The sequence below is a fragment of the Castor canadensis genome, chromosome X, assembly GCF_047511655.1.
Source record: "Castor canadensis chromosome X, mCasCan1.hap1v2, whole genome shotgun sequence".
In the NCBI taxonomy this organism is placed as follows: domain Eukaryota; kingdom Metazoa; phylum Chordata; class Mammalia; order Rodentia; family Castoridae; genus Castor; species Castor canadensis.
In genome coordinates, this window is record NC_133405.1 from 124,486,608 (window position 1) to 124,558,696 (window position 72,089).

Here is a 72,089-nt window from a genome sequence, read left to right on the forward strand (position 1 = left end):
AGAAAGCAGACTATCAAAATTGTTTTTGAACGTTTTTTAAAGCTGAGAAATAGTATAAGGAATGCCTGCAGGATTTAAATTTGGTAGGTGAGCAGGACAGACAAGATATGGACAGGAATAGAGATGAGAGGTGACCTGTGCCCTTCCTCTCTTTTCTTCATCCATCCCCAATCTCCTTGACAATCTTCAACATTTTGAAAGGACATTTAGAATTCCTTGGAACATAATTTGAAAATTAATGGCAGAGTGTAAAACAGATGGACTGAAGCAATTGATGAAGTCTTATTCTAATCCTGGCTCTAAACTATTAGCTGTATGAGTCAGTGCAAATTACCAGGACTCTCTGAGCCCTTTTGGCATTTGTGGAATATGGATGGTGCTAGAGTTGAAGTAAATGAGATAATGCCTATAATGAGTCAAATAGTCAGGCTTCGCATAGAATAGTTGTTCAGTAAATGGCCACTATTCTTATTCTCTACAGGAAACTGGGTTTTCAGTGTTGCTCTTAAAGATTTCTGTGCTGGGGTTTCTAAAGAATCCCACTGTCATGAATATGGTGGAAATGTTATGTACTTGTGTATGAAAATGGAAAAATGAGACCTGCTGAAAGTATTCTAAGAATGGGGGCAGGGGAGATAAAGGAGAATGATGGAGGGAGTGAATTTAACTATGATATATTGCAAAAACTTTTGTAAATACCCCCTGTATAACAATAATATGATAATAAAATATTTTAAAAAATAAAGATTCCCACTGTTGAAATCTATGGCTTATTTTGGATGTGGCAATGACCCAGAGACAAACTCTGCATATTTTATGAATTTAGTCAGGTGCTTTCAGGATCTGAGGGTTTATTTGTTTCTTGTGCTGGGGATGGAAGTGAGGGCCTCACACATGCTAGGGGATTACTGTAACACTGAGCCACATTCCAAGAACTAGAATTTCAGTTTTAACAAACCAAAGCAAGCTTTTCCTCTTCTGACTTGGGAATCTACATACACATGGAGGAAGAGACAATAAACAAGATTGCAGTTTGAGGAAGAAGTGTGGATGAATGTAAGAAGACACTTTTACTACGGGGAGATACCTTTTGACCCCATCAAACTCCTAGGTCAGCTTTCCTTTGAGCTAAAAGCATTATCACAGGCCAAACAACTTTAGTGCTTAAAAGGAACTTACAAATCAACTAATTCAAACTCCTCATTTTACTGGACAGCAAAGAGTGGGGGTAGGGTGAAGAGGGAAAGAAGGGAGTGTTGGAGGTAAGTTTTGAAATATAAATACTGCTGAGATAGGTACATTAAGCCATCAATCATCTCCTGTGAACTCCTCTGGCATTTTCATTATAGGGTAGGAAAGGACTGTTGTCTGGAAAAGACTAGTGAAGGGTACTAGATAGCCACAGCCAGTCTCAGGCTTTCAGGACAAAGTAGCTGAAAACATAAAGGGCTTCTGGGAAAATAAGCCCTTATAAAGTGATCTTAACTATTTTTGTACCTTCAGTGGAGCTGACTAAGCTGAGTATAATGAAGACCTCAGCAAACTTTAAGGAGTCATTGAGGCTCCTGCTCTCACATGCTTCTTGTCTCTGAATCTGTCTAATCATCTCTATAGTCCTAAGGGGACAGAAGTAAGCTCAACTTCACCAAGGCCATATCTCTGACAACTTCTGAGGATTCCTGGATTGGGAAAAGGATAGACAAGGTAAAAGCAGAGGAAAGTCCTGAAAGTTTGGGATATGACTTCAAAATACTAAGTCTTGGACCTTCCCTTCTTCATGTTTTCCCTACCCTCTCACTCCCCATATAGAACAAGAATGAAGTGGATCAGAAACATAAGGCTGTGAGACTCTCCCTTTTCTAAGGAGGGGGTAGTGGTTTGTTACTCAAGAAAGGCTTTTTTCATTCCCTGAGAGATCCACCTGTTGTCAGGATAGGCACCTACTTCAAGAAACGAAGTCCTTCCTAGTTGAGAAGCTTCCAACAAATTTAGAAGTTCAGTGGAGTATCAACCCAGCCTTCTAGGACTAGATGTGTCTCTGTGGTACAGTGCTTGCCTAGACTACACCAGGCCTTAGATTTTACTCCCAGCACTACAAGAAAGAAAGAAAGTGAGAGAGAGAGAGAGAGAAAGAAGGAAAGAAGGAAGGAAAGAAGGAAGATTCTAAAACTTCCCAGGAAGATGGAAATATTTTATTTAAATATTCTGTGCTGCCTAATATTGGAGCTACTAATCATACATGTCGACTGAATACATAATATGTGATTAGTAGGACTGAGAAAATGACTTTTAATCTTATCTTTAATTAATTTAAAATTTAAAATATCCACACATGTTGGGCAGCACAGATTAGGAAGCCCCATCTCCTGCCCTCATTGGTCACCACCCAAGGCTTTATTGCCAATCAAGACAATGTGATTATTTCGCTAAAGTCATTCTATCTCCATGTTAATAATTATTTCCAGGCAATAAAAATTACTAAAGAAGACTTTATTCATCTTACAAATACATTGTATTCCACACACCACTTATAACATTTAAGGGTATAAAATTAAAAACTAGTAAGATCTTGATTGCTGAGTTCTATGGACAAGACATTTAATCTCACTGGACCTCTGATTCCTCCGTAAAATAAAGAGTTTATACTAAATGAACCTAAAGGCCTTTACCAGCTCTGAAAGGATATGATTTGAAATGGCCACTGTGATGGTATAAAGATGAAAAAGTATATGTTCAAAGAAATAAAATTATGGAGGAGGCTGACATTTCTGACAACGCTGTTACAAATATAGTAATAAATATGAATTCAATATAATTATAAGCAGTAATAGAAAGACATAATTGTAAAGTGCAAGGAAAATCTGAAGGATCTCATTTTGAGGCAAAAAGTCTAAGAAAGGCAATTCCTCTCAACTGTTCACTGTTCTCACTGTCTACTGTAGAAAAAAGATCATTTCCATTTATCAATTCTAATGAAGCTCATAAGCTTAACTTATAGGTTGCTATAAATACTAAAAAATATACTACCTTGATTTGTTTACATGTCCCTTCAAAAACTTAAAGAATTCCACCATAAAGTAAGAATTGACAATCAAAGAAGTCATTTTCCAACTGTCATGAGGAAGTTACTTTGAACTCAGCTTTGTGAACAGACACACTGGCAGCACTATCAAAAGCATGTTTTCATTTGAACTAACATCAGCTGACATTAACTGAGATATTAAAGCATAAGATGTCAGAACTGAACTTCTTTTGTAGGAAAAAATTGCTTTTAGCAATCTACATGTTCAAATCAATCCCCATCAAAATTCCAATGCCATTCATCATAAAGATTGAAAAATCAATCGTAAGGTTCATTTGGAAGCACAAAATGAGTAGCTTTTCTATATATTAGCAATGAGCAGATTGAGAAAAAATACAGGAAAACAAAATTACTATCACCTCACAAAAATCAAATACCTAGGAATAAACTTAACAAAGGATGTAAATGACCTCTACAAGGAGAACTACAAACCCCTGAAGAAAGAGCTCTAGGAAGACTACAGAAGGTGGAAAGATCTCCCGTGCTCATGGATTGGCAGAGTCTACATAGTAAAAATGGCTATATTACCAAAAGCAATCTACATGTTTAATGCAATTCCCATCAAAATTCCAATGACATTCATTAAAGAGATTGAAAAATCTACCATTAAATTTATATGGAAACACAAGAGGCCACAAACAGCCAAGACAATACTCAGTCAAAAGAACAATGCAGGAGGTATCACAATACCTGACTTCAAACTATATTACAAAGCAATAACAATAAATCAGCATGGTACTGGCACAAAAACAGACATGAAGACCAGTGGAACAGAATAGAGGACCTGGATATGAATAGACACAGCTATGCCTACCTTATTTTTGACAAAGATGTCAAATACATACAATGGAGAATAGACAGCGTCTTCAATAAATGTTGCTGGGAAAACTGGTTATCTGCCTGCAGAAAACTGAAACTAGATCCATTTCTTCCACCCTGTACAAGATCAACTCAAAGTGGGTTAAGGACCTCAATATCAGACCTGAAACCTTGAGAGAGCATGGAATACACTGGAATTAGTAGGCATAGGCAATGACTTCCTCAATAGAACTCAAATGACTCGGTAACTAAGAGAAAGGATTGACAAATGAGACTACATGAAATTAGAAAGCTTCTGCACAACAAAAGAAATGGTCACCAAGTTGAAGAGAACACCCACAGAATGGTAGAAAATCTTTGCCAGCTATACATCAGACAAGGGATTGATAACCAAAATATACAGGGAGCTCAAAAAACTAAACTCCAAAAACACCAATGATCCAACAAGAAATGGGCAAATGAACTGGACAGAGCATTTTCAAAGGAAGAAGTCTAAACGGTTTAAAAAAAAAACACATGAAGAAATGCTCAATATCCCTGGCCATAAAGGAAATGTAAATGAAAACCACATTAAGTTTCCACCTCACTCTTGTTAGAATGGCTACCATCAAGAACACAAACCACAAGTGTTTGTGAGAATGTGAGGAAAAGGAACCCTCATACACTGCTGGTAGGAATGTAAATTAGTACAACTATGGAAAACAGTATGGAGGCTCCTCAAAAGGCTAAAACTAGACCTGCCATATTATCCAGCAATTCTACTCCTGGGGATATACCTGAAGGAATTTAAATCAGGTTACAATAAAGGCCGCAGTTTTCTCTCATATGTGGAATATAGACCTAATACAATACAAGCAATATTACATAAAATGGGTCACATTAGGGGAGGTCACATACAGGAGAGCGGAGGATAAAAGAAGAAAATTAAGAAGGTAAGCATGATTGATGTACTTCCTTTACAATAATGTATACAGAATTTTTAAAATCACCATAAGAAGGGGACTAAGGTAGAAAGAAAAAAATAGAGGAGATGAACCAATTTCAGTTACAATACCTATAAACATGGAAATGGCACAAGGAAACTCCCTGTATAGCTATCTTAAACAAACAAAGATGTCTTTTTTTTTTCTTTTACAAAATCAGAGACAGGAGGGCAGAACAGGTCCTGTCTGGGGGGTTGGTACAGTGGGAGGGATGAGGATGTAAAGAAAGGGCATGGGAGGGTGAATATGGTGCAAATACTGTGTACATATGTACATAAATGGAAAAATGACATCTGTTGAAACTATTCCAGTAATGGGGGTAGGGGGAGTAAAGAATGATGGAGGGGGTGAATTCAAGTGTGATATATTTTTATATATTGTAAGAACTTTTGTAAATGCCCCAATGTATCTTTACCCAGCATAACAATAAAAAAAGAATTTAAAAATAAAAGAAAGAAATGACCAAATAAAACATCTCTAGTACCAAAACCTTAAGTGCACCAAGGGCTAACTATAAACATTGGTCACATCAATACTAGGATACATCACATTTTGGCAACCCATGGCTAACATTGCATATGAAGAGAATTCCAGGATGTGAGTAGCAGCATTTTGAGAAAACCCCACCCATGAACCTGGGAACCACCAAAGTCCACTAGTTCTCAGACTAACAGCTGATTTAGAGCACCTATGATGGGCTTACACTGATCTTGTGTCTGGTAAACATCAAAGTACAAATAAAGTATACTGGAAATTACCCAGGAATCAAAAAGTCATCACTATAAATGCAGAGTAGTTTTCCTTCTTTTATCCGGAAAAAAAACTTGGGAGAAAGTGTAGTGATATCTATCACAATCTACAGGGACCCCAGAGCAGACAAATCAAGGAGAGAAGACAGCAGTCCTTGAAATGTTCCAGACAGCTGAGCCCCTCCCAGCGGGACTTCATACCTCAATACCTGTTGGTGATGTCTAAGAATAGATTTGCTAGTTCTCTCTTCTGACTGCTCTCTTTTCCATTATTAGTTCCTTCCGACTAGCTGTAGAGAATATCACGAAATACAAGCCTGTCACCAATGACCTGTATCTTTTCTCTTGACAGACCCTCTACTAGAAGACATTCCTTTAAATTCACATCTTGCTTTCTCCTTTCACTTTTCCCCCTGCTTTATCTACTTTTTAGTGCTACTTTACCTATAATCAAAAATGCATTTTAGGGGTTTTATAAAATTATGCTCTTTAAATCCATTGCATAAACTTCCTTGGAATTAAGGAGTTAAGGTATATAATATGGTAAATCAGAATTTGAATTTGCTAATGCATAATGTTTGCAAGTTACTTAACCTTTTCCCTAGTACTTAACCTCTTCCCTATTTTCAGTGAAATTGCATAGTAAAACCAGCCTCATGTATAGTGGTACCGTTGGTTCATGAAAACTGTTAAATATTCAGGAATTTTGTAAGCTGGTTTTTAAACAGAGCCATTACTATAAATTAAATTATATAAATTATATGCAAATAAATATGATTTTTTAAATGAAAATAATAAATGCTCAAATTTCATCACTTCCTAATTATTTTGGTATATTTTATTTTCTGTGTTCTTAAATTTATTTATGTCTATTGATGATGAAAATACTATGTAATCATGTGCTTCTGTACATCACTTCCTAGCTTCTGCCATATTTGTTAAATAAGGTTGGTAGCCAGAATTCAGCCAATGTGAAAATATTTATACCATGGAAATCAGAAAACACTACAAATGAGGGCTTTTTGTTCTCTGGGAGAGTTGTTTGTGAAGAATCCACCAGCACATGCTGCTCACGGATGTGAAATAAAAATCAAATTAGGGCTGGGGGCCTGGCTCAACTGGTAGAGTGCTTGCCTAGAAAGCACAAGGCCCTAAGTTCAAACCGCAGTACTACCAAAAAAAGAATTAAGTAAGATACTGTGCAAAAGGTGCTCAAGTGTATAACTCATAATATGTACTCAATAAATGGTAATTGTTCTCAATAGTAGTATTAATTATTATCACCAGATCAATTAGTGAATTAGTTCTTTATTGACTAGTTTAGTGCACTTAAAGTTTTCTTAGAGCATATAAAATGCAGTATTATCTATTTACATAATGACATAGATCTCAACTTGCTTAACAAAATAGTCATGTTATCTACAGTTTTTCCTGATTTAAATTAGTGACATGGCTTTTACAGAGCTGGGTTTTTTTTAAGTTTTTGAATTTGAGTTCAGCACACTCATTTGTCAGAGAAAAAAAGGGAAGGGTCCAAAAGCTGTGTTTTGCCAGAGGTTTCACAGACATTGGTAGTAAAACTGATAGTAAAGCATGCTATTAAAATCTTGTGACACCTTTTATAATGACTGAACAATTTATTAAGGATGTGAACCAATAATGGCGTTCACTGTCAGTATTTATATGGTAGAATTTGAACCATGGAAAATTAACATGTTTGTGAGTACAACCAGGCAAATATTGGTGATATCATATGGGTTGACCTAATATCATATTAAACCTGGTAAAGCTGATGTTCAAACTCATATGATCTTTACTTTTCTTCCTCACTCCTGTTGTGCAAACATAATTTAATTAAGATAAGTTCAAATGCATCCTTATGAGTTACAGAAGTGTGTGGAATTACTTGGCTAGTATAACTTGGTGGTTTCTACACTAAAGAATGCTACCACTGTACTTAAAAAACATTGGGAAACAAAAGAAGTAGTTGATAAAAGTTGGTAAGTAGTTGATAAGTAATTGTGTGGAATTTGTGTCATTTTCTGGTTCGGGTTTAAGACCAAAGAATGGCTAAATTATATGTATTACCCAAGGCTTTAAAAACACTCACTACATAAGCATTAGCTTAGAAAACCCTAAATTGCTTTTAAAAAAATGGTCAAGCCAAAAGAGAAGAAAATCCATGGGTTTGTGCCCAATGTACAATTACACAATTATAGAATTTATATGCTTGCAGTTGGATTTACAAAAACTCCTTAATGTACTAAAGTGTAGTCTAATTGCTTTCTAATAAAAGGGGGAAGCACTCTCTAATTAGATAAATACCTTTTATTGCAATCTTAGTAAACACACTCTGTTTGCCAGGGGATAGCAAAGAATTGGGAATGTGTGATCAATGCCTGTTTTCACCCTGTTGTTCCTGATGGGGCAGGGTCAGCTTGGAATGCAGGATCCTTGCCCAGAGCTGCTCAGCATTCCAGACTGAGCTCTAATCAGCTCCTCCTTCAGTCAACAACATTCAGGAGATGAAAGGAGGCAATGGTTTCAATTTTTTCTCCAGTTAATTGAAGTCAAAATAGTAACTGATTCTTGTTTGTTTTTCCAGTGTGTCTTCTGGGAATAACCTCAGGGTCAAAGTAATTCTCAGAGTCCCTAAATCTTTCTCCAAAACAGAAACTATTTCCATTAGTTCCTGAAGATCCTACTTTGAGGGGAGTGTTAAGGGCTCTTATTCTAAAAAAACTTAAGAAAGCAGCACTTCTCCCTTTAGCAAACTGAGTTGTGGCACACTAGAAAGTGTCACCTGAGTTCTAGTCCCGAATCTCTTATCAACTCATTGTGAAATCTTGCCTACATCACTGAAATTCAGAGGACCCTGATGTTTCTATCTGTGAAATAGCATATTAGGTTGGTTAGTGTTCTTTTAAATTCTTGATAGCTCTGTATTAGCTGTAAATGTGATTCTAAGGAAAAAAAATCTTATCCCAAAGGCATCCTCCGTCCATTTATACACAGAAGCCTTTCTGATGCCCTGGGAGAGAATCAGTCTCTTTCTTCTTCCTATCTTAGACATACCATTTTTCACTTGGCTCTCTTACCAGGATTATGACACACTCCAAAGCAGGAACTGGAATTTCATCTCTGTTTGGGAGGTGGAGACAACATAAACCACAGGTATGTTTGTGGAAGAAGGTAATATAGCTGGTGCACTCCAAATTGCTATTAGGCAATAATGACAAAATCATGAGCCAAAAGGGGATATGGAATGAACACACTGACAAACTGGACTGGGTTTAAGAGATGAACTAGGTTGAGCTGTGTTTAAGAGAAAAATTATGGAAACATAGTAGAAAAAGATGACTCAGCATAAGTGAGAAAATTCAGAGCTCACAGACTGTCAGGCTAATGGTGAAAATAAAGGGTTATTATGGGAAATCTAAAAGGTTAAAATTGGAGTGAGTCTTTTATTACTGCTATCACCTCCAGGGTGAGATGCTGGAACCATGTTCAGACAATGAGATTTTCTAATAAGTTTGTTTCTAAGGTTTGAGTTCCTACCCTTCAGAGTATTTTCTATATCCGAATACCCTGGAAAAGGCCTTAATAGTTCCATTTATATCTGTAGCCTAGTCTCTATTTTTTGATTAAAAAAAAACTCAATTCATGTGTGTTGAATCTGATCTACTCTGCCTCAAGTTAATTGAGTTTTTATTTCTTATGAGAAAGGTAAGAGTTTCTTAAAACAACAGTAATAAAACCTAAAGCAAAACAAAACAAAGCCTATAGTTTTTCTTATTATAAGAATCATCCATACTTACTCCAGAAAATTTGGAAAATAAAATGAGAATAATGACCCTGATCAACAATCATTTCTTCGTAACATTTTTTCCTAGTTTTCAATAGTTAAGGTTATATTGAATAGACAATGTTATATCTTGACTTTTCACTTAAAATGACATAATTTAAATTTTATTTTATGAATACATCATAATTTACTAAATAATTCCCATGTTCTTAACTATTTCTAAATTTTCTATGTTATGAATATTCTCATGATGAATATTACTATGTGACAAGTTTTCTCATACAGTAGTAGACCCTTGGTGTGTGTCCACAGGGATTTGGTTCCAAGGAGAACACCATCAAGGAACAACCACAAATGCTAAAGATGTAGAGTTCAATACTCTACACCTATATCATACCTATACTGTGTGTACATTAGGTCTGAGCACCCATAACTTGAAACCACATGGAACAGACTACATTACTGTCACAAAATTACTATTCTACACATTAATACTGCTTACCAAAAGCTACATCTTATTTCATGTTCTTTATCTCAAATATTGAAGATGCTTGATTCATTTTTACCCTAACACTACCCAACTTGCACTAAAGAGTTGCTGCCTTTTAACAAAACAAAATTTTTACTTTATCACTTAAACACAGTATGTACCCTTTTGGCTTGGGTGGCTTACCATTACTACTACCTTGCTTTTGGGGCACCATTTGCTTTTTGGAGGCATGTTTTCATGAAATTAAGAGCAGGGAAACACTCAACATATCACATAACTGACAACAATGAAGGACTGACTGAGAGCTTCCCCACATCAACTGAACTGTGGAATGTACATGCAGGAATTTTAAAAAATTGAAATTTCTTTAGTTTTTATTTATTTATTTTTAATATTTTTTACTATTACTTGTGCTGAAGGTACATTGTGACATTTACCAAAGTTCTTACAATATATCATAGTTGAATTCACCCCTCCATCATTCTCCTTTATCCTCCTCCCCCCACTCCTGGAACAGTTTCAACAATGAAATTTCTTTAGATTTTATTTTTTATTTATTTTTGACTGCACCTTGCTAAAAACCACATGCTTATAGGCTAGTGGGGAGATGGGTATGTAAATAGGATCATAGAGGACTTTATACTCCATATTCCAAAGTTTGAACTTAATTCTATAGGCAATGGAGAGATATTTGAGGTTTTAAAGAAAGGAAGAGATATAGTCAGATGTCACAATAGATAACATTTCTCATTGTAGTGGAAGAATGGATGCATTTTTAATAAGACAAGACTAGAAAGAAGAGAATAATGGAGTGGGAAAACTAAACCAAGGTACAATATATGTATATATGGAAATGTCACAACAAAATCCCTATACAACTATCATATATTAATAAAAATGTTTTCTAAAAAGACCTGTTAAGAGAGTTTCATAATATACAAACAACTAAGAAATAGTAAAAGTTTAAATAAGGGCAGTGTTAATATGGATGTGGAGGTCACACATTGACGCTGAAGGTCAATTTGGCAGAAGCTGGCAATTGAATGTGGGAGTTAATAGAGAGAAAATAGTCAAAATAAAGATAAAAGTTGCAACAAATCAGTGCTCATCAGGTTAAATGCAGAAGAGAGGTCCTGAGGGACACAACAGAAGAATGTCTACTGGTTTGGGCAACCTGGGTATCACTAATGGCTTTTGCATAAGTCATTTCATAGGAGCTGTGAACGAGAAGTAAATTGAGGACTGAGTTGAAGATAAGGAAATATAAATAATGGGAGTAAGTGAATTACAGTACTCTTTCCAGAAACTTGCCTCCAAAGGACAGACATCAATTATATAGTTGTCATAGGGTCAACAAAATTTCTTTAAATATAGAGAAACTCAAGTTTCTTTATATGCAGGAGAAAAAGGACCTCAGAGAAGAAGAAATTGAAGATATATAATGGAAAAGAGAATTGCTGGAACAAAATACTAGAGTAAATAGAGGAAAGCACAATCAAGATTAGATGTGGAAGCCCAGATGCTGGTGGCTCACGCCTGTAATCCTAGTTACTCAAGAGGCAGAGATCAGGAGGATAATGGTTCAAAGCCAATCCCAGACAAATAGTTTGCAACATCCTATCTCAAAAATACCAAACACACACACACACATACACACACAAAGGGTTGGAAGCGTGGCTCAAGTGGTACAACACCTGCCTAAATAAGCATGAAACCCTGAGTTCAAGCCCCAGTACTGCTAAAAAACAAAACAAAAGAGTAGAGGTGGACATACTGTTGACTTGAATAGAAAGGGGGGCTCTCATCACTTAAAATTTGTGGGAAAAAAGAAACTTAGATGTGGAAGTGAATAATTTTGTTATTTGGGTAAGAAAGGTAAAGTTGTTCATTCCAAAATGATTGGAAAAGAGAGAGAACAGTATATGCAGAGACCTGAAGTGAAAGATAGAAAGAGTGTGATAAGTTTGAATAGCTGAAAATAAATTGAGCAGGACTAGAACATAAAATGAGAGAGGAAGGTAAGAAGAAGGGCTTAAAATGGCATCAAAGTGCTACCTGGGGCCAGACTGGGGTGGCTATTCTAAGCTACATTAATGGATTTGGCCTTATTTCAAGGGTAGAAGAAAGTTTGCAAAGGTTTGGGACATGGTCAGCAGTGCATTTGGAAGCATTGTTGACTGCAGTGTGAAGAATGGGTACAGGGGCAAGACCTGTGGCAGGGAGAACAATGTGGAAGCTGCTGAAATAGTCCTTGTGATGGATAATAGTGACTGGACTACTGCCTATGAAATGGAAAGAAGTGGATGGACTCGAGAGATTTGAGGGAAGTAAAAATTGACAGATCTTGGTGATGGATAGGATGTAGAAAAGATGGAAAGAAAGGTCAAAGATGACTCTCAAGTTTTCTATCTTGGAAAACTGAAAGGATGGCAGTACCATTTATTGACACAGGGAACTCCAGGGCAGAAGTACATTTAGAAGTTATTTGATGAGTTCAATTCCAGCACATTAAGTTTGAGGTACCTAGGAGACATAATATACTAATTCATTTATTCATTCACTCAACAAATATCACTGACTGTCTACTACACTCCAGACACTGTGCTATGTCTTGGGAATATAACAATGAATAAATTCTAAATCCCATGGAGCTTATAGCCTAGCTTAAATTTAATAGCCATGTTTGAATGAAGTTAAGGAAAAAGTTTAAGACTAAGATAGAAGATTAAGAATCACCAGACCATGAAATCACAGGAGAAGTGGTATCACAGAAGTCAAGCAATAAAAGTGGTTCAAGAATGGAATGGAAACTATTTCTGACAGAGCAGGTGAAACTCTTACTGCCCATTGGGTTTAGTGGCAAAGCAGGCATTGGTGAGTTACAGGGTGTGTTACTGAAGTGGTGTGGGCAGAAGCCCAGTTGCAGTGGGTTTAGGACTGAATTAGAAAAGAAATGGAGAGAAATTTTGTAGGTAAGTCTTTCAAAAAGTTTAACCCTAAAGAGGGAAATAAACATCAATAATAACTGGAAGAAGAATGTGGGTACCCTGAGTTAGACAAACTATGACATTAATTATACAGTCCTTCATACAGCCAAGCCTTTCAAGACTTATGATACCAACTGCAAGGACTTAGGGTCTGCTGTGGTCTGAATGTGCACCCTCCAAAATTCAGGTGTTACCAAGGTGATAGTATTCAGAGGTGGGACCTTCAAGAGATGTTTAGGAAAGGAGGCTCCTCCCTTTGAATGAGATTAAAGCTCACAGGTGAAAAGAGGTTTCACATAGCTTTGGGTTTGTTTGCCCTTTTGTCTTACACCATGTAAAGACACAGTGCTTGTTTCCTCTAGATGATGCAGCAACAGGGCACCTTCTTGAAGGTAAAGACAGTGCTTACCAAATAACTGAAACTGCTTAGTGTCTTAACCTCAGATTTCTCAACCTCTAGAACTATAAGAAATAAATTTCTACTCTTCATAAATTACCCAGTCTGTGGTATTGTGTTACAACAGCACAAACATATGAAGACAGGGTTCAATTGCTAATTTATAAGGAAGAGTATATACGCGATCACCCTCAGTTCTAACACCAACTGTTTGGAGTTTTCACCAAAGCAACATCAGTTTCAATAATTCACTGAAACCTATTACATTCATAGACTTCACTGAAACCTATTATATTCATGGTTATGGCTTATTACATGGAAAGGATACAAATTAGAATTGGCCAAAATAAGGTACTTATAGGGCAGAGTATGGGGGGGGCAGTTTTTTAAGTATATGGTTTCAGTGCCCTCCCAGTATTTACATGTAAAACTACCAGAGCTGTAATGTTCAGAGTTTTTATTAGAGCTTCATTATATTGGCATGATTACTGATTGAATCCCCATGTGGTTGAACTCATTTTCTAATTTCTCCATGCTTAGAGATTGGGCAAATGTTACGTGTTTCCAGGAAGCCTTCTTGAGCAGCAAAGACATCACCATCACTCTAGAATTTGCAAGGATTTAGAGGTTACCTCCCAGGAGTAAGGGACAAAGGCCAGACTTCTCATTAGAAGGCCAAATTCTTTACTAACCAGTTGGATTGAGTTGTAGTTTTTGTTTTGTACTTATTTAGTCCTGTTTGGATAATTTAGGTTTGGGCATACTTAAATGCTGATTGGTAATGGAAAGCTTCAAGTTTGGAGACAGAGGACAGAGTTAAGACAAGATTCTTGAGAAAGTAGGAAGGGATAGACACAGACAACAGGGAGACAAAGAGATAAGCCTCCTTCAGGAAAGAGTGAGGATTGAATTGATGACAGGACATATATGGAAGTCTTGATCAATGGCTTCTCTTTTCTTTGTGAAATAGGAAACTAAATTATTTGCTAAGAATGAGGATCTGGGAGAATGTCAGGTGTATGAGAAGAATGAACGTTTTTGGAAATAGCTGTTATGTATCAAGAAAAGCCAGCAATCCAGGAGAGCTTAGTTAAGGATCTATTTCAATTTTAACATTGGTTAACAGGAATTTATAGTGACACCAATCCGCATGGTTTTGTAAGTGCAGTTCAGGTTTACAGGGTTCTAATGAAGGGACTCGGAAATCACATATAGACAATGTTTCCAATTGCAGAACAAGGAAAATGAACTTTCTAGGAAAGCAAAGAGGATAAAGAAAGTATCTGGTGACAAATCAGAGGCTACAGGTCACCTCCAAAGGGCACAGGTAGATGGTTCAGAAGGAAGGGGTACAACTAGAGAAGGAAGAAGAAGCATGGGTAAGGGAGCACAGGTTTGCATTTGCGTGCTAATGTAGACAGTATGAGAGCCATGGTAAACTTGGTAGTGCTTCATATTGAAAATGGAACTTTTGGGTCACATCAATGCTATTCACTAGTACTCTACCTTGGAGTGCTCTCTGTGGAGTTGCAGGTGTCAGGTGGAAGTTCACCTCTGGCTCATGACCTTAGGACTCAGGCAGCAGGACAGAAGGCAAAGGGTCAATGATGGTTCTTCTCCATCCAAGTTCAATAACTTTATATTAGTCACAATTGTCTTTTACTTTGTGAGACAGGAACATCTCTCTAATCAGAAAGCACAAGAAAGAATATGCAGGAAAGGAGATCAAGCTTTGCACTTCCAATTTGCGTTAAGAACTGGGGGAAAGAAAAGAATGACTGTTTGGGGAATGCTTTTGCAGCAGACGTGTTCCATGCACTGCTCATGGTCCTCAGGCCTTCTGTAGTATGCTCTGGACAGCTTCCATCTGCCAGCATTTCTGTCTCTGTGGCAGAGGGCTTCTGTCTAGAGGACGACTCTACACTTCCACAGCAGGCCATAAGTACTAAGGAATTCTCAGCCCCAAGAGAAGCCCTCAATCAATAACTGACAGAATTAGGTATATAAATACCCTAACTGATATCATTCTGGACTGGGGTTATCTGAAGCATGTGTTTTATCCTATTTCGTGGAGTTTCCACGAAATAGGGATTAAGTGTCAGTCACTCTGGCAGCAGTCATTATACTCATGCACTTTATTGGCTACCTTTCTTCTCTCATTTCCCACTTTCCTGGCTGTGTTCCCTGCACATTCTCAATAAACATGGGCACTCAAATCATTGTCTCAAGGTCTGCTTTTGAGGACTCTAAATCAAGTAGCTTGTAATTTTGCCCACATTTTCTAATTTAATCCCAATGACGTGTGCGCAATAAGGATTCTCATTTTTTTAATGAAGGAATTAAGGCTCAATATGTTTAAGTAACTTTGCCCAGGGAATACTTTTAAATGCCAGATGTAGGATTTGAACCCCAATTTTATCAGCTTTAATCTACAGAACCACAGAGACAGGAGATAATGACTTAGCATAAGGAGATTTTGACATAGGAAAGCTATTGTTTTTATTTCTTGTATTTGGGAAGTGAATGTTTTTATACTATTTATCTAAGGACATTTATTTCTGTTTTGTTTCTCTAGTTTTTGGTAAACTTCTATTTGAAAATATTAGTCTGCCTTTTCCATGCTACAATAGAGGAAGAAAAGATGTTTTCATTTTTTCCAGTTCAGGGAGAATGTGTACTTGGTCACTAGTGTGGCTGTCCCACCCAGTCCAGCATCATTATTCTGAAACTCATTACTGCTCAGACCTTGTAAGGTTTGGTTTTACTAAGGAATCCCATTCATTATCGAGGGCATGTAGCAAAAATAGCTTCTAGCAAGTTAAATATAGAAAGTCCAAACCATCATCTAGATGTCAGAGTCATAAAGAAAATGACAATGATTCATAGAGTGTCAGAACAGAAAGAAATCTCAAATACCACCCTGTTCAGGGTGAAAGACCTGAGACTCACAGAAGTTAAGTAATGTGTTAGAAGTCACACAATGGCAATGCCAAGTAGAGGCAGAGCCAGCTCACTTGATTAAAGTTATTTTTTATCCATGACGTCACAGTGACCTAGATTTTATTTGTCAAATCTCCAAATCCAAAGCTCTTTTAATGTTTCAAATTGCCAAGTGAGCCCAAGAAATAATTGGTCTCTTCTTTTGCTTTTGGTCCTATATTAGAAACTAGGAAACTTTTAAGTAGATGGGTATGAGATTGGTGATATTCCTCACAAGCCTCTTCTGTGCTTTCTAAACTCTTGCCTTTTCACTTCTTACCCCGAGACATGTTTTCCATTGATGGTAAGAAAAATTTAACCTGGAAGGGTGTCAAATTCTTTGACATTCCTCAAGAAGGCAAAGGTGAGGCTAAGCCAGTTTCTAAGCAATTTCTATTTTATGTAGAAATGATGTCATTCTTTGAACACAGCCATCATGTGTGAGGAAACTAGCAAGTGAAGGAAAGGTACCTGTGGAAATCATCCAGTGAGCCCAGTTGGCAGCCAGCACCAACTTGGCAGTCACATGAGTGAACTGCCTTGGAATTGGATCCTCCACTCAAGCTCCACCATGCTAACAAGAGATGAGGCTTCCCTACTAAACTTATTCATATCACAGGTCTGTGGGCAAACAAGTGACTGTTGTTGCAAGTCACTAAGTGTTGTTTTGGTTTAGTTTTTAGGGATGGCAGTACTAGTTACATAGCAAAAGACAACCGAGAGAGGTATTTTCACAAAACTGCTTTGCAATAAACAATGTGAAAATTCATTGGCTTCAAACACCAGTCATTTATTCTTGCAGATTTCCAGGTCATTTGGAACAGCTCTGTTTCATGTCCATACACTCTGGGGCCATGAGCAAGGGTTGTGCGACCCAGGAGAAGCTCTTCTTATAGTATGGCAGAAAGGCAAGAGGGCAAGCAAAAAACACAAGCCCTCTTGAAACCTAGGCTCAGAACTGGCTTCTGTTGTTTCTGTCAACATCCACAAAGCCAAGTTGTGAGGAAATAAATTTTGTCCCTGTAGTCAGAGGAACTGCAAAATCACAAGTCACACAATAATGCCAGGGATACAAGTAATGAAAAAATGGGCCCAATTGTGCCCAATTGTTCTTTGAATAGAACTGAGCAACTTTGGAATAGACTGAAAATAACTTCTTTTTAAAGCATTAATATATTCTTTGAGATCTATTACCAGGATGTGTTAGTGCTTTTAGAATATTTAAGAACAAAATGAAAGAAAATTCAAGAAGAAGAAAAATAACTTATATGTACAAAATTTTTTTTTAACCTTTAATGGGCTGGAGAAAAGTACTTAAGTTAGAAGAAACAGCTCCTGGAAAAACATGACTTTTTTTCCCTGCTTGAACCTAACTCTATGATACAATCTGGAGGTAAATACTTTTTGCCTTTGTGAAATAGATGCTTTCAGGGGAAGTGTTTTTCATAATTCTAGTAAGATTGGGGGTTTCCTGTGAGGATAAAAATGCTATCTTCTGGAGACAGTGGAAAGATAAAGCATATCTCTTTTGCTTTTGATAGGTATTAAAGATTAAATTGAGAAACTAATTTACAGCCTGTGAATGCTTCCTTTTATAGAACCTGATTTTGAGTGATGTCTGAAGAAAGCTAACACTATTGATAATAGATTTGTTCTGTGTCAACTTAGCTAACCTGGCTCTGTTTCCTAGATTTCCCTTCTCTGTCTATCTCTCTCTGTCTCTCTCTGTCTCTGTCTCTCTGTCTCTCTCTGTCTCTCTCTCTCTCTTTCTCTCTTCCTCTCTCTCTAGTTTTGGTTGGGTGTTTTGTTTCTTTATTAATTTGGGTCACAAGAGACATTTAGAGGGGACATTTGGACAGTGGTCATGAAGCAGCATCCATATACTTCTTTACACTTGGAAGGACAGTGCAGGGATCAGGCACTGCTGTAATTCCTGCAAATTGTCACTGATTTGCTGGGTGAGCCCAGAGCTTCTCCAGGTCCTTCTGGATCCTTTACAGCTTCTACAACTCTTGGATCACTATATGTAGCTTGTAGGGCAACAGTTGGATCTACATATTCTCCTGTTCCAACCATGTCTCCCCTTCTAAGTTCAGCTTTGTGATAACGGGCCCCAAATTCTCATTCATGTTGCTTCATCATTGAAATTGGAAGCTTCAGAAAAGTTAAGTACTGACATACACTCTATCTGTCCTTGTAGGCACCATCTTGTCTTTTTCTCCTCTACTTTTTGTCCATTTTTCCTTCCCAACTATCTGTCCTGGTGACTTCAGACCCAAAACCAGGTACAGAAGGAACAGCCATACAAAAACTGTTTAATCGGCTTCCTTGATTGTGTAGAGTCAAATTCCTGTAATAAATCTCTTACTTTACATAATTACTTATGATTTTGCTTCTCTGATCAAACGCTGACAGATACAAAGATATTATGTGAAACTCAGCATGATTCATCTTTTGTAATATTTCTCTAAATACTCAAATCTTTTAGTATATAGTGAATGCTTACCTGATACCAGTCACTGTGTAAGCACTGAAGGAAACAAGATGAATAAGACAGATGGATTTGCCCAGATACCAAGTTTTTAAGCTCAGGGAAATGGGATTTGAAAAAGAAGTACTTTGCTGAAGTAGGTTACATAGGCATAGTAATAAAAGAAGCTAATTGCACCATGGCTAGAGGGTAATGCAATGACAGAACTGTATTACAGTAGGACATCATGTGACCACTCAAACAGTAGAGAAACAAGACCACCCAAAACTAGCTGGGACCAACATAACCTATAGGACGACCAACTGTCCTTTGCTTCATTTTAGTGATGTGTCCATATCATCGACTTTGCAAAATTGCCTGCTCCCATCTGACACTATAACACATATATCTGACACTATAACACAACCAAAAACTACATATAAGGACAGAAAAGGAATACTAAACCCTATTCTTCAAAAATCTTGAATTCTCCACCTTTAACTCATGAATAATTGTCCCCTCTGTTAAAGTTTGCACATAAGACACTATTCAGAATCCTGGGCAATACATCTTTCTCTTGAGAAGTCAGCGCAGACCCCTTGAGTATGTACTTTTGCCCTGTAATAAAACTTTCTCCCAATTCTTTACCTTGCCTCATCTCTGCCTTCTTTCTCTATGGTGACAAGAACCTAGAACCCCTGGGTAGAGGTCTGTCTGCTCTGTTTTTCTCTAAGACCACCCCTCATCACAAGGAACACTGCTAGCAATATGCTGCCAATCCAGTGTGGGGTGAAAAGGTCAAAGGTAATTATTTACAGCGAAGACCATTACAAATGATCACAGCTATTTATTTGTTAGAGCTAAAGGTTCCTCTTTTGACAAACTCCCCAGCATAATGAGGACACTGAAGCTTGGGAGGTCTTTTTCAAAGACCATCCTATCCATTTATCACACACACTATCAAAACCAAAACAAAACACAACACAGCCCCAAATCCAAACATCCTGGAAGGAAACTAAGAGGCCAGTAAATGCTGAGACAACTGAAAGTGCCTGCCTGCTATGAGCTAAGAACAGAGCTACTTGTTAACCACCTCAGCAGCACACTCAGTCAGCAGAATACAGCCTTGTTTGACAGAGCCTCAGGGCTTCAAAAAAAGTTGTTGGAAAGAATCCCATTAGAACCTTCTGGGGACTAGTTCAGACACTCCCACGTCATACTGCATTCCTCAGAGACTGCAATTCCTGTCTCTTTAAGGAGAAATCAGCTTCTCATTTGCTTTTTCAATCACAGGTATTTCCGCATTCACATCTGTCAAACCACCAACACAGAAATTCCAAAGGCGGCTGCCTTACCTTTTCATCTGGAAGAGAGAGAGGCAGCAGTATTCAATCTACCCCTCACACCCCACCCCACCCCACGCCCCAGAGTCTAGAAAGCGCCATTTTTGAGCAGAAAATGCTCAGCCCAGCCCTGTCAAACTGCAGTCCTGGTGTTTGTCATTATGCAGATTTTAAATGTTCAGAGGGAAAGAAGAGATGAAAGAGCTAAGGACCCCCAGGCAAACAGGAAGTCATCCCACCTCAATTAGCTTTTCCTCCAGCCTGTCACTGGGTTTAAAGGGGACTTGAAAGGAAACTGTAGCTGCAGGATGCCCATTGCCCATCCCCCTCCTTGTGCAACCTACTTTCATCTCTTGCCCTAAAAAATAAATAGGACAGTGTGAAGACAGAGGAAGAAAAGAGAGGCTGAGTCACAAATCTCACTTTCCACCTTGACTTTTTTTCTCTCCTGTTTTAAGACCATTTTTTACCAGGACTTTCCTCCCCTGCATTCATAATATTTCTTTTAAGAGATTCTGAGTTTATTTTACTAAGGCAGAATAAAGTTCTCAAGGCAGAAAATGCTCTTTTCTGTAATGAAAAACACACCAATCTTCTTTTCAGAGCACGCTTTATACAATTATCACGTGTTTGAGCTGGGAGAGAACTTAGACATCATCTTTTTCAAATCTTTCATTTGCAGGCAAGTGAAACTCTGAAAAGTTATTATCGATCTGTCCAAGGTAATTGCTGAACCAGTACCAGGAAGGAGGTGGCCTGAATCCTGTCTAGGATATTTATCAATACAGTTCAAGGTGAGAATTATATTTTTTATTCCTTTTTGCAATATAGGCCTTAAGCTGACTCTTAGGCATGTTATAACAGTATTTCATACTGAAAAGTCACTTATTTAATGCTAGCAACTACTAATAGCAGGATTAAAAATCAGAAAGTAATTGAAAAGAGTCAAATATTCCAAATAAATGTCTTTGAAAGTTTATGCCCTAAGTTCATTCACTGCACATATGAGAAAACTCCTCAAACCCTCAAACTTTGCATATCATTTTAACAAGTTTAATTATTTGATTTTCTTTATTGACATGTTCAATAAATGTACAATTACTCCTTGCTATGGACCAGGCACTGATTCTAGAGATTAAGGATTTAAAAATAAATAAGGCACAGCATTGGAGAGAGCATTCTAGAAGTGTAAACCTATAATTCCAAGGCAATCTGTTTATGTGAAGGTTGATGTAGATACTACAGGGACATGCAATGGAGCTAGGAAGAGTCCTAGGAGACAGAGCAGAAGTCTGCAGTAGGACTAGAAGTATGAGTTTATTTACCAAGACAAGAAAAGAAGAACACTCCAGGCAAAGGGAACTGCATGGAAAAGGCATGCAAGAGTGTGAGGTCATCAGGAAGTACAAGTTTTCTGTGACTGAAGGGTAAGGTAAGTTCAAAGAGAGGTAGGTGTATTACACTATACTAAGACAAAGTTTAGACTTTGTCTTAAAGTTGGTAAAGAATCAAACAAAAGTGATCATTAAATATATGTCTGAAAGAAAACCTTAACATACCTATGGAAAAATGGATTGATTATGTAGGGGACTGTAAGACTAAACAAAGAAAGGGGTTGAATTTCCCTGTATTTGAATGTGGCTGAGACATGAGGTCTGCAAATTCTGTGTCTGTAAATTCTGAAGTTCCCAGTGGATCCTTTAATGATTGTGGAGTCCATTGTGAACTGACTGTCCAGGTCCTGATTCAGTGGAAATAGAGATGTGTCATTGGTTGACTTACGTAAGCTCTGTTGCAATGCATACAGAGACATACCAAAAGGCCTTCTGATGTAGTACACATAAAACCAAAAGCACAACCCTAATGATTTAAAATCCTGGATGAAAATATAGGAAAAAAGGAACCCCAATCATACTGTTACGTGCCGGTGTTGAGGGTCCTTGCCTTCACAGGCCAGAGAACTGGCTCGTGAGGCAGCTGAATAATGAGCCAAAGCCGGTGTATAAAGTAGGATTTATTAGAGAGAAAGGAAAGGCTACAGCTAGGGAACTGCAGTGGAGCCCGGAAGCCAGTGGCTCGCTGCACAGGTGAAGGCTGGGGTTTTTATGGACGTTTTAACTCTGGGTTGGGGGTGGTTTCTCATTGGCCATGGATTCGTGGGCTTTCTTAGGTGAACTGGTTTGGTTTGCACCTTTCTTGGGGGAAGGGAACAATCTTGAGAGCATTTTGCTCATCAGCCCTGTGGCAGATCTGTATCTCTCCTTTAGGATGCAGGAATGCAGGCCTCCATCTCCTCAGGATGCAGGGATGATTTTGCTCTCCATGGGGGATGAGATACTCACTCATCTGCCTTAGGTCTCCAGACCCAACACTACTGACAACAAAGACAAAAATACATCATGGGTTCAATAGTACTTAAGCTTAAATTTAAGAGCAGCAACTATCTGATCAGTTGAGGTGTGAATAGTGAGAAATGACAATAGCTGCTTTTATTAAGCTATTAAGTCAGGCACTATGCTTTACTCTTCAAGTACATTGTCTGTAATCCATAACAATCCTACAAAAATAGATGATAACATTTCCACCACATGGTTTTAAAAACACAGTCAAAAGGATGCTAAGTAAACTCTGTAAGGTTGCCATGCTATTTTGAGGATAGAACTGAGGTAGAAATTCAAGTCTGTTTGAAGATACATCTCATATTTATATGTTATCTGAATTTATGTACAATAGGTTAGTTTAAAAATAACTTTGTTTACATTATCTCTTCTGGTCATATGCATGACAGGTTATTGTTATATACCCATTTTATAAATAAGGAAAAATGGAGTAAATCACTTGAGGCTTAAACCTCAGTTTACTCTGCTGTAAAACAGAATGATAACGTCTACAATTACATTGTTATTGGGGATTTGATGTGTTTTACCATATCCATACGCAAAGCATAATAAATGCTAGCTGTCATATTTTTATTATCATTGACATAGTTGTGGATTGCCCAAACATTGCACAGCTTAAAGGTGACATAACCAGGATTCATACTGAGGTTATCTGATCCTGTTCCAGTTTTTTACTTCTTATAATTGGGATTCATGAAGCTTTGGGAGAATGTCTCTACAGGCTAGCATTTAAGCTAGACAAGCATCCCAAAGTCCTTACTCCATAATACTCTGTAGTATTTCCTGACATTGGCAGCAATCAGAATCACCTGGAGTGTTTTAGAAATCCTGATGCCCAGGCCAGGTTCTAGACAAATGACATGAGAGTCACTCATGGCAGGGCCAAGGTACTAGTATTTTTAAAGCTTCCCATTATTCAACCAGGGTTGAGAATCATTGATTTAGAAAAATGATGTAGATTTGTTTATCATGATGTATCCTAATGGCTTTGTCACATAGTCAGCCTCACAATTTAAAATGTAGAGGAGCTAATATAGTAACCTTAAAATGACAGAGGTCACTATGGGAAGGTGACCAGGAAGTAGTGAAGAGTTCTGGTAGAGATGAATCAATTCAGGTTATAATACACTTGTGCATGGAAGCAATGCTAGGAATCTCTCAGTATAGCTATCTTTATCTCAAACTAGCAAAAACACTATGTCTTTCTTGTTATATCTTATGTTTTCTTTTCAACAAAATTGGAGAAGAGGGCAGAACAGGTTCTGCCTGGAAGAGAGTGAGGTGGGAGGGTGTGGGGGTCAGGGGGGAGAAATGACCCAAACAATGTATGCACATATGAATAAATGAATAAATTAAAAATTTTTTTAAAGTTTTAGCTTCAAATGATATTTCGCTGCAAGCAAAGTACTTCTTTAGACCATCAAAACTCAGAGAAGTAGGTCAGAGAATTATTTCCCCATTTTCTTGACTAAAAAAACTCATAGCTACAGATATAATTTGGATTATTCAAGGTTATGACTAGGTAGTGGCACAACTGAATCTGAAAACTTCTGAGCCTAGTATTCAATCTTGTGCCCATATCTCTTTTTAGTATATTTGTCCTCTTCAGGGTATCAAGAAGGAAGAGGAGTGCTGCCTTGTGGTACCTATATTAGCTCCTTGAATTTCTTTGAAGAATTTCCACTCTGTTAGCCGAGAATTTCTTTTAAAAAGTCTTAACAAACAATGATTTTCTGGCATAAAAAAAATTCAAAGCCAGCCCAGTCACTGCTAATTTTCATGATAAGTGTATCTGTATCTTGGAGAAATGTTTAGAATATTATTCTAGAGAAATGTGGTTATCAGACCAATTTTATTCATGATTTTAGTAAGGTATTGAAAATGAAAAGCAAAATTTCTGAATTCTACAAAATCAAAACAGAAATGGTTTTTAGGAGGGGTTTTAATTAAGTATTCTTTGTTACTTTACTAAAAACTGGCTCTTATATACAATGTAGGCAGGGAAGAGATCTATTCATTGTCTACTATTTCAACTGAGTGATATTCTCATGTACATCATATTTGTAGCTGAAAAGGTTATAACTGTTATAGCTATTGCTTCTAATTACTAAAATGTAGACAAGGTCAAGTTTTGCTCTTTTAGGCAAAACCCCACAAGCCAACCAAGCCTCCCTTATTTGAGACCTAAAGAAAATGAAGTCAGAAGTATGTGTTCCAATGGAGGATGAAAATAAAAAGGCCTGGAGGGACTGCTGGGGGGAAGTCAGTATGGATTTAGCATCACCTTGGAAAGGCTACTGCCTGGTTGATAATTCTAATTGTCCTTGACTTTTCATTAGCCCAGAATTAAGACCGAATTTTTTCTAAAGTTAAGAACCACCTATTTCTTACAGGATACTGTATTTGCAAAATGAAACAACACAAACAACCTCACCTCCCCAATGCTGTATCAAAAGAGGTAAGTATACTTTAGGCTAGGATAATAATACTTGACAAATGTCACAAAGACAGGACAAGCATCCCCAGTCACTGTGTAGAGTATTCCCAGTTCTCAATTATAAAAGAGCTTTAGAAAATGGCTGATGCTGTTGTTGCCTGGTTTTCTCCAATCCATAGTAATTTCATCGTGTCTTCCTCCATCTAATTCTTTGAATAGGTGCTGGCACATTTTCCTCTTAGACTGGAAGCTGTCAGACTCAAAATATAGGGTAATATAATGTGTCAATTGCTGTCAAATCATTTTGCAGTTATTCAGGAGTCGTGCTGCTCAGTTAATTATTAAATATCCTGAAATATCAGGTGTGCAATTTGCAGTGGAAATATAACAATAGACCATCTTCTCTAATGGGATTTCAACAGGGATAAAACTAGAGGGATAAATCCGGCTCTGCAAAGTTATTAAGAATATAGGACATTCCAGTTTCAAAGGGGTTCTTAACAAGGAGAATTATGTAGCAAAGAAGCAAAAATTATGCAGGTATTCAGTTACCATAACTATTTACTCCAGAAATCTATGTTATAGATTTTGATGAAGAATACATTTTGCATTCTTAATAAACAAATTGTGATCTTGTTCACTTCTGTTTAACATTTTTTCCTCTAAAAAAGGCAAAATCTGCTTGGTTTGTAGTTTATAAGGGAAGCCCATCCAGGCCATTTCTTGAAAATAAGCATAGAAAATTTACTAGAATCTAAACATTGCAAAATCCTGCTTTTCTCTTTCAAAACTTCTGATGACAGGGTTGGGTTTGTATGTATGGAAGGGGAATGTCACCATTATTAAAAGAAAGATGGACTTCTCGGACAGAGCAAGAAATAAACTGAACCCTTTACTATACACATAAATCACGTTTGGCCTAGGGCAGCTGACAATTTGTAAGGCTAATCTATAATTCTTTTCATTCTTGGAATCTCTTCAAACTATAAACTATTTTTATGTAACCATCCAAAGTCAGTGAACATTTTGCTTTGTTTTTATTTTTGTTATGTGTGTCTATCCCTATTCATTAAAAATGATCATAAACAAAATGAGCAAGAAATTTGAATGGGTAATCCTTGATGCGATCATTTTCATAGGGTACAGTTATTCTAAACCAATCCTTTAAGGATGGCAATTCATTTGTCTTAGGGGGGCGTAGATAGTCTCACCATTCCAGGTTTGTTTGCTCTTCAGTAAGACACTCTTAGCCCCATTATTTAAGAGCAAATTTCAAGGGAGAACAGCTTGTGGTAAAAATGTCTGACTCTACCATATACAATGAGAGCCTAATAAAGGGCTAGCCTTATGACTTATAGACCTATTTTATGTCATTGGGCTGAGAAATTCCACTACTTTAGGTTTACTCCTTCAATCTTTTAAGATACCTCATTAAGTGAAAAATGCATCTCAGGGCTCTAGTGGGGATCTCAGCTATCAAGATGAATGCATAAGAAAGTCTTGAAGCATCTCTTACCCATTAATGGGGAGCATGAACCCTACAGAGTGGAGATTCTTTTCTAAAGTTGTGACATCATCTATTCCTAGAAAAATAAGGAGCTCTTCATTACGAAATATGATCTGTGTTGGTCAGCTGCTGTAGTTAGGTTTTGAATGTCCCCCAAAGGCCTATGTGTTAATGACTTATCCACCACGTGGTGCTATGGGGAAGAGGTGAAACCTTTAAGAGGCACAGTATTGTGGAAGGTCCTTAGATCATTGAGGGCATAACCTCGAAAGGAATTATGGGATTCCAGCTCTTCTCTCTTTATCTTTTTGCTTCTTAGTCATGAGATGAGGTGTTTCACTTTTGTTGTCACATGCTCCTGATAAGATATGCTGCCTCACCACAGCACCAGAAGCAATGGGGTCAATCAACCATGGATTAGAACTTCCAAAACTGTAAGCCAAATAAATCTTTTCTCTTTTTAAATCAATTATCTCAACTATGTTATTATTGTGAAGGAAGACTGACTAATACATAAAAATTATAGATATGCTATGTGTCAACTTACTAAGCTGGAAGTACATCTGTTCAGAATTTTTTTTCCCTGTGTTGTTTCAGGCTACAAGACATGTTGCATAAGATGAGAACAATACAAATGAGGAACAGTCATCTTCTTCTTGCTCTTGAATTATCAGTCTAGGATATGAGTTGCTGTTGGAGCTTACACGGGTTCTCTCCCTTCTGCTGCCTCACCCTGTTGGTGTGGGGCCGTAGAGTTCCTCCATCTCTTGCAGCAGTCAGGTGTTTTGGCTCTGAAATAAAGTGTGCCAACTTGTGTAGGAAACCCACATTATCAATTCTGAAGGCATAAAGTTTGTATTGAGAGACCATCATGGTTCTAGTCTATCATTGTAGATTCCAGCTCAGCCTTGCAGGTTCCAGTTTATCTTTGTCTTCTTTACTTTGTATTGATTGCTCTTTCCTTAATGACTGCCATTCCTTAGAGTTTAGGTTCCAACACCAGACTCAGAAGAAGGAATAATTCATTTCCACAAACTGCATGAGGTCCAATTTATATAACAAATCCTTTAAAAGAGGAATCCACTGTTATAGAACACAAATATAGCTACAAATAGAATAATAGTGGAAAAGGTAGTGATAAAGACAGAGATAGGAATAAATATCTCTTAATGATTCTACTTTTCTGATGTAACACTGACGGAGATTAGAAGCTTAGAGCCTTTAAAAATTTGGAAGACTGGCTGGAGGTGACTCAAGTGGTAGCACCTGCCTCACAAGCATAAAGTGCTGAGTTCAAACTCCAGTACTACAAAAAAATTGGAAGGCTTCTTCAGGGGAAGATGCTGAACTGATGGTAACTAAAGGAAGCAGCTAAGACCCGAATCAATATCAGTTCTCTTGCTATTGTCTCAAGCCTGGCTTCATTACTGACTTCTTTCCTTTGTTCAAGCCACAGGCAGTCTTGTTTATTAATGCTGTCATGATCTCCACCCATGATGCCATCTCGGCCAGCTCAATTAACTGTCTCTGGGTAACCAAGGGATATCAGGAAAGCTGGCATGTCTTAAGAGAACTCTGGAGATCTTTGAATGATGCTCTAAAGAAAGAAGCCCAACACAGACCTTAGCTGCTTTCCAAATCTGTAGATCAGCTGATGTGCAATGTAATTGGTAGTGACATTCATATCAACTGTGAGTGTGCCAAGTCTATAGATGTAACAGGACATTGCCCTGCCTGAGCAACCCTCTGCAATGAGTAAGTTAGATATGGGATGTTTTATGTGTTTGTAATCATCTGTGACTTTCAGAGTTCCAGCCTGAAGTTCAAAGAAAAGGCTTTTTGTGAAAATTCCCATTAAAATAAGTCTGCATAAGAAAATAATTTCATTTACAATAAAATAAAAAAGAATGAAATTGCTAGGAATAAATTAATGAAGTATAAAATTTATATGCTGAAAACTATAGAATATTGTTAAAAAATTAAAGAAAACCTAAGTAAATGAAAAGATATTTCTTGACATAATTAGAAGACTTAATATTATTAAGATGGCAGTACTCCTAAAATTCATCTACAGATTCAACGCAGTTCCTATCAAACTCCCAGCTGGCTTTTTCTTCAGAATTTAATAAGCGTATCTTAAAATTTATTGCAAGGGACCCAGAATAGCCAAAACAATCTTGAAAAAGGACATTGTTAGATGACTCATATTTCCTGATTTCATATTTTATTACAAAGCAACAATAATGAACAAACTGTGGTACTGGACTAAGTATAAACATAGAGATCAATGGAATAGAATTGAGAGTCCAGAAATAAACTTTCACATGTATAGTCAACTGATTTTCCACAATGATGCCAATACATTTAAAAATAGGAAAGAAAAGACTTTTCAACAAATGGTGCTTGAGACAATGGATATCCATCTGCAAAAGAATAAAATTTGGCTTATACCTCCCACTATATATTTTAAAATTGATTAAACATAAAGAGTTAAAGCTATAAAATTATTTGAAGAAAACATGTACAAATGATCTTAGATTAGGCAACTATGGCATCAAAAGCACAAGCAACAAAAGAAATTATAGAGCAATTAGATATCATCAAAATTAAAATCATTCATACTTCAAAGGGCAGTATAAAGAAAGTACAAAGACAATCCACAGGAATAGGAGAAATATTTTGGAAATTATGTATTTGATAAGAAACTTGCATCTACAATATCTAAAGAACTCTTGGGACCAAATAATAAAAGACAAATAACCCAATTTAAAAATGGGCAAAGCCTTTTAGACATTTCTCCAATGAAAACATATAAAATGAAATAAACACATGAAAAGATCTCAGTATCACAATGTCAGAGAAATGCAAATTAAAACATCAATGATATATCACTTTACACTCCCAGATTAGCTACATTTTAAAATACATAATGACAAGTGTTGGCAAGGATATGGAGAAGTAGGCACTCTCATACTTTAATAGTAGGAATGAAAAATAATGCAATGACTTTAGATCACAGTCTTGTAGCTCCTCAACTGGTTAAACACAGTTGCCATATAACTCAGCAATTCTGCCCCTAGGTATATACCCAAAAGAAATAAAAACATATGCACACAAAAATTTATACATGGATGTTCATAGCACCATTTTTCATAAAAGTCAAAACTAGAAACAAGCCAAATTTCCATCAACTGATGAAGACATAAATGAAATGTGGTATACCCACATTATTTGGCATAAAATTAATGAAGTATTGAGCTATCTGATGGAGAGGCAAGAAATACCCTTTGCATGACCACAAGTGAGAAGAGTCAGGGAAACAAAGGAGAAACTATATTCCAAAGAAAGAAAGAGACTAAGAACTCTGGAAATTAATAAAGAAGTGACAGGAAACCTAAACCTTAACACTATGAAGTCGAGGTGAAATTAAACTCAACATTACAGGACAAAACCAAATCCCATGGCACATAATCAAGTTAAGGCTGCCCCTTACAAAGGCCATCAAATAAAAGTATAAGAGATTTTCCTTTCCAAAAATGGATGTACAAATCTCAACATAGAAACACACCAAAAAAATGAATAACAAGGCAAAACAGTGCTTTTAAAAGTTCAATGGAAAAAGACCTTCCAAGATAAGCATAAGAGGAAAGAATTCATGACTACTAAGACAACATTGCAGAACATATTTAAAATCCTACACCCAAAAAAGGAAGAAGGGTAAACACAATCACAAGAACAGAAGAACAAATAAATCTCACTAGAATGAGGATTAGAAAAGAATCAAACATGAATTAAGTAAACCATTAAAAGTCTAAGGTGAATAAGAGAGAAATATTAAACATAGATTTTTTAAAAAAAAAAACAAAATGACAAGGAATACTGCATCCCTTTCAATAATAACCCTAAATTTAAATGGTCTCAATTTGCAATTAAAACACAGACTGGCTGACTAGATTAAAAGACAAGGCCAAACTGTTTTCTCCAAGAAACACAGCTCACAGACAAAGACACACAGACTCAGTGTGAAAGGACAGGAAATGATATTGCAAGCAAAAGGATTCTGAAAGGAGAGGATAGCTATACTCATAACTGACAAAGTAGATATAAAGCTAAAATTAGTCAAAAGAGATAAAGAAGGTTGCTATATACTGATAAAGGGAACAATCCGTCAAGACGATATAATGATTCTAAGTATATGTGCAGCAAATGTTTGTGCAATTAATTTCATAAAACAAACACTACTACACATAAACAGGTAGGTCTAGATACAATAATAGTGGGAAATATCATATACTACCACTCTCATCAATAGAAAAATCATACAGACAAAAAACTAACAAAGATAAACTGTACCATGGGTCAAATGGACTTAACAGATACCTACAGAATATTACATCCAACAGCTGTAGAAAACACATTCTTCTCAGCAGCCAATGGAACTTTCTCCAAAATATATCATACATTAGGCTATAAAACAAGTCTTGACAAATACAAAAAAATTGAAATAATTTCTTATATCTTATTATATCATAATGGAATAAAACTAGAAATAAAAAAACAAGAGAAATGCACAAACACATGGAGAATGAACAATACAGTTTTGAACAATCATTTGGTCATTGAAGAAATCAGAGGAGAAATAAAAAAAATTCCTACAATCAAGTGAAAAAGGAATCATAACATGCCAGAGTCTGTGGGATACAGCTATACAGTTTATGGCTAGGTGTGTATACTTTAATAAAAGAGAGAAATTTCATATAAATAACCTAATGATGCATCTCAAAGTTTAGACAAACAAGAACAAGCCAAATCCCAAAACAGCAGAAAGAAAGAGAGAATAAAGATCATACAGAAAAAGTTTAATAGGGACTAAAAGAATAATACAAAGGATCAATGAAACAAAGAATTGGTTCTTTGAAAATGTAACCAAGCCAGGTGTGATGGAACATAACTGAAATCCCAGTACTCAGGAAGCTAAGGCCTCAGGATTATGAGGTTAAAGCTGTGCCTGGGCTACATAGTGAGACTGTCGGAAAAAAAAAGAAAGAAATTGACAAAAGCTTGGTGAAACTAACCAAAAGAGAAAGAGGACTCAAATAAAAAGTAAGAAACAAAAAATGAGACATTACAACAGATACCACTGAAACCCATAGGATCAGTAGGGAATCTTTTGAAAAATTCTATGCCAGATAATTGGAAAATCTAAGAGAAAAGGGAAAATTTCTGGATGTATATTACCTATCAAAATTGAACCAAAAGGATAATAAAAAATTAATATATGAATAACAAGCAATTAGATTAGAGCAACAGTAAAAACGTCTCCCAACAAAGAAAACGCCAGAGCCATAGATTCAGTGCCGAATACTACTAGATGTTTTTTTAGACTATGTCTTGCTATGCAGCCCAGACCAGCATGAACCCTAATATGTAAACCAGGCTCGCCTCAAACTAGAGATCCTCCTGTCTTCTGAGTGCTAGGATTGCAGTCATGTGCCACCACAACTGGCTTTGTTACCAAACTTCTAAAGAAAAACCAATACTACTCAAACTATTCTATAAAATAGAAAGGGAAGAGAAACTTCCAATTCATTCTAAGAAGACAGTATTACCCAGATGCCCAAACTGGAAAAAGACACACCAAAAAAGAAAAACTACAGGCCAATTTCCTTGATGAATGTAGATGAGTGTAGTATGTAGGGTGAATAAGATCAAGGCACAATACATACACAATACATGAGTGAAATTGTCAGTGAAATCCATTAATTTATACAAATAATATGGCAATAATTATAATACAATTCTATATAAAAATGGAATATTTTTACATTTAGCAATATGGATGAATCTTGAAAATATATGGTAAGTGAAAGAAGCCAGTAACAAAAAAATCAGTTATTTTATGATTCTATGTATAAAAAAATCCAGAATAAACAAATCCATAAAGACATAAAGAAAATTAGTAATTGCTGAGCACTAGTAGGGTAGGGATAGAGGAATAGGGGGACACCTAAGGGGTATGAAAGTTCTTTTTGGAGCAATGCTCTAAAATTGATCATGGTGATGGATACACAAATCCATGAACATAGTGAAATAAATTTATTGCATACTTTAAATGGTTGAAATATAAATTTAGAGTTACATCTCAATAAAGCTGTTTTTAAAATAGAGTAATAAAGAAAATTTGCTGAAGAGAAAAAATTCCTCTATCATCAGATACATATCAGTTGTTGAGAAAGATAAGTCCAACAAGTCAACAGAGTATTGGGGATGATAGTGGGGGTTGCTTCTTCAGAAGGATTTGTTCTTCAGGGTTTAAAGCAATAACTGGAATTAACCCATGTCCAAAAAGTTATTCCTAGCTAATTAAGAGAGTAAAATATCTGTCTTGTGTTGTAGCATGATGGAGATCTGTTTTCAGAGTAGACTTAACAATAATATTAGGGCAAAAAGAAAACTTTGAAAGTTACAAACAACAAAAGTTTTGTGTTCTCTTAATTGCAACATATAGGAAAAACAATCCTCCAAGACATATCTGACTAGTTTATAATCTCTGTCCTTAATGTGCAGTCTCAAAATTAATATTAACCATTTGTTTCTTTATGTATTGTTATTAAAAAATAAGAACACTATCTGAAGTCATTCTCCATACTATGAAGACTCAAAAAGTACTGCCTCTTGTGCTCAACCCTGGAAAGGGGAAGAAGGATCTGAATATAAAGTTAGCTAGTGGCTTTTTGTATCCGACTAGAAAGTAATTCTGATATAATCTACAACTCGTCAATGCTAGGACTACTAAAGATCTGATCATGCCCCCTATACATGGAGGTGAGACTGCTCTGATAATTGTTGTTTAAATTCAAATACATCCAGCAAGTATTTTCTAAGAGCCCTAACTGTGACTGTCCAGTGTTTGACTCTGCAGTGTCCAGACTTCATGGACTGAATACATGGTGAGATTCAGAGCTGGCATGGACTATTTTTGTGGTCTACATTGTGTCTCCAGATAAACTAGAAAAAGACTAATAGTATCATTAATTGAGCTGATTTTATGCTAATTTCTTCATGTATATAATTTCTTTTCCTTCACACAACAAGCTGCTAATGCAGTTAGATAGTTATATTTGCATTTTCCTAATGAGTAAACTGAAGTTTAGTAAGGTTAATTAGATTCCCCAAGGAGCCAGTGATAGTCAAATTAGTTTGGCTAGTTTGAGAACTGCTTCCATATTATATCCACTGATTACAAAGCTCATGGTAATAAGCATTGTGTTTCCCAAGTGTTCTTATGTCCTGCTTTGACTAGAACATTCTTGTTTACACCTGCAGACATAGTGAAATTACTAAGGATGTCCCCATTCTCTCTTGCAGTGGCTGTGAGAATATACCTCTGATCTTCAACTGTGGGAATTGTAATTGATTGATGGTCTCAAGTACTGTGTTCTGGAATCTGTTTCATGTTTACACTGAGGCCATTCTCTCTTCTCCATGGCCGGACACCCACACATATTTCTGTGCAATGTAGGATTTCCCCAATGCCTGACGTTGGCTTGAGGACTCCCCTACAGTCTTGCTGAACTTTCCTTAGAACTACACTGTGATTCTACAGTGTAGAATCGTTTTTTTCTGCACCTGGGAGTCACATCCATATCGAAGTCTGCAGCATTCCCAGCTTCTTCTGGCTTCCTCCCCATCTTCCTTCATAGGCACTTCCCCTAATTAATTTCTTACACAGTTTCATTTTGTCATCTGCTTCTCAGAGGATTCAGATTAATACGTGTCTTAAAAGTGTTCCACCTTGCATAAGCATCACTCAGGGATCTCATCAATAAAGCAAATTCCTGTACCTCATTCACACCCACTGAATTGGGATCTTTGGAGTAGACAAGGTAGAGAGACTACAAGCCCATATCTTTTCTCGTAATTCCTGGGTGAATCTGATAGATAATTCAAGTTGGAAAGCCACTCTGCTGTGCTATGTACCGTGACCCTCCATTGTGTTTGCACACAACAATCACCTGAGCATATTATAGGCCTCTTGAATTAAAATTTACAGATGTACAAATTTTTATAAGGCATCACACATGATTTGAATAACCAGCAAAAGATAAGAACATTTATGGTTGTTTGTGGTTTTTTTCTCTGCTTCTCATTAATTATCTTCTTCTATCCAAGCCCAAGTCATACATCCACATAACAAGGAATTATACTGGAAGAAATCAATAACAATAATTTGTTTTTACTATAAAATGCTGTATTTGTATAGTCCTTTGAAGATGTCCACACCATCTCACATTCATTATCTCATCTCATTCTCACAACAACCCTATCAGGAAGTACTTCTGATATTATTATTTTCATTTTGAAAACTCAAAAAGATTGAGCCTGAAAGAGATGTTGAGTGGTTTACCCAAGGCAAAAAAAAAACTTCATAAAAATAAAAGTAACAAAAGCAATTGAACACACAAATATTCACTATTCTTTCTACTACATTATGCTTCTCTGTCTTGTTATTAACTCATTTTGAGAGACTAGTAGAGGTAAATGAGGGGAAACTGTCAAATCAATCCTTAAATTATGTCCCTAATGAATTGGAGTTCAACTGTGGATGGCTTCACAAAACAATACCTGGTAAATGAACAAAACTTGCCCAGTATTTATAGTCTACCTAGCAGAAGCATAGTGTATAGGGGATGCCTGATGGAACTGTGCCTAGAGCCACTTCCAACTTCAGGATGTTGTCATTCTGTAATTCCTAAGATAGAACAAGTGATTGTTTTGCAGGAAATTTCTCTTCCCAGTATACAAAGAAAGCACTGTGAGGTCAAATATCTAATAGGATTGAATGAAAAAAATCAACCACTTGGGATAGTTATTTGAAGTATAAATGTGTTAGGATAGATTAACTGCTAAAGTAACTCCAAAGTATCAGTGACTCGACATAGTAAAAGTTGATTTCTTGCTCATTTTATGGACACAGTAGGTAAGCCTTGTTTATAACTAATGAGGAACTGAAACCAATATAAATATCTGGATGTCATACAATAAGAAATTGTTCTAATGTGTTGTGGTACATACGTACAATGCATACATTAACACAGTCATCACAAAATTGATTACTTAAATCCACATTTACTTCAATGAAAAATATTCACAATATATGTGATAATGTCTATTAAAATAGCAATTCTAATATGATTCTAGCTTTAAAATGCACATGTTTTAATTGAAAAGGTCTTAGAAAGATTACAGCAAAACATTAACAGTGATTATCTTGAGGTCATAAAATTTCATCTTGCTTTATGTACTTAGCTGTACTTATAAAAAGGTTCTGTACATTTAGCAGTTGCATAATAAAAGAGTAGACAAGTAAAGCATGGAACCAGAGAGTGGAACATGAAGATGATTCTCAGAAGGTAGTCTGATTTAAAGACAGAATGCCGACATTTTCCTTGGTGTTTATAAATGCAGTTGATATCTGCCCATTTTCTCACCTATTTCCTCTACTGTTAAAGTCAAATTCTAATTAGATAATTTGACTTAAATTACAATCCAACAAAATAATACAAATATATACCAACAGATTTACCTGAGGTCACATGGTTAATTTTTTGATAGTGACTCATTTGTACTTTGTCAAATCACTTCCTTCCATTTTAATGTGTTCTAAATAAAAAGAATCTTTTTTTCTCTTCACCAAAGTTTTAAAAAAAATATGGTTCCATCCTTGGAAGAACAGGGTTGGTAAGTCAATTCTGTAACTTAAGAGAAAAACTTAACTTAACTTGCACTGATTTCAAAAACAGTAGACTAATGAAATGATGTGGTGCCCATGACATTGTAACTCAGATCATCAACTCTGGGGAGCTCGATTGATTAGCAGCCTCAGTTTCTATACTCTGAAATTCATCTACCTTCTGCTCTAAGGTGACTCTTCCCAGGTGAAGAATTAACCAGGGCTCCTCCCAGCTAATGATTAAATGCACAAGGGTAACAACCAAGAACATTCCTGAAGACACAGGACTCTCGAGATGGATGATTTAAACTCAAAGTATTGCCAGGCTCTTTAAGAACCATGTAGCACACATGAAAAAGATCATTCACCACGACCGAGTAGGTTTCATCCCAGGAATGCAGGAGTGGTTCAACATATGAAAATCAATAAATGTAACAAACCACATTAACAGAGGCAAAGACAAAAACGACTTGATCATCTCAATAGATGCAGAAAAAGTCTTTGATAAGATCCAAAACCATTTCATGATAAAAGCTCTAAGAAAACTAGGAATAGAAGGAAAGTACCTCAACATTGTAAAAGCTATATATGACAAACCTACAGCCAGCATTATACTTAACGGAGAAAAACTGAAACCATTCCCTCTAAAATCAGGATCCTCACTAGGGTAGAATTAGGAGCTGGTTACAGTCAGGATTTTCAGTAACCAGTAATCCTCAGAGTATCTAGAGGCTGGGTTGCTTCAGGTCCAATTAGATCCAACTCAGTTCATCTTGCTTTCTTCAAAGCTGGAGTAAGATCTACCCAACTAGGTAGGGCAGGAAAACTTGTGGGCAACACATCATTTATTGTCCATGTTCTTATTCGCATATGTGCCAGATGCCTGGATTATGTGAGACATTTTAATGTTTAAACTTCAAAACTAAGTGGTAGAGGGCCTACCTAGTAAGTGTGAGACTCTGAGTTCAAACCACACAACCACATAAAAGAAAAAAAAACTTCAAAACTAAGGCAATTTATTCAACATTTTTGCCATATCATAAAAACGTAGTATGTTTTGAGTATCTTGTTCATCTGGCTAAATTAGCACACATAGGCATCATGCAGATGAGTTCTTCCTTCCCACCTGCCTAGGCATTAATTTAAATCTTATTTTCGCTTTTATTTACTCATAGTACAACCTCTCACTTCTAGCTGACTAAAAGATACCCTCTATTTCTATTCTTTTTGTTTTTAACCTAGAATTTTTCATATACTTTTTAAACAAGTATAAATTAAATCAATAATGTTATCTTCTATAATAATTCAAGAACCTTGGATCCTGAATGCCAGTCACTCTCTACTTACAACTCTTGTGCTTTTATTGGTCATAGAACTACATAATTCTATCTTGAATTTTAAGCCAGAAAATTATATACTATGGATATCAATATATGCTTAATTTTACCTACTTGTTGAACATTTTATAGGCTTAGCATTCTTTTTTGCATTTAATACATTCTTTCTGTGTTTATTTTCACTTTTCTGAGTGTAGATGCATTAAATTTTCCTTCAGTGATGGCTTTGTTGGTTAAGCCATTAAAACATAATAGTAGTAATAGCAATAATAATTATAATAATAATAAAAGCAACAACTACAAATTACTGTGTGTTTACCATGCATGAGGTATTACTGAGTGCCTCAAATAGATGATCTCTTTTAATTGTTACCAAAATTTGTCAGAACAGCTAAACGACCCTATAGAAAAAGAACAAACTTAGATGGCTCATACTTCCTAATCCCAATACTTACTACAAAACAACAGTAATCAAGAAAGTGTGGTACTGGCATAGGGATAAACATAGATCTAGAAAATAGAATTGTGTCAACTGATTTTCAACTAGGGTGCCAAGACCATTCAATAGGTAAAGGAATAATCCTGTCAACAAATAGTGTTGGCATAACTGGATATCCACATGCAAAAGAACAAGGTTGGACCCATACCTTACAAGATATACAAAAGCTAGCTTAAAATTAAAACCCAAAAGCAGATTCCAAGATGGCAGCTCGAGGGAGGAAGCAGAAAGCGTGCCTCTTAAAGTAAAATATTGGAGAGACGCTGGAGATACACCTTACAGGAAAACCCACCAAGAAGAGGCAAAACTTTGACCCCTCCACACCTCCAGCCTGCACATAGCATCTCCACTTCACGTTAAATGGAGAAACCAGGAGGGGTCCCACGCCACCGCAAGATGGCAGCAACCAGATGGCTAAGGAAGATGCGGACCACAAGGTGAGCTAAGCGGCACTCGGTACTCCCACAGACAATCCTGGGCCAGATCAGCATAGCCCCCTGGACAGACCAACACCCACCCAGGGAAAAAAAGAGAAAAAAACTGAATAATAAGCAATAACAACAAAAAAAGACACATAGCAAAGAGGGTGGAGTGCCCTGAGCACCGAAGAGGGGGGGAGGGGAAATCACTCACAGAATTGTAAATAAACAAGCCAGGCCTGAGAAGGCAGGAGTGGCAGCACACGCCCAGCAATCAGGAGCGTTAAAGCTTGTAAAAGTGGCGGTGGGAGGAAAACTCCACAGGAGAGGGAGGAAGACCCACTTCCCATGTGAAGTGGAAATAAACACGCAGGCCTGAGAAAGCGGGTGCAGTGTCACCTCCCCCAGTGTGCTTGGAAAGGGGAAAGCTTGTAGCAGTGGCTCACGCACAGGAGAACTCTGAGTAAACAAAGCCTGCGGGGCCAGGGGAGTGTTAAGCTCGCCCCAGAGATCTGCATAAATAAAGCCTCCAGCAACAGCAGGCTGACAGCAGCAGGCAGGCGAGCCACAGCCTCAGATAGCCATTCACAGAACTGTCTCCAGACTCTTTTTCTTTTCTCTCTCCCTACCTTTGATGAGACAAAACCAAACTACACCTGCATGCTGAAAAACTTACTGAAACTGCATTGCATGTGAACTTGGGACACTTTGTGGTGTTTTTTTGTTTTGTGTTGTTTTGTTTGGTTTGGTTTTTTTCCCCTTTGATGAGACAACGATAGAACTACTTCTGAGAGACCATCTCCAGGATTGGAGACTGAGGGAAGAACACCAAAATTATTAAGCCTGAAACTTTATTGCCTTTGAACTTGGAGATTTTTTTTTTTTTACTTATTTTTTATATATTTATTTTTATTTTTAATTTTATTTTTCAATCCTCTCTCTGTCTCTCTAATGCCTGTTCAGCTTACTGTTGATTAGTACACTATCTCTCCCTGTCTATATCTTTGAAACTTTTGTTTGTTTGTTTGCTTGGTTCTTTTTTTACTTGTTTGTTTATTTGCTTTTCCCTTTTCCTTTAACTTCTTTGCTTTCCATCTTCTCTCACCTTTCCATTCTAAATATCACCATTGTTATTATTACAATCTAGAAAATACTTAATTGCACACACTACAGGGACAATAACAACACCAAGGGAAATGACAGGAAGACAGAAAAAAGAGGAAAATCAGTTTCCCCACAGCAAAAAATTAGTACAGAAACCAGAGGGAAATGAAGAAAACAGGTACTCAGATCCAGACTCCAACAAAATGAAGATAAACTATGCCAAAGAACCCCATGAAGCCCACAAGAATAATTTAAAAGAAGAAATCCTACAGGTAATCAAAGAGAATTTTATAGAGATGATACTGGATATGGTCAACCAAAATGTACAGGAGACACTCAAGAAATTCCAAGACAACAAAAATAGAGAATTTGAAAAAGAACAAGAAGAAATAAAAGAAACCATAGAAGCACTGTATAAACACCAAAGTGAAAAAAAGAACATGATTAATAAAGAGATAAATGAACTCAGGACAAAAATAGATAACATTAAAGAGGAAAGAACTCAGGATATGGAAAACCTCAGAAAAAAGAACGAAACAGAACTGCAAAACAAAATGGAAGGCCAATCCAGCAGAACAGAACAAACAGAAGACAGAATCTCCGAACTCGAAGATGAAATGGTAATTAAAGGAAAAACCGAAGAACTATTAGTTAAACAACTCAAGACCTGTGAAAAGAAAATGCAAGAACTCACTGACTCCATCAAAAGACCAAACCTGAGAATCAAGGGCATCGAAGAAGGAGAAGAGGTACAAGCGACGGGAATGCGTAATATATTCAACAAAATAATAACGGAAAATTTCCCAAATCTAGAGAAATTATTCCCATACAGATGCAAGAGGCCTCCAGAACACCAAACAGACCAGACCAAAATAGATCTACCCCACGGCATATTATCATTAAAACAACACATACAGAGACCTGAGAAAGAATAATGAAGGCTGTAAGACAGAAAAAACAAGTAACATACAAAGGTAAACCCATCAAAATCACAGCAGGCTTCTCAACAGAAACATTAAGCACAAGAAGAGCTTGGGGTGAGATATTCCGGGCACTGAATGAAAATAACTTCAACCCCAGGATACTCTACCCAGCAAAACTATCATTCAAAATAGATGGAGCAATAAAAGTCTTCCATGATAAGCAGAAACTAAAACAATATGTGACCACAAAGCCACCACTACAAAAGATTCTTCAAGGGATTCTGCAAACAGAAAGTGAAACCCAACATAACTATGAAAGGGAAGGCAACACCAAACTACAGGAAAAGAAAAAGCAAGAAAGTAGAGAGTAACCTCAACTTAGGTACACACAATCAAACTTTCAAACAACTAAGACAACTAAATGACAGGAATCACCACATACCTATCAGTATTAACACATGTTAATGGACTTAATTCCCCCATCAAAAGGCACTGTTTGACAAAATGGATTAAAAAAGAAGATCCAACAATTTGTTGCTTACAGGAGACCCATCTCACCAACAGAAATAAGTATAGGCTTAAGATGAAATGCTGGAAGAAGATTTACCAAGCCAATGGCCCCTGAAAACAGGCAGGAGTAGCAACACTTACCTCTGACAAAGTAGACTTCAAACTTACATTGATCAAATGAGATAAAGAAGGACATTCCATACTAATAAAAGGGGAAATAGACCAAAAGGAAATAACCATTATCAACCTATATGCACCCAATGTCAATGCACCCAATTTCATCAAACATACCCTGAAAGACCTAAAAACATATATTAACTCCAACACAGTGGTTGTGGGAGACTTTAACACCTCATTATCATCAATAGATAGGTCAACCAAACAAAAAATCAATAAAGAAATCTTAGATCTAAAATATACAATAAATCAAATGGACCTACTTGATGTCTACAGAACATTTCATCCAACTTCTACACAATATACATTCTTCTCAGTAGCCCATGGAACCTTCTCCAAAATAGATCATATCCTAGGGCACAAAGCAAGCCTCAGCAAATATTAGAAAATAGAAATTATACCATGCATACTATCTGATCATAATGCAATAATACTAGAACTCAACAACAAAAGTAAAGACAAAAAATATGCAAACAGCTGGAAACTGAATAACTCATTGCTTAATGAACAATGGGCCATCGATGAAATAAAAGAGGAAATTAAAAAGTTCCTGGAAGTCAATGAAAATGAAAACACAACCTACCAGAACCTATGGGACACAGCAAAGGCAGTCCTGAGAGGAAAGTTTATAGCCATGAGTGCATATATTAAAAAGACTGAAAGATCCCAAATCAATGACCTAATGATACATCTCAAACTCCTAGAAAAACAAGAACAAGCAAATCCCAAAACAAATAGGAGAGAAATAATAAAAATAAGCACTGAAATCAATGAAATAGAAACTAAAAAAACCATACAAAGAATTAATCAAACAAAAAGTTGGTTCTTTGAAAAAATAAACAAGATCGACAGACTCCTGGCAAACCTGACTAAAATGAGGAGAGAAAAAACCGAAATTAGTAGAATCAGGAATGCAAAAGGGGAGATAACAACAAACACCATGGAAGTCCAGGAAATCATCAGAGACTACTTTGAGAACCTATATTCAAATAAATTTGAAAATCTTAAGAAATGGACAGATTTCTAGATGCATATGATCATCCAAAACTGAACCAAGAGGAAATTAATCACCTGAATAGATCTATAACTAGAGAAAAGGTTCGTTCCAGAAGAATTAACTCTGAAGGTAGCACACTTGCACAGGAAATCAATGTGAGTCAACTCCCTGTATAGCTATCCTTATCTCAACTAGCCAAAACCCTTGTTCCTTCCTATTATTGCTTATACTCTCTCTTCAACAAAATTAGTGACAAGGGCCAAATAGTTTCTGCCTGGTAGCGTGGGGGTAGGGAGGGAGAGGGAGGGGGTGGGGTGTAAGGGAGAGGGTGGGAGAAGGGGGGAGAAATGACCCAAACACTGTATGCACATATGAATAAAAAAAAAATAAAAGAAAAAGAAAAAGAAGTGGGGCCAGGGGGGGAATGATGGAGGGGGTGAATTCAACTATGGAATACTGTAAGAACTGTAAATGTGACAACAGACGCCCAGTATAACAATAATATGATAATAAAAAAAAAGATTTAAAAAAAATTAAAACCCAAAGCTACAAAACTCTTAGAAGAAAACATAGGAGTAAATCTGTACAACCTGGAATTAGGGAATGATTTCTTCTTCTTAGATATAATACCAAACACGTGCAAGAACTTTTATTGAAATTTGAAAATTTCATGCTCAAAGGATACCATCAAGAATGTGAAAGAAAATCTGTAGAGTTAAAGACAGTATTTGCCAATATATGCGGGTATAAAGACTATATAAAGAATACTTGGAGCTCAAAAATAAATGGCCCAATTTAAAATTAGACAAAGAAACAGGATAAACTATTGTTTGGGGCATAAAATAAATGTCAATACACTTTAAAAGATCGAGATTATATAGAGTTCTTCTTGTTTTCTAATCACAATGAAATTAAATTAGAAATCAGTAATAATGAGATATATGGAAAAACTTCACATATTTGAGGAATTATATAAATTAAAAAAGAATTCACAAGAGAATTTAGAAAATACTTTTTACTGAATAATAATAAATATATGCAATATATCAAAATTTGTTGGATGTAGCCAAAATCTTAGAGAGAAATGTATAGCTTTAAAATACTTGTACTAGAAAAGAAAGATTTAAAAATCACTGATCAAAGTTTGTACATTATGAAGCTATAAAAATAAGTAGATTAAACATAAAATAAGTAGAACAAAATTTAAAGATAAGAAGTAAATCGTTGAAATAGATAAACAATATAGAACAATACCAAAGTCAACATTTGGTGTGGGGAGGTGGCCCAAACAATGTATACACATGTGAGTAAATGTAAAAAACGATAAAATTAAAAAATAAATAAATAAAAACATTTGGTAAATTGGAAAGATTAACAAAATTGGCAAACCCTTAGCAAAATTGCTCAAAATAAAAAAAAAGGAAACAAAAAAAGAGGGAATCACCATAGATCTTGTAATTATTGAAAGGATTATGGGGCTGGGGATGTAGCTCAGTGATAGGGCACTTGCCTAGCACATGCAAGGCCCTGAGTTCAATTCCTGGCACCACAAAAGAAAAAAATGGCAAACATTAGGAACATTTTGGTGCGATGAAAGTGTTTTGTATCAAGTGTGGTGGCTATATATTAAGCTGTATATATTCGTTAAAACTCATTGAATTATATACTTAAGATCTATTCATTTTACTGTATATAAACTGAACTTCAATTTAAAAAGTACCACCAGACTAGACAACTAGAAATCACAGGAGAAAAGGGAAGGAATTAAATCAATGAAGTTTAGGAAAGAAATAATTATCTGTAATGGTAAAAAGACTTTTCTGATGCGTAATTATCATAATTTACAATTCTTGCCTTTATAACTCAAATCAAGAAAAAGAGCACTGCAATCACCATAGAAAGATTCCTTCTGCTCTTTTCAGGTCAATTCCTTCCCTCAACTCCTAGCTATCCCAGTATTTTTTCAAGAAGAGTTATAAAAGTGAAGCTGCATGGACTGGATAAGTAGCTCAAGAGGTAGAGTACCTGTCTTGCAAGTGTGAAGTTCTGAGTTCAAACTCCAGTACTACAAAAAACCAAAAGTGAAGCTGGTCAATAGTATAAACTTTAGCAGAGGTCAAATAGAATAAAGATTTAACAGGACAGCCAGGCACTGGTGGCTTACACCTATAATCCTAGCTACAAGGGAGGCAGAGATCAGGAGGATTGCATTTTAAGGTCAGCCAGGGCAAAGAATTCACGAGACCCCGCCTTAAAAATACCCAACACAAAAATAAGATAGCAGAGTAGTACAAGTGGTGGAGTGCTTGCCTAGTAAGCATGAGGCCCTAAGTTCAAACCTCAGCACAGCCAAAAAGAAAAAAGAACACTGTAGAAGATAAAAGCAATGTGGGCAGATTCCAAATTGTATTAGACCTTGAAATGAGTGGGAATGAAAAAGATATGAAACTTTTTAAAAAACTGATACTGCTAGCTCCACCTGAGGGTGAGAAGAAAAAAATAATTCTACTATGTGAAACATTTTTAATATATTTGGGGAAATAAAAGCTCTTTGAAACTATTCTTTAAAGTAGTCTAAAATTAATTGTAAACAAATACTATTTTAGTGTGTGTAGGTAATTTAGCCACTTTTCTTAATATGTATAATGTATCAAAGTCTTTCTAATTTCAAATGTAATCAATAACTTTACACATAAATGTGAATTTATGGAGAATTTAAATGATTAAGAAATAACTTTTGCACTATTGTGTTTTAGGTGTTTGAGCAAATATGGAGGGCTGAGTCACTGAATGAGACAGACATAGTAGCTGCCTCAAGTAGATTATAATCTACCAAAGACAGACATTGATCAATTACAACAGATCTGAGCTAAGCAGAATTATGGAGTTCAGAATTAGATGATTTACCAGAGTCCAAAGACCCAAAAAAGCCCTGAAGAAGTGATTTTTAGCTTGAGGTCTAAAGACTAAGTAGAAATTAATTTACTGAAAGTAGAGGAATATGGCATTCCAGTGTGAAGGGCATAGGTGGGAGAGAAAATGATACCTTACTGCATCTAGATGAGGTTGAGGGACAGAAGGCAGGACCCTTGTAGAGTCTTGTAGAAAATGTGAAGTATTTTGCTGGTAGGAAAGAAAAAGTAATACATCTCAAGGTTCATGGTTGACGTCCCTATAATTAGAGACAGATTAACAACAGTCAATGGCATATACATTTGTCAGTAACAAATTTATTTAACAGTTTTATGTCACACAGGAGCCTTCAGAAATTATGACTCAGACTGAGAGAAAATTATTTTTATTCTTAGTTTTGATGAAGAATGGACAGTTGTATAGAAGCATGACTGGACAAAAGGGTATGATTTAATAGTTATAACCTAGGGGAAGTCAGCAAGATCATTTGTTCAGATTTTTTTCTGTGTCTCTATAAGACACTCCTTCCTCCTGGTTAAGGGGCAGGACACCTTCACTTGGGGACCTTTGACATACTTACTCTGAAAGTAGGTCAAAGAATTCTTTTATGACCATGCTTGGGGGTGGAGAGCAGAAGAAAGGCAGAGTGATCTTACTTCTGTGGTTTTCAGTTGCCAAGATGCCACAGTTTAGGGTACTACGTTCTGAGCCCTGACATGCCTTTTTCCTAAGGGCAATAGATAAGAAGCTATCAAAGGATTCTAATCAAGACAGCAACAAGATCATCTATGAAAGTGGCAATCTACACTTTCAGTAAGTGCCCTCTTCCTCCAGCATTTTAGAGAGAGGGGAGAGCTTCTCAGATTTGATTCCTGAAGTTGTGCATGCAGAAGTCCTATTGGTGTAAGCTGCTGCCCACCTCTCTGTGCTGCCTTTCTTCTGGCCACTCCACTTAGTCGTGGCTTGGACATTCGGCAGAGTTGACAAATAGGCTTCAGCATCACTTGATGGTCACAGGGAATGGGAAATATGGGATAGGACACATTTGTCTCCACTTTTCATTCATCTCAATAGTTCCATGCTTTAAGGCAGTATGGATATTAGAATTTCCTGTATGGTTGGGAATTACAGTAGAGAGGGAAGGAAAACAATCTCAAAAAGCATAGCAAATATCCTCCTCCCAATATATGGGGGGAAAAGACCCAGTACATGTGGGAAGGGGTGTTCAAATTCTATACTCATGTTCTTCCAAATCTTTACCTACCTGTTAGAATGCCTTCCCAGGACACAACAGGTCCTGCTTCAGCCCAGGATATATCTCTCTCCTCCCTCAAATTTCCCTAAATCTGAGTTATTCAATCTGTAGTTGTGACTTAAGGTTCAATAAGACACAGTGATCCACGTCCCATAGAAGCATCCAGGTGTGTACTAGTGAGGCAGGCTGAAATTAGGGTAAGTTTGGGACTCATAGAAACTTTCAGGGTGACCACGCTCTGGCTCAGGAATCACCCTCATGTGGCCTGGGAACTGCTCATGTCCCACCCATCTTATTGATTATTGGATTAGAATCACCTGGTTCCTCTCTTCCCATCGATTAGCGTAAATTTTAAAAGCACCTGGAGAAGAGAAGCACACTCTCTCTGCCTCCAGATTCCACCTGGGCTCCACCAGGCTCCCTTTTGTATTTCCCTCCCCTAGCTTTTAATAAACTCCATTTATACCCACGTGTCCTGTCATGGATTCTTCCCCACAGGACACAAAGAATTTGGAAGTCTTCTGATCACAGACTCCACCCTGATGACAACACTAGCACCACTCTTATGTTCTAATCTGAGCTTCTCCCATTAGTATGAGTTGGAGATAAGTCTATTTTTCTGATTACCCAATGGTTAGCTGTTAGAACACATACTTATGCACACATTCACTCACACATGTCCTTGGGGGACAAACACTATTTGGCAGAAACAATGCAAACAATCCTAGGAAGGAGAAAGAGGCAAAAATTCCCTAAGGTTTCATAATTTACAAGGTCACCTCTCTCACAATGGAGTTAGTACAGCACATTATTATGCAAAGCAGTGTTACTTCCTTTCTTTTATCCCCTTTTTTCAAATTGTACCTCCATGAGCCTGCCAAGAATAAGAAATGGCCCATTACTAAGCCAAATACTTCTTAATGACCACTCTGGTAGCTACACAAAGACCTGGTTAAAGCTTGAAATTACCTCTTGAAATTTTCCAATTAGCTATTAGACAATGGCCATCCTTCTCCCCAACCTCTGTCTGGAGAAGAGGACTTCAGTGCTTGGAAAGTAGAAAAAGTGAGTATAATCAGATTTTCATTTTCATCAGAATATCCTGAGTATTTACTAGAAAGTGAATGAGGGAGGAGTGCAAGAATGCATGTTGGGGAACCAGGAGAAAGTCATATACTCTGTGATCTTAATTTTGCAGTCAAATAACTCACAACAAAGGAGTTCAAGAAAAGAAATGGAGATTACAATAAGAAGGTAGTATCTTAGGCAATTTATAGGATTTGGTGAGTTGGGTTAGCACTATTTTACAGGTAGAAGGAAATATATTAAATTCAAATGGCACTCTCCAGAAAATCACTAAACAGTGAAAGAAACTAAAATCTGTGCAAACTAATATAATCCTTTCCTCAGAACTTTCCAAAGGCAGCCTCTATCAATGAAAGAAATTCTAGAAATATTGTATGTGATCATAACCATTTTAAAAACATTTGGATTGTGGCTTAGTGCCTACCTGGTAAGCATGAGGCTTTGAGTTCAAGACCCAGTAGCATCAAAATTTTTTTTAAATTTTTAAATGAGGTACCTGTGACTCACATCTATTATCCTCACTACTCAGGAGGTGGAGATCAGAAAGATCATGGTTCGAGGGCAGCCCAGGCAAAAAGTTTACAAGACCCCATCCCAACAGAAAAAAACTGGGTATGATGACGGGGTGCTCACCTGTCATCCCAGCTACCATGGGAAGCATAAATAGAAGGGTTAAGGTCCAGGGCAGCCTAGGGCAAGAAGTAAAACGATTTCAAAAATAACCAGAGGAACAAAAAGGGCTGGAGGCACCTGCTTAGCAAGTATGAAGGCTTGAGTTCAAACCCCAGTACCACAAAAAGCATTTAGATCAAATTGATACATCCAGAATAACTATGCAGCTTTTGTTTTAAAATTCAACTTAACAAATGAAAGTTGAGAAAGCTCGGATACTATTCGTAAGTAATAAGATTTCAACTTATCTGACACTAAATTTGGGTAGACATGCCAAATCATTATAATAACTACAAGCTAGTCCCAACTAAAATAGCATCTCAGCAGCCTGCCACTGGCATGTAATCAGCTGCACACCCACTGCTGGTCTTGATACACAGTTGCAGCACCAGAAAATGATCAGAAGGTACCTCTCAGTGCCAAATAGTGCAGTACAACAAATTAACCTTTGACCGGAATAATTATTTTCCACTTTCTGGATGTCTAAGTTAGTTAAGCATTTTCAGATCAATGCAACCATATGTCCACCTGTAACTTTAGAAATTATTCCTTATTTGCAGAATAACCCTTCTGTCTCACAAAAGGCATGTTATATCTTCCAACTCAAAAGAGTGGGCAACTGGCTGTTTCAAAGTAGTTCACACTACATAGTCTGGAAGTGCTTATCTACTTGTATCATATTAAGACATAACTTTTAAACATTTGACACAAATTTGATCTGAACCTCTAGTCCTCAACAAAATATTTTCAAGTTTCTCAGGAGTGTCAAAATCAATACCTTTTCTGTACCATATCTACCATATATCTTTGTGGCAATAATTAGCTTTTGTAGAATTGCTGTTAGAGAAAAGTAGGTTTCCATGGAAAAGGGGGGAAAAACCTACCAATTTCAGGAGGAAAATGGTATGGAGTGGGCAGCTGCTTTAAATAGTCTACATTTATTCCTTTACTTAGGTTCTGATATTTTTATATTTCAAGACTTTTAACTAACGTGCAACAATATTATTAAATTTCCCATTATAGTCGTCTTTTATAGAAACTTAATTTACATTTAAGGTGGCACTGTTCAGGTTTACGAGTATTCTAGTTTATTTGCAGCTTAAGTTCTTCCATAAAATCTCTGTGGAAATCTTACTGCCAGATAACTCCTCAAAAATTGTGTTCACGAAATAAATGTAATAATATAAATGTGCTACTCTTAAAGGAGACACAATGGGATACAAACAAGTCAAAAACAAAAAGATAATGGTAAACTTTACTTAGGCACTATGCTCCCTTGCATAGCTGCCTGCCATTCTGTCCCCTTTCAATGGCATCCTCATAAATCTTTGCTTTCTCCTACTCTCCATCTCCATAAATTCTTTTACCAGCCCACAGCTCCACAAATCCATGACATAAAATAGTGACCCATATGAAGATCCCCCATACTCCATATGGGAATTTGGAGAACTTTCTTTTCATATCAGGATCTTCGGTAGTACTGAACTGAGGCTTGGAGACAATTGTCTTTGCCCAGGGTAGTTCTCTGGTGAGGTCCAAAGGTCTCTACTTTCCAGGTGTCTGGACCCCATCGCCCTTAAGGGTTAGGGACCAGAGACTCTGTGGTGGAACAACCTACATCCCTTGAAATTTGCAGGTCTCTGGTCAGGGCAACTCTCTGGTAAAACCCAAAAATAATGGGTAAAAGGAGTCTATTTGCTCACAGCCCACGTGGATGAAGAGTCTGTCTGTGCTCTCCATTTTCAAGTCCCTACTTCCAACACAGGGTACAATTAGCAGTAGAAGTTCACAGGGCCAATTTGTGTATGCTATAGGGGATCCTACCTCTTTCCTCACACTTTTACTTTCAAATCGTCTCATCACCTCCTGTGGAAGGATTATTTCTGCCTTCTGGAAGAAATTTTGACACCAGTGGTGAGGAGTCCCCCCTGTCCTTTGTCCCTCCTCTTCTCTTGTCAAGACTGCATGCCCTGACTTCACATTTGGTAGTCCTCTCAACCCTGAGAGTGGTACTCTGAGGGGTCCTTTTATCCTGGAGAATCCCACCTGACTTTGGGGTCCCTTGGACTTGCTGGGGTGCCCCAACAGAGCAGGCACCCTGACTTGTCCCTTAATGGACAGTAGACCACTTCTCCCTAGGTGGGACACACCAAAGAGACTTCAGGCACCAGAAATACTCGTCTTTGGAGTATCCTCCTTTTTTTTTAAGGTCTTCTTTAATTTCTTTTAACTGTTTTTTTGTTTATTCATATGTGCACACAATGTTTGGGTCATTTCTCCCCCCTCCTCCCGCCCCCTTCTTTCCCTCCACCCCCCTCACTTTCAGGCAGAATCTGTTCTGCCCTTATCTCTAATTTTGTTGAAGAGAGCGTATAAACAATAATAAGAATGACAAAGCATTTTTGCTAGTTGAGATAAGGATAGCTATACAGGAGATTCCTAGCATTGCTTCCGTGTACATATATATGTGTTACATTCTAAGTTGATTCTTCTCAAACTGACCTTTTCCCTAGTTCCTGGTTCCCTTCTCCTATTGGCCTCTGTCACTTTAAAGTTTCTGCATTAGTTCTTTTGCATTAAGGACATCAAATACTATCATGTTTTTTTTGGGTTTCTTACCTATCCTTATACCTCCCTTGTGTGCTCTCACCTTATCATGTGACCAAAGTCCAATCACCTTACTGCATTTGCCCTTTATCTACAGTCCACATATGAGGGAAAACATACAATTTTTGGTGTTCTGAGCCTGGCTAACCTCGCTCAGGATGATGTTCTCCAGTTCCATCCATTTGCTTGCAAATGATAAGATTTCATTCATCTTCATGGCTGAGTAAAATTCCATTTTGTATAAATTCCACATTTTCTTGATCCATTCATCAGTAGTGGGGCATCTTGGTTGTTTCCATAGCTTGGCTATTGTGAATAGTGCTGCAATAAACATGGGTGTGCAGGTGCCTCTGGAGTAACCTGTGTCACATTCCTTTGGGTATATCCCCAGGAGAGGGATTGCTGGATCATATGGCAGATCTAAGGTTGGTACAGGAAAGAGTAGGAAACACTTTGGAAGCAATAGGTATAGGCACAGACTTCCTCAATAGAACCCCAGCAGCTCAGCAACTAAGAGAAAGGATGGACAAATGGGACTTCATAAAATTAAAAAACTTTTGCACAACAAAAGAAATAGTCTCTAAACTGAAGAGACCACCCACAGAGTGGGAGAAAATATTTGCCAGCTACACATCAGACAAAGGACTTATAACCAGAATATACTGGGAACTCAAAAAACTAAAGTCTCCCAAAATCAATGAACCAATAAAGAAATGGGCAACTGAACTAAACAGAACTTTTCAAAAGAAGAAATTCAAACGGCCAAAAACACACAAAAAAATGTTCACCATCTCTAGCCATAAAGGAAATATAAATCAAAACCACACTAAGATTTCACCTCACTTCTGTTAGAATAGCCATTGTTAGAAACACCACCAACAACAGGTGTTGGCAAGGATGTGGGGAAAAAGGAACCCTCTTACACTGCTGGTGGGAATGCAAACTAGTACAACCACTCTGGAAAAAAATTTGGAGGCTTCTTAAAAATCTAAACATGGAGTACCCTCTTTTGGGGAATTGTACACAGTTATTGGAGGTCCTTCTACTTAGACCAGATGTTGCTATGAGAAGTCATGCCTTGCTCCTCTGTGAATGTCTAGGTTGAGCTGCTTCTCTCTCAGTGGGACTTAGTTGCTGGAAAACCCCTCCTCTGTGCCCTGATCCCCTCAGACTCACTCCTGGGCTGCATTCTCCCACATTGGGCTAAATTTAATCCCCAAACACTTGAAAGGAAATGTTTAATTTTTCTTTATAATGTGGCATGGCCAGCTTACAAAATACCAGATCCAAAAGTCTGCACTCAACATGGCACTCTTAATTAGAGCACCATTTTACAACTTGATCTTTTCTGCTGTAATTCCTCTAAATAGTCCAAGCTTCTTTATGTTCAGGACTTTATGTCCATCTTCCAGAATTGGTACCTCTGGGAGGAACATAGGTCCAATGGATCCTTTCCTGACTGTTTCCTGAGGAATTAAATTTCCCTCTTTTGTTTTCTTTCCTCTGAAAATCTCCCAGGCTGACCTTGTTGTTCCACCCCTTACCCTGAGGGAAAGTTTTTTATTCTCCTCAGACTTTCTTTTTTTTGTGCTCAAATCAGTTACAAAAAGATGAGACATACACCCCACTAAAACCAAGAATGGTTTTGTTGTTCTATGGGGGAGATGTGGAGGAGGCCCCCATTTTAAGGAAATGTGGCAGACAAAGGAATACCAAGGAACAGATGAAATAGGAGGGGTGATTCTTGCCTGCTGGGGGACTCAGATGGAAGGAGGAAGTAAAAGCCAAGTTTGCAGAGAGGTTCCCACACAAAATTCAAACCATGGTTTGAAGAGACAAACAATCAGTAAGGTCCACAAAAAAGGGAGACAACCCTAACTTAACCCAAGGTACAAAACGTATTTTCAACTCTATATCTGTGTGCTTTGCATAGCGCACCACCATTCTATCGCCTTTCAATGGTGTCCTGATAAATCTGATTTCTCCTAAAAAAGCAAAACCAAAAAGCTTCATTTATAATACTTTTTTAAAACATATTCTGTAATGTGAATTCTGAATTAAAGAATAATTGAAGTTTTATGAAAAGGTATTAAATATCATGAAATAAAAAACGTTTAGAAGGAATAGTTAATGTTTGAGGACTTTATTTTTTAAATTTTTAACTGATACACAAACACCTAAAAGTTGTACATATTAAAGGAGTAGCATGTAAGATTCAATACATGCACACATTTAATACATGTGTATATTAAAATTGGGCTAAACATATTTAATTCCTCAAACACTTATCATTTCTTTGTGGTGAGAAGGTTCAAGGCCATTTATACTATTTCGAAACATGCAGTACATAATTGTTACCCACAGTTACCATACCATGCAATGTACCCGCAAACTTCTTGTTCCTAACTCTAAGTTAGAATTCTTTGATCAACCAACCTTTCTTCATCTTTCTCTGTATCCTCCTCCCCTCAGCTGCTGGTAATGACCATTCTACTCTCAACTTCTCTGAGATTAACTTTTTAAGATTCCACATATGAGTGAGATATGTGGTATTTGTCCTTCCATTCATGACTTTCAAATTCACTTAATCTCCAGTTCCAACCATGTTCTCTCAAATGACAGGATTTCAGTTTTTTAATGGCTGAGTAGTGTATATGTACACTTTCTTTATCCGTTCATCAGTAGGTGGACACGTGGTATATTCCCATTTCTTCCCTATTTGAATAGTGCTGCAATGAACATGGAAGTGCTAATGTCTCTTCAACATATTGATTTCATTCCTTTATATGTATACCCAGTAGTGGAATTACTGAATGATAGTGTGGTTTTATCTCTAATTTTTAAAGAATCTGCATACTGTTTTCCATAATGATTTTACTAATTTGCATTCCTACTAACAGTATGCAAGATTTGTATTCCTATTAACAGTGTGCAAGGGTTCTCTTTTCTACACAATCCTCACCAGCACCTGTTATCTTTACTCTTTGTGATATTAGCCATTCTTGCTGGGGTATGGTGATATCTTACTGTGGTTTTGATTTGCCTCTACTTAATGGTTAGTGATGTTGAACATTTTCTCAAATTGGTCATTTGTATGTCTTCTTTTGAGAAATGTCCATTTTAGTCTATTCCTCACTTTTGAATCAGGTTTCTTTTGCTATTAGGTTTTTAGAGTTCTTTATATATTCTCTATACCAACTCTTTGTCATATATGAATACATTGCAAATATTTTCTCCCATTCTGTAAGTTGTCTCTGTACTCTGTTTTTTCCCCCAAAGGTTTTTCCATGGACTATGTGAACTTCGTAAGTCAACAGGCCAAAATCTGGACATGTTGGCACCCTGATCTTGGACTTCCAATCTCCAGAACTGTGAGAGTTTTTTGTTAATAAACCACTGAGTCTATGCCACTGAACTGAGTAAGGCGCTGCCCTTTTGAAACTAATTTAGAAGCCAACAAGTCAAATTACTCTCATTTGACCCATAAGCCATTTGGTTTTATTGTATCTAGTGTTGCTGTAGACTTTACATACAGCATGATTACAATCCCATATCAGTACCAAATTAACTACATATCCACACACCATTAGATAAGATTCTGTCAGTCAAAAGCTTTCCCCCATCCAACTGTATAACACCTGATCTTTTTGTAAAGATACTCATTTATATGTATTTATTCATTTTAAGTTTCTATTAGCTGAAGGAATACTTTCCATCTGACTGAGCTTAGGGTCCAGTGATCCAAAGAGTTAATTATAACAGAACATTGGATGGTCAACATACAAACTCTGAAGTTCAAATTCATGAAGGTTTATTTTGATCAAGGATTTCTCCTCAGAGTGCCTTGGACTTTATACTCTAACTCACAGCGAAGAAATCATTAGAAAATATTATTCACAGAGACTTTTAAAGTATCTGTTGTGAAAAAAAATGGCCTGTTGACTTAAGAAGCTCAATCAGTTTTCTACTCTGTAAGATTGTCTTTTCTAATATAAGTACAATAAATATTCTAAAATTTCCTCTTTGAGACACATTCTTCAATAAGTATTCCTTCAGTGTCCTCAAAGTCTCAGAAGAACTCACACTGAGAAGAGCTTTTCCCCAGAAGGCAACCATGTCATACTCCTACTCACCACATAAGCCTCTTTGTTTTTAAATTCTCACTTACACTTTGCTATTTCTCATCTTACCACTTTTACTACATTTTTTTTTTGCTTCTATTTCCCCCTCTGTCAATACTCATAGGCTCCACAAAAGCAGCTAAAGGGCCAGACGCACATCTGATAGAATTTATTGATGAACTAGAAAGACTGAATTGTCCCTGAGGTAGTGGTGTGCAGGCGAAGGAAAGCTGTTTAGGGGGGAGGAGGAGTTGAGCAAGTGTATGAGCAGGGAGGGAACTGTCCGTGGTACTGAGTGGCCTAGAGAATAAAAGGGCAGATAAGAGATGGTGCAAGCTAACCTCTGACTGCAATTATAGGCTTACCACATTGCTTCTCTGTGTGTAGTGCTGTGCTCTTGTTTTATTGACCCTCCTACATAAAAAACCTACAATAACAGTAAATCAGCTAAAGAAGCCCAATGACCTCACTTTCTGGAGATCAATATCTCACAGTAATCGTCATGTCATGGGTACTGGAAATGAGAAATTGATGTAGAAATGCCCTGCCCCCTATTTCAGGAATAATTTTTAGGATATGTTTTTACTTTAAAGCATTAAGAGGATAAGAAAATGTGTCCAAAAGTGTGTTGGATGGCAAGATATGCACATGGCCATTATTGTTTATTAGACCTTTGGCCTTTCATAGACTTTGTGACCATGTAAGAAGGGGATAAACCCTAAAACATTTTTTGCCTGTAAAATTATCTTTTCTTCTACTGATCTGAAGCATGTGTATTTGAGGGGAATTTAAAAATTCATGTCTTGGATTTATGTCTCTGATTACACATAATTCAAGATCTTGCTCTTCATGAGCTATTTAATACTCAGGAAGTCATTTAAGTCATTTTAGAATCTTCCTAAAATCTATCAGGGAGTTGTATTTACAAAGGACCCACAAACCTGGACTACTTGTGCATTTCATTTAAATCCAAATGCAGAAACCATAGCAATCTGTGATGAGAGAGAAATTTAGTGTATTTCTTCTTTGCAGTATCAGTTAAGGATGCTCCCTTATACTCTCACCTGGACACTGTATGTGGAGTCTTGTATTATGCTTATATCATTCATTGTTTATGGCCTTGTGTTATATGTATCTTCTATCTTTAATGTAAATACCTCTTACAGGGGAAGAAAACTAAATATAAGCTCAAATGACCAAGGTCTGAATCCTGATTTTTCCATCCATGTAATCTTGGACAAATCATTGAACATCATGAAATAAATATATATTTCATGAATATTAAATACATCAAAAGTGATAATAAGACTGAACATATTCCATAAACCTATAAATCCTAGTCCCAGGTAGTTGTCATTTTCCATTAATTCTATATAATTTGTGCTTATTTATAGTTATAGTTTCAATAAGTATTTTATGCTTATTGTTTCAATAAAGGCTTGTTAAGGTACACAACAGAGACATCATAGGAAAATACAGAAGCATGAGAAAAGGGGAAGAAGTTTTATTTGCCCCAGACATTTTTTTATGCCAAGGTGGAATGTCACTGTCATAATTTTGTGCTGATACATACTCTGTTGTAGCCATTTCTCAATAGAAAAAGGAAAAAACCTACCAAGTCTCTGGGAAACTCATTTTTATAAATGTCTCCATAGTATATACTTTAATATATTTTATGGCTAGTTGGTTCAACTACTGTATTTTTCAAAGAACATACTACTTTTTTTCCCTTAAAGTATATATTACTTGTACTATATGACACAGTGTATAATTATACAAGAGAGATTTTGAAATAAAATCTTGACTTTTAGATGCCAACATATTTTAGAAGTAAGTCCTTTGCACTTTTCTACTTCACACAAAAGAGGAAGTCAATGTGTTTACCACATGGAAGGGTGCATTTTGTTCTAAATGTCACATTTTTAAGTGGAGGAATAACAGGGTGCAGGCATACTCTCTTGTTAGTTGATATGGTTTCCCTCTAGAGCTTGATGAAGATCAAATTCCGAAACTATTCCTCTGGGTTTTTTTAGTAATTAGCCTGACATCTGTGGGGAATCAAAATATAGTCTAATATTGTTCATTTCCAGTCCCACAATTAAGCATCTAGTAGTTCAGGTAAGAAGCTTATCTCTGGAAAGTTAAGAATAAAATAATTTCAAAGTGATAAAAAGTATAAACAACTTCTTTGATAATTACGCCAAAATATTCAGGAAAAGAAGAGTCCTTTAGGAAAAGTGCACCAATTCACCATAGTTACCTGCTCTATTTACTGTGATTTTCTCCATCTATGGATAAGAAAATCAAAGGATCCATGAAAACAAAAGGAAAATAGGATCATGCATGTAAGATAGTTCCCGTTACAGAGCACAGATGAGTGGCGTAATGCTATGATTAGGATGTGAGGCATAAAGATGAGGGTGGGAAAACTGGGTACAAGGGAATTTCTTAGAAGATATAGAGAGGGAAAAGAAACTTCCCTAGGAAAAAATTTGAAAGAGAAATATAGCAAAAATGTTTATTGCAAAGGTAAAGTGCTAATTTTCCCTCATTCATGGTGCTATCAGAAAATATCTGATGATATAAGTGTGTCAGTAATATGGAGTCGGACAGGCAAAGCCACTGGGTGCCTGAGGTTTACCAGAAAGAAAGAAAAAAAAGATTATGATGAACAAAGCAAGGTAGGCTACACTTGTGCACAGATGAGGACACAGATGAAATGGAAGCATTGCTCAGCAGATGACATGATGCCTGAAGTTTAAAATACTTAAGAAACATTTTAAAGTGGGAGATTAAAATAAATTACTTCTACATATAGCATGGATAAAGCTGAAAATATTGTGTGAGTACAATAACTCTTAAAAGAACATGAACTACATGATCTCACTGATATGAAACTATAAATGAGGCAAAACTAATCTAAGGTTTAAAAGTATCAGAAAAATGGTTGGTGAGGGGGAATAGAATTCAGGCAGCATATATCAGCTAGGCCGGGGCATGATTTTCTGGTGTAAGAGTGATGTTGTATGACATATCCTAAGAGGAGTTTGGGCCACACAGGTATATGCAAATATCAAAACTCATCAAATGCTGTGCTTAATATTTGTGAATTTCACTGTATGTAACTTTTACATCAACATAATGAACTATAAATAAATGTACTCACTAATTCACTGGCTGAAGTATTTGTAGAAATATACTGATGTCTTCATCAAAATATAAAACGGTTTGATGGATGATAAGGAAGGGATCAATAGATATGTTATAGGTATGTTTCCTATAGAGGAAAAGGCTAATTGTAGAATCTAGGTGGTAGATACATGAATGTTACTTTATAATTGTTCAGCTTTTTGCATATTTGATGATTTTGGTAATAAAAAGTTAGGAAAAAGTGGGAGGTGGGAGAGATGAAATAAAGTTGGCAAAAATGGTAATAACTGTGCAGCAATCAGGCAATTAATGGAGTCATTATACCATTCTGTTTACTTTTCTATGTGCTTGAAATTGTCCATAATCAAAAACTTTAAATATTCATATGCACATTAAGATGGGAAGGGTTTATCCAAATTGAGTCATGTAATTATGAATATGTACTTCCTTTCATTTTCAATATTTCTGGTAACACTATCTAATTTTCCCATAAAAAGAGGGTAATGGAGAAAAGTGCATTCAGATGGGAATCCAGGAAAATTAGAAGTGAGGATCCCAAACTAAAACTGCCAGCCTTATCAGAAGATGATAATTTTTATAAATCACTCCTGTTTACCTCAGTTCAATTAAACTCTGTATCACAATTCCTACCTAGATAAAGAAAATATACCTTTATTCGTGTGAAGAGTAGAAAAGGGAGCTGGAGGAGTGGCTTAAGCAGCAGGGCACCTGCCTAACAAGCACAAAGCCCTGAGTTCAAACCCCATACCACCAAAAAAGAAAAAATTTAAAAAGAGTAGAAAAGATAGCCTTGAAGAACACAGACTTTTGAACAACATCAAAGAACCTGGTGGACACTGGACCCAAAATGTAAGTCTCCTATATTTCTCTCAATCCCCAACATAGCTTTATCTCTCTTTCCATGTTTACATAACACGTAAATGTGCTACTGAATTGATTACACAAAGCCTTATTCTATTAACTAGCTCTGATACCTGGGACTCCTTTTTTGGCATAGATTCTCATTTCAAATTCTCCCTTTGATCAATATTGCCTTTTCAACTGATTCTTCAAGAAATACTTTCACAAAACTGCAATTAACATTATACTCTTATTTTTGGTCTAAGACTAATATGAAAATGGGTAAATAAGAAAGGCCTCTTCAGTTGCAGAATTGTTGTTGCATATACTGTTCATTACATTGTTCAAAGTTCTCAAACCATATTTTTCTCAGAGTTCTGAACCAGGAGCTGGTTGGTCTCTCTTGATGATTTGGTGTGTTTTCCTTTGGTAGATAGCTGTGTAACTCTTACGTTTCCCTTTTTACCTTGGTTTCCAGGAAATTTCAAGTTATTTATTAAACCCTACCCTCATTTGGCTCTGTTTATATTCTAATTTTCCTACTCCTGTCTTTTCCATCTCCATACTAATCCTTGTTCCCATTACTTAATACTTTTCTCTTTATAATAATAGATTTATTGACATCATAGTATCTAAAGTTTTGTAAGCTGCTCTATACTTGGAAGTAGATAAAAACATGATAAATAATTCCTATAAAATCTCTGATGTTGTTAATAAATTATATTACTTCAAATCAAGGCCAACTTCCAATATTTCATATTGTCATCCACTCTCTTGAATGCGCATGTGTTCTGAATTTCTCATCACAATGGTCAGACTGATCACTGATGTGGAAATAGATGTCACTTCTCTCAACTGGTTTTTGTCAGACACAGAATGGATCTAGGTCAACTCTCTTGGAGATAGTGTATATCTCTGTGGATTAGAGAGAAAAAGCTCAATAGTATGACAAAAATTCAACTGTCAAAGTTAAACTAAATGCCTTTTAACTTCATCACAATTTCATGAGTATATATTCCCTTAAGAGAAAAGAAAAGAATATTTCTTTACCCACTTCACCTGGGGTAATTCATCAGGAGGTATTACTGACCCACTGATTAAATATTCAGAAGCAGAAAAATTAATTAAAACACATGAAAAACACATGAGAAAATGACTGCATAATTATCTGACCAACGGATGAAGAAAAATATTCTTTTTTTAAATTTCTTTTATTCATATGTGCATACAATGTTTGGGTCATTTCTCCCCCCTTCCCCCCACCCCCTCCCTTTCCCACACTCCCTCCCTCTTCCCCCCACCCCCTCGCTACCAGGCAGAAACTATTTTGCCCTTATCTCTAATTTTGTTGAAGAGAGAGTATAAGCAGTAATAGGAAGGACCAAGGGTTTTTGCTAGTTGAGATAAGGATAGCTATACAGGGAGTTGACTTGCATTGATTTCCTGTGCATGTGTGCTACCTTCCAAGTTAATTCTTCTTGAACTAATCTTTTCTCTAGTTCTTGGTCCCCTTCTCCTATTGGCCTCTGTTGCTTCAAAGTTTCTGCATTAGTTCCTTTGCATTGAGGACATCAAATGCTATCTTGTTTTTTTTGAGTTTCTTGCCTATCCTCATACCTCCCTTGTGTGCTCTCACCTCATCATGTGATCAAAGTCCAATCCCCTTGTTGTGTTTGCCCTTGATCTAAAGTCCACCTATAGGGGAGAACATATGATTTTTGCTCTTCTGGGCCTGGCTAACCTCGCTCAGGATGACGTTCTCCAGTTCCATCCATTTACCTGCAAATGATAAGATTTCATTCTTCTTCATGGCTGAGTAGTATTCCATTGTGTTTAAATACCACATTTTCTTAATCCATTCATCGATAGTGGGGCATCTTGGTTGTTTCCATAACTTGACTATTGTGAATAGTGCTGCAATAAACATGGGTGTGCAAGTGCCTTTGGAGTAACCTGTGTTGCATTCCTTTGGGTATATCCCCAGGAGTGGTATTGCTAGATCATATGGCAGTTCTATGTTTAGATTTTTAAGCAGCCTCCAAATTTTTTTCCAGAGTGGTTGTGCTCGTTTGCATTTCCACCAGCAGTGTATAAGGGTTCCTTTTTCCCCACATCCTCACCAACACCTGTTGTTGGTGGTGTTGCTAATGATGGCTATTCTAACAGGGGTGAGGTGGAATCTCAGTGTGGTTTGATTTGCATTTCTTTTATGGATAGAGATGGTGAGCATTTTTTCATGTGAATTGGCCATTTGAATTTCTTCTTTTGAGAAAGTTCTGTTAGTTCACTTGCCCATTTCTTTATTGGTTCATTAATTTTGGGAGAGTTTAGTTTTTTGAGTTCCCTATACATTCTGGTTATCAGTCCTTTGGAAGAAAAGTATTCTAAAGTGGAAAGTAACCAAAGAAGAGGGGGGAGTGGAAATTTCAATAGATGTGTCTATATAACAATGCAAGACTGTATTTATAAAAATTAGAAATCAAACAACAACAAGAGGGAATATTACATGGAAGAAATGTGAGTGGCAAAGATAAACATCCATAATATATACAGAACTTGCAGAATTTAAAGTGATTTTGATAAATGAAGGAAATAAAACTGATCAAAAAATTCTTCTAATAAGAAAATAAACATGTGAGAAACTAGCCAACTTTACTGGCAATAAAAAATGTAAAACAAAGTAATAAAATTTGTTTTATGTCTTTCAAAATAGCCTAGATTTTTAAATAAGGGTATACTTAATGCTGATGAAAGTGCATTGAAAGAATCTCTCATTCACTGCAGCCAGAAATAAGAATTAATCCCATCTTTTAGTGATGACAATTTGATCTATTTTAAGAGTCTTAGAAATATTAATGCCTTTTTACCTGATAATTCTGCTTCTAGGTATATATCACAGGAAAATGCCTAGAAACATGAGCATATGCATGGAGATTTATGGCCCAAAATGTTCAACAGATTATATATCATTTTACAATGGAAGGGAGACTAAATTATACATGTTTTTACTGGAATATAACCTAAAGTTAATAGTATATGAACAGTTTGGAATATTATATGACAATTAAAATTTTTTATAAAAATGATGGAAACTTACTTAATATATATTTTTGGGGAAATAAAAGACAGCATAAAAACATTATGAAAGATTAAAACCCACGAGGCATGGTGGCACATGTCTGCAATCCTAGCTACTCAGGAGGCAGGGACAGAAGGATCTTGGTCCAAGGCCAGCCTGGTTAAAAGAGTAAGACTCTATCTGAAAAGCAAACTAAAAGCAAAAGTGCAGGAGGCATGGCTCAAGTGGTAGAGCACTTACCTAGCAAGCATGAGGTCCTGAGTTCAGTCCCCAGTGCTGACCAAAAAAAAAAAAAAACCCAAAACAAGAATTTTAAAAATCCTATAAAGTAATAGAAATTAAAACATGGAAAGAAATGTGCTAAAATGTTAACTACCTCTGGAAAACAGGATTGTTATAAATGACTGTTATCAATTACTTTTATTATCCAAAAAGTACTATTAAAATCCCGGAAGAACTCTTCTGTTTTCTATCTCTAACTACTATAAGACAGTCCATTTCTCCTTGGACTAGCACTTGCTACTTTCTGTGGCTACTGAAGTAATCAAACACTTCCAAAATTTCTATTGCTTTCATAACACTGTCATACACACTAGAACAAGGTCCTCTTAATTCCTATCTCTTGAACATGAACTTCCAATCTGAGAAGTCAAATAGAATAGTGAGAGGAGAGAAAAAGCATTGTAAAAAAAAATCATATAAAATTGTTCTAGAAATTCTTAAAGAGTGGAACAAAACCACAAATAAAATATTGATAGCAAAGCATTCTAAGGGTGGAAATGACATTTTTGCTTTATTAATTTGAGTTCTGGAAGCCAAGAAGGCTCTTTATTTTCACTTAAGTGCATGTCTTATAATTACAATATAGTGGTATTTTGGCAAATCAATTAGATTTTGCTTTGTAACAAACTACTGCAAAATGATTTATAACAATACAACTTATTTATTTGAAATTGGTGATTTGGGAGTGGGCTTAGTTAAACAATGCTTCTGGTCTCATCTTTACTTACATGTCTGTGATCAGCTACCAGATAGCTAGAAGGATGACCTGAGTTGCCATGACTTGCTTCTATTCTGTGTGGTCTCATGACTTAGCAGTATGGCTAAGACTTGTTCTCATGACACCTAGATAGGGAGAAAAGCGTGAACATTTGTGGCCCAAGCTCAGAACTGTCATAATGTCATTTCTGCTTCATCCTAGTGGCGAAAGAAGTCCTAAGGCCAGCTCAGTTTCAGAGAAAAGAGAAACAGACTCCATCTCTTGATGGGAAGAGCTGCAAAATCTTGCTGTGTGACTCTCAAGAGAATAAAGAAGCATATCCCTTTGAAATCTACCACCTTAAGTTATGGCATCTATGCACAAACACTCAATTTTATTCATAAATGTGAATAAGTTACAAGATCTTACATGTATAAAATGGATGTTTTTCCTATAATCCATAACAAAAAACAGAATTTTACACTTTTCTAAATTTCACCTAAGCCATTATATAAAACCAAGGAATTGCCTGACACCAGTGGCTTATACCTGTAATCCTAGCTATTTGGAGGTAGAGATTAGGAAGACCACTGTTCAAAGCTAACCCAGGCAAATAGGTCATGGGACCCTATCTTGAAAAATACCCAACACAAAAAAATGGACTGGTGGAGTGGCTCAAGTGGTAGAGCACCTGCTTAGCAAGTGTGAATCCTTGAGTTCAAACCCCAGTATCACCAAAAAAAAAAAAACCAGAAAACCAAAGAATTGAACATTTCTTCCCAAACTCCATCCTTCCTTATAAACTTGATTTGCTTTTTTTCAAAAACAATAATTGGAAAGCCTTCCCTTTACTTTTTAATTACATTTTTATAGTTGAACATGGTTTAAAAGATCAAGTGGGATTTAGAGGCTTTTTAACAAAAAAGAATACAACCTTAACTGTGTGTGGCAGCACATACCTGTAAACCCAACATTCAGGAGTTTGAGGCAGGAAGATATGAGTTTGAGGATAAATTAAGCAGCATAGTGAGTTCCAGCCCAGCCTGGGCTACATAGTGAGAGCCAATCTCAAACAACCCCTATAGATGAAAATAGTACAACCTTATTTCAAATCTCCTTCCCCACTTAAAAAGCCCACACAAGCAGTTTACAAACAGTTCCTAGAAGCAATCCCTCTCTTTTTGCTACTCCTTCTTTAGAAATAATATGCACATAAGTTAAAATTTCATCTGTGTTAGATGAATGATGTCCAAAGTAATGGACTCACAAAGATGTCCATGCCCCAATCTCTAAAATCTGTGAATATGTTACTTCACAAGGTAAATCACATGCAAATGTGATTAAAATTAAAAACCTTGAGAAGGAGATATTATCCCGAAGTATCTGACTGGGCCCAATCTAATTACATGAATTCTTAAAAGTATAAGAGGAAAGCAGAAGAGGGTATTTCAGAGAACAGGCATGGGAAGGACTCCCTTCTCCTCACTTCCCCATCTCTCACTATTGCAGTCTTTGAAGACAGACACCAGACCACGAGCCAAGGGACGTGGTAACCTCTAGAAGCTAAGACTAGCCCTCAACTTATGGCTGGCAAGAAAAGAGGTATGTCAGCTCTACAACCAGAAGAAAATGAATTATTTTTCTTTCTTTCTTTTTCTTTGATAGTACTGAGGTTTGAGCTCAGGGCCTGGTGCACGCTTGACAGGTTTTCTACCACTTGTGTTGTGACTCCAGCCCTTTTCATGTTGGTTATTTTTAATATAGAGTCTTGCTTTGTGCCTGGGCCAGCCTGAACCATGATCCTCCTACTTTTGCTCCCTGGAGTAGTTTCACAGTCTGGAGAGGACTGATTGGAAAGCAGGTGGTCATACCTCAGCAGCAAAGGAGGCTTGGAAAGTGAATGTCCGCTGCTTTTTTGGCTTTTATGATGGTAGGAAAACTCAATAGTAGAACTCATGTGTAGGGATTTCCTATATTTACAAAGGAATTTCAAGTCCTTTCTGAAAAGATAAAACAAAAATAGTTATTACTACTCTTCTCTCATTACCTAGGTATTCCCGCATACCCAATTTCTATACAACTATTTTCCTAAAGCCTAGAAACAGTCATTCATTCAACACTCATTTGTCATCTATTACATGTGTTTACCACTTCTTCTTATTTCCCCTACTAAAGCCTATATAAGCTATGATTACAATACTCTATAACTCTCCACTGACCTTGTTTTTAGGGGGAAGTTATAATATTTTAACTTGTAGCAAAATGTTTGTTGAGTGAACCACTGAATGAATGTGCCAGACTTTCGTTTAGGAATAGTGATCCTTGACCAACAAGGTTTTTAGACTCTTTTCTCAAGGACTTCAGTTTTGTCTTGGATGACAATGGTTGATTGCCTTGTTGGCCTTCACTCTTCACCCATCCTGGCATCCAATTTTTTTATCATATGATTTTGCTATACCTCCCACTAAAGTAACAGATTATGTGTCCCTTTCCCAACTAACTTTGGACCTGTCCTTGTGACTTGCTTTGGCCAGTGAAATGGGGCAGATGAAATAGATCTGAACTTAGGCCTTAATAAATAATATGCACTACCACTTGATGCTCCACACCTCTACCATTGGTGTAAGAAGTATGTGCTCCTAGCTGGGCGCCAGTGGCTCACACCTGTAATGTTAGCTACTTGGGAGGCTGAGACTAGGAACATTGTGTTTAAGGCCAGTGCACATACTACTATGTATATGGTCATTTTAAAGGCAAATATCAAAGTTCTGAGAAATTATGTGACTCTTGTCCAAGATCAAATTACTGATAAGTCCTGGGACTGGTTACAAACCCACAAAAGGTGGAAAATGTATGTCTTAATACCATACTGAAACACTTGAAAAAAACTTGGCACAATCAAGAGCATCATTCAAATGAATGAACATCACTGATTAAAATATATGGAGAAAAAGTGTAATAGTTCATGAGACCCCCATCTCCAAAATAACCAGAGTAAAATGGACTGGAGGTGTGGCTCAAGTGGTAGAGCTCCTGCTTTGCAAGTGTGAAACCCTGAGTTCAAACCCCAGCCTCACCAAAAAAAGAAGAAAAAGAAAGAAAGAAAGAAAAACGTGTGCTCCCAAATAGCCACTGATACTGAGAAGATGAAAGAGAATTAGATCAGTGAATGTGACCTCAATGAAATGTGGGGCTCTGATTTTGGAGCAATTTGCTATATAGCACTATTATGATTGTGGCTGACTGGTGCTTTTGATAATGATAAGTTAATAGGGAACTTTGAAGTGGAAGGTATCATTATTTTTATACCTGTGTATCATACAAAATGATGTCCGGTGGTTAAACTAAATGGTCTCTTGGAGGTCTTTTAGTCATATGTTATTCCCTGAATATTGTTATGATTTTGAATATGATTACTTAAGAAAAATGTTGAAAGAAATTAAGAGGAAGAAGTGTAGAAAGAGACAGATTAAAGACCCCTAAATTATAGCAGATAATATAATCACTATAATCACTATAGTTATAATCAGTATTGATATCTGCTTCTATTTGAGCACTTGCTATTTTCCTATAATAGCATTATTTTTTTGAACACAGGGTCTTGCTCAAGGTGGCTTCAAACTTGAGATCTTCTTATCTCAGCCTCTTAAATGCTGGAATCACAGGTACGTATCACCATACCGGGCCCAGATAGCATTGTTATCCATGCTGCCCAGATGAGGAAACTGAGACTAAGAAATGTTAAATAATTTTCCCAACGTCACAAAGTTAACACTTAAAAAAAGCAAGATTTTTGCCCAGGACACTCAGATTCCATAGACCATCTTCTGAGTACTTGATATCAAACAGGAAAGAATGCTAACCCATAATCAAGCAATAAATGCTAACATGTATATGGTACTTTATGAAATATTTGCATAGATATATCTCATTGGTTCTCACAGTATCTTTGCAAAATGGAAACTATTATGCATGTGGTCACTTTAAAGGCAAATAAGAAAGATCTAAGAAATTACATGCTTCTTCTCCAAGATCAAATTAATGATAAGTCTTGACACTAGTTACAAACCCACAAATGATGAAAAATAAAGGTCTTAGTGCATTACTGAAACACTTGAAAAAACATTGGCACAAACAATCAAGGACATAATTCTAATGAGCAAATATCCCTGGGTAGTTGGTTAAACTATATAGAGAAAAAATGTAATAGTGCAAGCCAAATAACTGAGTCATTCATTCCTACTGAAAGATTTTAATTTACTTTCTCTATTCAGCTGATGTACTAAAAGCACAACTCTAAACACATTCTGTTGATACTCTTAGGCTATATCTCAAATTAGTTATTTCTTCTCACATTTTATTTCTAATTATTAATATCTGGCTCCATTTCAATATTCTTTAATAAAGGTATTTTTTCTCTTATATTACTCTGTAAATCATTGTAGGCCACCACTGTGAATTTCATTTTGCCTTTGTTTCCCTCTTCACCAATATTGATGTACAATATAATTCATAAAGACAAGCTGTTAACATTAGGTTACAACAATATCAAGTGCATTTCTCTTTTGAACATTACAAGGCAAGTGTTCCATTTTTTAAAATAATGGTTCATGCTTTGATGAATATTCCATTTGCATTTGTCTCTTTAAACTTTTCTAAAATGGAAATAAAATTGTCAATCAAAACAATAATATTGGAGGTGAATTCTAGGCAAAGAATTTACAAAGGCAGAAACATTCATAGAAGACAAAGAGGAAAGACTATTCTTATAGTCTTCCAAAGAATAAGTCACTAATGACATATCTATTGCTTACATTTTGGGCATGATTATACAGGTTATTTCATAATATCTCCTCATATAAAGTAATCTGAAAATAAAAACATCCTTTTTTTTGCCATGGGTGTAATTTACTGGGGAGAAAACTGCCCTAAGAACCAGAAGAACAGACCAGGACTTAAGGTTGGGCATAGAATTCAAACCATTAATGAGATCTTGGGCAAACTTCCATTTGTCAGCACAAATGGAAACACATAAGTCACTTTCAAATGCCAAAGTATACTGCAGATAAGCTGGGCTCCCCAAAAACCTGACTCTAAGACAAAATTTCAAGTGCAGGTAACATATTTAAGATATGATCTCAGGAAACATTAGTAGAGGAGCAGACAAGTGAGACATAGAAGGGTAAAAATCCCATTATGGAATTTGTTTTCACATCAGTTACCAATGTGGAAAATTGGATTTTCATCCCCCTGGGGGATTCTAGGGAATAGTATAAAATCATGCTCCAAAGTTATTCCTACTGAGGTGCAGCTCCTTGACCATTCTTGGATGAAGGGCTGATTTGGGGGCCATAAACTCTATGGCACATCTGGTTTACTGCTGAGTAGGCCAAGTGTTTCCATGATTAGTCAGTCTTCAGGTAGAGCCATGTTTTGGCCTTAAAGCTGTCTTTGATGATGTGTGAAGCTGAGAGCTTCAGGGATAGGAAGAAGTCACCACAGGTGTGCTATATCTTCCAGCAAAGACTTTATTCAAACTGTAGAGTGGAGATTAGTCATGTTTACTGTCCAAGATCTAAGCCACCCTCCTGTGTTTGAGCAATTCCTTGCCACATGAGTTTTGGGAAAGAGCAGAGCCCACCATCTAGCATGTAACCTGAAAAGGGGATTTACTCACTTCCCAAGCCTTCCTGGCAGATAGGTCTCCATCAATCAGCTGCTACTGCTTGAGAATCTAGAAAAGTGCCACAAAGAAGCTGGGGTGATAGAAAATTAAAGTGTATGGCATTGGCTGGAAGTTGCAGCAGCAGCTGGTCTCCAAAGCACAGTGCAAGGAGCTTGGGGAAGGGGGTGACTGGTGGTGCTGCTCAGTGTTGAAAAGCTGTATTCAAAATAAATTGGAAAATCTAGAAGAAGTGAACAGATTTCTAGATACATATGACCATCTAAAATTGAACCAAGAGGAAGGACATTAATCACATAAACAGATCTATAACATGCAATGAAATTGAAACAGCAATATGGAGTGAACTTTCTCTTGCTCCTGTTACTACTGAACCTAACTGGGGTTATCTGGGGGTGATGGGAGATACAGAAAGGACAAATGATAGAAGACAAAGCTGGGGCCAGGCGTGCTGAGCACTTGGATGGAGACGCACAACAGCCTCATTGCTTCTTTTCTCTAATAACTCTTCTATTATTTTACTTCTCTTCTCTATCTTAATTCTTCAAGGCCTTACTCCTTTACAATTCTTTAAAACATTGCTTCTAAAGTCTTCTTTTCTGTTCTTTAAAGTCACTTTCCTTAGACTTGCTGTGTCCCATGTTTTCTCTTAGCTTTTCTTTAGCATAATCTCTCTTAAAATCTTTGCCCTCAGACTTGTACTGTCCCATCAGACTTGCATTGTCCCATGTTCTCTCTTTAGATTTCTTAAAGCCTTGGTGCTCAAACTTGCACTATCCCATGTTCTCTTTAGTTTTTCTTTAGCTTAGCTTTTCTAAAGTCTACGTATAAAGTTCTTGGTGCAGAAAGCTGCTCTGGTGGAGACACACCAGCCAGCAACAGCGGCAGCAGAAGCCAATCAGAAATCCTCCATCAAAAAGCTTCACATCCTCCTTTTATATCCAGTGGTAAACAAAGAGGTGGAGTGACAGTTCTCAGGGAGGAGCCTGACATTGTAACAAGAGAAACCTGCATTCCTACCTCTCTGAACATAAACAACTTGAGAAAAGCAGCTGAGCTGCATCCTCCACTCTTCTGCAGCTGGGGCCATGCCAAACATAGCCTGCTGATTATTGGGTACAGCTGTGCTTACGTCAAATTCTCATAGGCTTCTTATAATCTGCTCCCTACAGCAATAGAGTCTCCCAAAAAAGAAAACTACAGGACCTGACAGATTCTCCACTGAATTCTATCAGACCTTTAAAGGAGAACTAATACTCACTCTCCTTAAATTTTTCCATGAAATGGAAAGGGAAGGAACACTGCCAAACTAATTCTATAAAGCCAGTGTTACACTCATCCCAAAACTAGACAAGGACACAACAAAAAAAGAGAATTGCAAGCATTCTCTTTATGAACATAGATACAAAAATCCTCAATAAAACAATGGCAAATTGAATTCAACAGCATATCAAAAAGATCATACACCATGGTCAAGTTTACTTCATCCCTGGGATGCAGGGATGATTCAACATATGCAAATCATTAAATGAAATACAGTATATTAGCAGAAGCAAAGACAAAAAGCATTTGATCATCTCAATAGATGCAAAAAAAGCCTTTTTGATAAAATTCAACATCCTTTCATGATAAAGCTCTGATGAAACTAGGAATAGAAGGAGTGTACCTCAACATTATAAAGGCTATATATGACAAGCCTAGAGCCAACATCATACTTTATGGGGGAAAAAGAAACCATTTCCTCTAAATTCAGGAATGAGACAAAGGTGCCCACTCTCTCCACTCTTATTCAACTTAGTCTTGGAATTCCTAGACAGAACAAAAAGACAGGAAGAAGAAATAAAAGGAATACAAATAGGAAAGGAAGAAGTCAAACTCCCTCTGTTTGCAGACAACATGATCTTATCCCTAAAACATTGAAAAACTTCACCAATAAACTCCTAGATACCATAAACAGCTTCAGCAAAGTAGCAGGATACAAAATCAGTTTACAAAAACCAATAGCCTTTCTAAACACCAACAATGAACAAACTGAGAAAAGAAAACAATTCCATTTATAATAACCTCAAAAAAAATCAAATACCTAGGAATAAACTTAAAGGATGTGAAAGAGCTCTACAAGGAAAACTACAAACCACTGAAGAAAGTGATCAAAGAAGACTACAGAAGATGGAAAAATCTCCCATGCTCATGGACTGGCAGAATCAGCATAGTAAAAATGGCTATACCACCAAAAGCAATCTACATGTTCAATGCAATTCCCATCAAAATCCCAACAACATTCTTCACAGAGAGTGAAAAATCAACCCTAAAGGTCATTTGGAAGCACAGAAAACTGCAAATAGCCAAGGCAATACTGAGCAAAAAGAGCAACGCTGGAGGTATCACATGTTAAAGCATAATATAGAGCCATAGCAATAAAAGCAACATGGTATAGGCACAAAAACAGACATGAAGACCAGTGGGAAAGAATAGAAGACCCGTATATGGATCTACACAGCTCTGCCCACCTAATTTTTGACAAAGGTATCAAAAGCATACAATGGAGAAAAGACAACCTCTTGGGAAAAGTGAATGTCTGCATACAGAAAACTGAAACTGGATCAATGTCTTTCACCCTGTACAACTATCAACTCAAAGTGGTTTAAGGGCCTTAATATGAGACCTGAAACTTTGAAGCTAGTACAGGAAATAGCAGGGAATACACTGGAATCAATAGGCATAGGCAATGACTTCCTAAATAGAACTCAAATGATTCAGTAGCTAAGAGAAAGGACTGACAAATGGAACTACATGAAATTAAAAAGCTTCTGCACAACAAAAGAAATGGTTTCTAAATTAAAGAGGCTGCCCACAGAATGGGAGAAAATCTTTGCCAGCTATATATCAGACAAAGAATTGATAACCAGAATATACAGGGAGCACAAAAAACTAAACTCCAAAAAAAACAATGACCCAATAAGAAATGGGCAAATGAGCTGAACAGAGCCTTTTCAAAGGAAGAAGTCCAAATGGTTAAAAAAACACATGAAAAAATGCTCACCATCCCTGACCATAAAGGAAATTCAAATCAAAACCACACTAAGATTCCACCTCACTCCTGTTAGAATAGCTATTATCAAGAACACCATCAACAAATGTTGGCGAGGATGCAGGGATGGTGTCAATATAAGTGGGAGGGGGGAGATGGTGGGGAAAGGATGTAGGAGGGTGAATACTGTGCAAATACCATGTGCACATGTATGTAAATATAAAAATTATACCTGTTGAAACTTTTCCAGGAATGGGTGGAGAGGGGATAAAGGAGAGAGGCGGAGAGGGTAAATTCAACTATGATATATTTGATACCATTTTAAGAACTTTCTTAAATGCCACAATGTACCCCCACCCAGTACAACAATAAAAAACAAGAACAAAAAAAGAATTTCTAGTAGCAGTGATGCAGGCTCCAAAATACAGAATTTGATAGCAGCCATAGTAGCATTCTTTCCAGACACTTCCTTAGCCTCCCTCATTTTCTGTGTTATTCTCTTTTTT

At 36.7% G+C, this 72,089-nt stretch overlaps 1 long non-coding RNA gene across 3 annotated transcripts; it reads left to right on the forward strand.

Moving 5' to 3' along the window:
• The first annotated feature begins 20,300 nt into the window (after positions 1-20,300).
• LOC141419691 (uncharacterized) lies at positions 20,301-54,328 on the forward strand. Of its 3 annotated transcripts, none has more exons than XR_012444308.1 (4): positions 20,301-20,898; positions 24,897-24,961; positions 26,767-26,881; positions 53,959-54,328. It is a non-coding gene; the product is annotated as an uncharacterized lncRNA (long non-coding RNA). The 3 variants fall into 3 exon arrangements; XR_012444307.1 differs by lacking the exon at positions 53,959-54,328 and adding an exon at positions 27,045-28,197; XR_012444309.1 differs by lacking the exons at positions 20,301-20,898; positions 53,959-54,328 and adding exons at positions 21,334-21,536; positions 27,045-28,197.
• Positions 54,329-72,089: the final 17,761 nt, after the last annotated feature.